At 33.9% G+C, this 72,089-nt stretch overlaps 1 long non-coding RNA gene across 2 annotated transcripts; it reads left to right on the forward strand.

Moving 5' to 3' along the window:
* Positions 1-23,296: 23,296 nt before the first annotated feature.
* On the forward strand, positions 23,297-44,025 carry LOC107974066 (uncharacterized). 2 transcript variants are annotated; one of them, XR_001716609.2, is made up of 4 exons: positions 23,297-23,661; positions 27,571-27,652; positions 39,483-39,560; positions 43,689-44,025. It is a non-coding gene; the product is annotated as an uncharacterized LOC107974066 (long non-coding RNA). The 2 variants fall into 2 exon arrangements; XR_001716610.2 differs by lacking the exon at positions 43,689-44,025 and adding an exon at positions 41,100-41,256.
* The last annotated feature ends 28,064 nt before the right edge of the window (positions 44,026-72,089 follow it).

Below are 72,089 nucleotides of genomic sequence, written 5' to 3' on the forward strand. Positions count from 1 at the left end.
GTATCACTGGTGCCACTTGTTGCTGTAGTCACATTTCCTACCAAAGACTGATCCTTCTGCTCCTCCTCTCTCAGAAGGATTCTTATGTTTATATTGGGAACCTCTGGTCAATATAGGATAATCTTCCCATTGCAGACTCTTTAATTTAATCACTTATGCAAGTCCTTTTTACAACATAAGGTGACATATTCATAGATTTATAAATTCACAGACATCTTTGAGGGGTCCATTATTCAGCCTTACCACCATATATATATTCCAAATTTTTATCATATTTTTAAGGACCTTCATCATCTTCTCTCAAGCTGTCTTTTGATGCTGTCCCGTCAGTCTCTTCCATAATAATTGTATTCAATGACTTTTACATTTCATGACTACACATCGAACTGTCAATATATAATTTACTTCCCATCAGTGTGGGTTTCTTCATGCTTTCTTTTCTCAACATGCCTTTCCTCCTATTTTGTGCCTGGTGAAATAGTAATCATTTTCAAAAAAGTTCAGCCAGAATGTTTGGGATCTTCTATGCTTTCATAATACACTAATATTTGTGTTATATTAGGACAAATTTTGCTGTACAGTTAGTAAACATGTATTTGTCCACTTTTCTAGACTGTTAACAATTTGAAAACTGAAATCTTTCTTACTCTGTGTTGTCATTCTCATGTTAAACACAGAACCTTGCAAAAACCTATTGTTGTTTATGAGATTAATGAATCCACTTGCCACAGCTTGCCTGAAAATTTAGACCTGGAATGACAGCTTTGAGGGCCACAGTGCATTGATTTGTTATTCTTCATATCAATTAGGGGTCTTAGTTGCAAAAGAGCAGAATCCCCTACAGCTGTTTTATGGAGAAAGTGAATATAATAAAGAATGTTAGATAGCTCATAGAATCTCCCAGAAGACAAAGAAATAAGCTTGGGGGTCATGCAGCCAGGAATAATAGCCAAATCATACTGTCAGGCTGCTCCTGTGGGGCCCAGTATGATGCTATTGCTATATACAGACACCTAAAATCACACACCACAAATGTTACCACCAGGACCTTGGCTGCTGTTGCCTCTGAAAAATACTCTCCCTGCCTGCTTTGCAAGGAAGGATATCACAAGGTTGGAGGATCTGAGTTTTTCCATGGAAACACCTGACACACAGAACGAAGGGCACATGTCTGCACCCCAGATGTATAGAAGGCATTCAAAACTGTTAAGCTGTTAAAGAGTTGGGCAATTTCAACTACGCCCTTTCCAGAAATAATGTAGAATTAGATAAGCCCATTGCATATATTTGTTTTAAAGAGAGAACTTGAGAAATCAAAACTATACCTTATAAAATAATGACATTTGTCATTTGGAGGGGCAGCAAATTTCCGAAGAAATGTTTATAATTTTATGAAATACTCATTTTTATGTAATGATCCAGTCAACTAGGTAATGCTGTGAGACACACACTTAGCAGAAGTATTGAACAGTGACTCATTTGCATTGAAATATGATAAAACTTGTCTAGGGTAGTAATGTATAGTTCATTAGATTAGTAATAGAATTGTGGTCCATTTTCCCTTAGGTTACCAATCAAAATCCATCACTATGTTTTAGACATGAAAGCCACTCTTTTTCTGACAGGGTTAATCACTTAGTCCAGTCTGAATTGAAATAGCTTCCTTTTTAAAGAACTGAAATGCAGTGGGAGGATAGGATTAAAAACACTGGGCTTCAAGTCAGGAAACAAACATTCTGGTGGGCCAGTGAGAAGCTAAAAGACATAGGAAAAAAATTAAAATTCTATATCTTTCATGTTGTCATAGGTAGAATTTAATAAGTAGACTACAACTCTTAGGTGTCTGATTGATTTAATATTATGTGAGTAATTGGAAAGATATTTCTCAGCATATATTATATAGACTGAAAAATGAAACAATCCATTGAGAATAAAATGTAAATTTTACGTGAAGTACTATTCTATTTTCTGCACTCAATAAAGCTACTTGTATTTCTAGAAAATGTGATTGTAAAGTACACAGAAAGGTTTGGTTCTTTGTCCCGATTCCTCTGACCTTATGCAAGGAACTGATTTTTCTCCTTCTCAGCATGATCTGTAAAAAGGGTATAACCATGCTGCTTTCCTTATACCACAGGGTTCTGGCAAAAAATCAAATAAATAATGCAGAAAGAAGTTATTTTCTTAACTGAAATGTTACATAGTTATAAGGGTCCTTTCTGGGTGTGTTACCATCATTGCTCTGCTACTTTAAGACTTCAATGCCAAACAAATGCACGACAACTTATTTAAGTTACAAATAGCTAGTGAATATCTTTGGCTGACAGAGGTGTGAGAATAAGGAATGTGGGGAAAATTGTAATTGTTAGTGGAATTAGTGGATTACAGAATTTTTATATTGTGAAAATATAGCAAGACAGGAAATTTTGTAAAATGCCAAGCACATACTGCCTAACATTGCACATACCCACACAAATACACAGGTATGAATGTCTGATATATGTGTGTGTGTGTGTATATATATATATATATATATATAAAACATTTATATAATATATGAATATATCTTATATATAATATATAAATATATTTTATATATATTTATATAGAAATATTTAATATATAATATATAAATATTTATATATAACTACATAAAAATATTTATATATATCAATATATAAATATATTTATATAGTTATATATTATATATGAACATATAAAAATATTTATATATTTATATATTAAATATTTATATATTACATATAAATATATATAAATATTTATATATAAAATATATTTTACATATATTTATATGTAATATATAAATATTTATATATATAAAATATATTTTATAAAGTATATTATATATAAATATTTATATATAAAATATATTTTATATAAATATTTATATATAAAATATATTTTATATATATTTATATGTAACATATAAATATGTATATGTAATATGTAAATATTTTTATATATAAAATATATTATATATTTATACATAATATATAAATATTTATATATATAATATATTTTATATATTTATACGTAATATATAAACATTTATATATATAAACTATATTTTATCTATATTTATATGTAATACACAAATATATTTTATCTATATTTATATGTAATACACAAATATATTTTATCTATATTTATATGTAATACACAAATATATTTTATCTATATTTATATGTAATACACAAATATAATTTATCTATATTTATATGTAATACACAAATATATTTTATCTATATTTATATGTAATACACAAATATATTTTATCTATATTTATATGTAATACACAAATATATTTTATCTATATTTATATGTAATACACAAATATATTTTATCTATATTTATATGTAATACACAAATATATTTTATCTATATTTATATGTAATACACAAATATATTTTATCTATATTTATATGTAATACACAAATATAATTTATCTATATTTATATGTAATACACAAATATATTTTATCTATATTTATATGTAATACACAAATATATTTTATCTATATTTATATGTAATACACAAATATATTTTATCTATATTTATATGTAATACACAAATATATTTTATCTATATTTATATGTAATACACAAATATATTTTATCTATATTTATATGTAATACACAAATATATTTTATCTATATTTATATGTAATACACAAATATATTTTATCTATATTTCTATGTAATACAAAAATATATTTTATCTATATTTATATGTAATACACAAATATATTTTATATATATTTATGTGTAATACGCAAATATTTTTTAAAATATTAATATGTAATACACAAATATATTTGATATATATTAATATGTAATACACAAATATATTTGATATATATTTACATGTAATACACAAATATATTTGATATACATTTATATGTAATACACAAATAAATTTGATATACATTTATATGTAATATACAAATAAATTTGATATATATTTATATGTAATATACAAATATATTTGATATATATTTATATGTAATATACAAATATATTTGATATATATTTATATGTAATATACAAATATATTTGATATATATTTATATGTAATGTACAAATATATTTGATATATATTTATATGTAATGTACAAATATATTTGATATATATTTATATGTAATGTACAAATATATTTGATATATATTTATATGTAATGTACAAATATATTTGATATATATTTATATGTAATGTACAAATATATTTGATATATATTTATATGTAATGTACAAATATATTTGATATATATTTATATGTAATGTACAAATATATTTGATATATATTTATATGTAATGTACAAATATATTTGATATATATTTATATGTAATGTACAAATATATTTGATATATTTATATGTAATATATAAATATATTTGATATATTTATATGTAATATATAAATATATTTGATATATTTATATGTAATATATAAATATATTTGATATATTTATATGTAATATATAAATATATTTGATATATATTCATGTGTAATATATAAATATATTTGATATATATTCATGTGTAATATATAAATATATTTGATATATATTCATGTGTAATATATAAATATATTTGATATATATTCATGTGTAATATATAAATATATTTGATATATATTCATGTGTAATATATAAATATATTTGATATATATTCATGTGTAATATAAGTACATTTTCGATGTATTCATGTGTAATATAAGTACATTTTCGATGTATTCATGTGTAATATAAGTACATTTTCGATGTATTCATGTGTAATATAAGTACATTTTCGATGTATTCATGTGTAATATAAGTACATTTTCGATGTATTCATGTGTAATATAAGTACATTTTCGATGTATTCATGTGTAATATAAGTACATTTTCGATGTATTCATGTGTAATATAAGTACATTTTCGATGTATTCATGTGTAATATAAGTACATTTTCGATGTATTCATGTGTAATATAAGTACGTTTTCGATGTATTCGTGTGTAATATAAGTACGTTTTCGATGTATTCGTGTGTAACGTAAGTATGTTTTCGATGTATTCGTGTGTAATGTAAGTATGTTTTCGATGTATTCGTGTGTAATATAAGTATGTTTTCGATGTATTCGTGTGTAATGTAAGTATGTTTTCGATGTATTCGTGTGTAATATAAGTATGTTTTCGATGTATTCGTGTGTAATATAGGTAAGTATATTTTGTATATATTTATGTGTAATATAAGTATATTTTGTATATATTTATATATAATATAAATATATTTTATATATAAATATGTAATATGTATACAATAAATTATATTTAATATATATTTATATAAATATTTAATATATATAAAATATATAAATTATATTTAATATGTATTATATATTATATATTATATAAATGTTTTATATATAAACACATATATGGACAAACAGTGATAAAAAAGATTTATACTTAAACATACACATATAAATATTGACTTTTTCTTATTAGCAAAAAAGCAGATACAAAACCAATGATCGGCAATACAAGAACGGTTACTCATATATAGCATGTATATGTATATATATGCATATGTATAAATTTTATGTGCGATTAAAAATAATTGAGAACTGTATCAGTTGATTCTGTGTATGAGGAAGGGGAACGGTTCACAAGGAATATTTTAAGTGAAAAAGGAAGATGCAGAAAAGAGTGCAAAATAACCAACAATTAAAAGGCAATGTGTACTTGACTTTTAAAAATCAAAACATCATGTTGTAAGCCTTGAATATATACAATAAAAAAGAAAATGTGTATAGTTGTATATGTGCAGGAGGCACCATGGGCGATCTCTGAAAGATAAAGCAAAATGGTAAGATAATCTGGGGTCACAATCCAATGGATACATGACACAACTAAGGTTAAAAATAAATAGAACACATGGAAACAAGAGGATATAGCCCCATTATTGGAGTAGGGTTTACAATAGAGAGTGAGTCCAATCATTCTACCAAGGATCATGAAGTTCCGTTGTCTCTAGAGCAGGCTGGAGGTAATGAGGTATCTGATTGAGAGATGAGTAGAGCAATTTCCATGGTAGTTTTAGAATAGATGAAAAAGATGAGTTACAGGAAGTAGGTTTCAGTTAGTTTCTTAATCTCTTTTGGCTCTTGTGACCGAATACCCCAGGTTGTGTAATTTATAATGAACAGAAATGTATTTAACTCACCATTCTGAAGGCTGGAAAGTCCAAGATCAAGGGGCTGGCATCTGACAACGGTTTTCTGACTGGATCATTCCACATCAGAAGGGTGGAAGGGCCAGGAAGTGGGTGCAAAAGACAGAGCCCAAAGGTCTGGGCTTCTTTTACAGCATCACATTCCTTGAACTGATGACTACATTAATTCATTCATGAGGACTTTGCCCTAATCACTCAATCACCTCTTAACTAGGCCCTACCTCCCGATATTGTTGCACTGGGAACTAAGTTACCAGCATGTACATTTTGAGGGGCACATTGAAACTACAGCAATTAGAAAGGGTGTTATTTTGGAAGTGATAAGTAGGTCAGGTTCCCCATTCTGTATACTGAGGTTTAGGGCTGAGCTCTATATGCTGGTATCAAAATGTTTGGTTTCAACATTCACTCAGGTTTCTGAGTCCTCCTAGATTTAAAATTCAGTGATAAACTTTTGTAAAACACAGTGTCAAGCCTAAGAGAATATGTTTATTTAAGATTAATTTAGCTTTCTATTGAGTTTGCTCCTACTTCTTGTAAATATTTTAAAATTTATGTTAAATAAAAAGTTGTTTTATTCTGTAAATTTTCCTGGGAAAAGTGGAGAAAAAAGTATTTTAAAAATTAGATAGCCATACTTTATTTGTGGTTCGTGTTTAATTAGTAATAATTTATTACTTTTATTAATAATTGATAATACCCATGGTGCCTCCTGCATATATACAACTATACACATAATATGTTATAAATAATATTTTATTCAGGAAATCTATAATTTTGACCTTAATGAACCTAAATGCTATGACCACTTCATTGAGTAGTTGGTAGCTCTGACTGGAATTATAGAAGCTAATGTTCTAATTCAAACTCTACAATTTACTATTTATTTAGCTAATACATTTAGTTTCCTCAAATTCCAGTTTTCTCATTAAAATTATGACTTCAAAGGGATGTTGTATTTATAAATAAAATAATGTAGACGAACACTTAAAAGAACTTGTCAAAAAATAAATGGCAAAAGTGGTTATTCCTAAATTAATTATATTTTTATAATTATTTTGAACTTAAGAGTCCATAAAAATGGTTTAATTTTAGGTATAGCGGTAAAAAGAATTAGCACTAAGGTAGCATGGCCAAAAAAAAAAAAAAAGTGGGATTTGCAATAAATTTTAGCCAAACAAATCTTGTGTATATTTTAGGACTGAAAAAGTCACTGATGTGACTTTTTTCTTTGAGGTAATGAGAAATACCTTGTTCATTTCTCAGCTTTAACTCAAGAATCAAATGACATAAAATGTGTTAAAGGACTTTTAAAATTGTAAAGCAAGATACCAATCAATGTAAGCTTCTTATGATTTTATATTTCAAATGTCTCTAGACTGATTTATTAGAACTCCACACTTTCTAGATCTTTAGAAAGTTCATTCATTTGATTATCACAGTTTTTAGAAAAGTTTCGGGCTAAGCAACACCAGAGAGACATGACTAAAAATAACAGCAATGCAACAAACCTTGCATGAAAGCCAGCATTTTGAAGACAGCAAGAGCCTATCTGTTAAAATTAAACCCCAGGGTGGTCTTGAGGGGCAAAGATTAAATATGATGACCTGCAAGAACTTCTCATCCTGTCTACTTATCCATTTCATAAAAACATTTTCCTTTTACCAGTAACAAAATTTTAACAGGGATTGATGCTTAACTGTATATTATTTTCAGATAGCTCTATATAAAAATCTGTAATACTGCCCGTACTTGAGGTAAATGTTTGGTATATTTAATCCATTCTTAAATGCCAAATATCTACGTTTAGTCATGGTCAGATAAAGGGAAGAGTCAGCTGCATTGGCAAGATGTTATACATAAGTATATCACTTGTGATAGCATTAGCGCTAAATTCATCCCTTGAAAAAAGTTCTAAAACCATAGATGAGCCTTCTGATCTTGAATGGATGGACTAATTTTATTTTAACAAAATACCAATTAAAATTGGAGTGTCTTCCAAAAGGACATGGGTATAAACTGGGTGTACTTGAAGACCTCCATATTTAATTTATTATGTCATCTCAAAAGTCCCAGGTTATAATGCAAAGTTAAATCATAAAATTCTGGACCAAGGCTCTCTGCCTAGTCTTTTGACTAGGATTTGGATGATCAAAATGCAAGCAAGTGCAATCTGAATTAAAAAATAGATGAAATGTGGAAGAATATGCCTTAACAGAGACTAGGGGAGAAAACATTCTAACAATAAACAATATTATGCCAACTGTGATGATGTAAATACAAAGTTTGAGGTTGCCAAATTGCTATAGAAATGTATGTAAACTTTATCTATTACAGATAGTTTCTTTAATTTCATGCATGTTGCACCTACTTTTATTTTTCTGTTTATTTTTGTTTTCACATTATTTAAAATGAAGCTCTAAGCAATTACTTTAAACTGAAAACACTAGAACAAATACCATGAAGATAAGAGAAAACTACTTGTGATATATCCAAACAAAAAGAAATTAATATGTAGAAGAGATATCTCCATTCCCCTGTCAATTGCAGCGTTATCCAAAATAGTCAAGATATGGAATCCACCTGTGTCTAGTAATGGATAAACGAATAAAGAAAATGTATATACAGTGAAATACCACTCAACCTAAAAAAAAAATGCTGTCACTTGTGACAACATAGGTGAACCTGGGGAATATTATGATCAATGAAGTAAGCTAGGCACAGAAAAACAAATCCTGCCTGATCTCACTTATATGTGGAATTTAAAAATGGGAATTTAAAAATGACAAACTCACAGAAGCAGAGAGGAGAATGGTGGGTACTAGCGGCTGGGAGGTAGGAGTATTGAGGTGCTGGTTTAAGGGCACACACTTCAGTCAGACAGGAAGAGTAAATCATGGAAATTCATTGTAGAGCGTGGTGATCATGCTCTACAATATAGTTAATCATAATGTATGTTATACATAAAATTGCTAATAGAATAGATGTGAAAAGTTCTTACCACAAAAATGATAAGTATGTAATGTAATAGAAATGTTAATTAGCTTGATTTAATCAATCCACAAGGTATACATATATCAAAACTTCATGCTATACTTCATAACTATGTACAAATTTATTTCTCGATTAAACCTTAATAAAGTTGAAAAATGAAGACAGAACCATTACAAATTAACTATAAAGAGTTTACAAATCCAGATAAACCACAGTCTGTGTGAAAAAATCCTATGCATGTCATGATGAAGAATCCATGGAGGCTGCAATTCAACTGGCCTACGATTTTCTTTTTTAAAGCCAGAGTCATGAAAGACAAAAAATAATATATATATAAATAAAAATAAAATTTTTTTCTTGGTGAAGCACTGTAGATTAAAAGAACTCAATAGACTTTGCAACTAAGATGAAAGTATTTTCCTTTAATTAACAGCATCTTTAATAAAAAATAGAGATAGTTGAGTATAGACTGCATATGAGGAGTGGTAGTATATTGTAAGGTGTTAATTATATTGCAGTTATGCGGAAGAACGACCTAGTTATTGGGCAATACAAGGTGAATATCTGCAATTAAACAAATATTTTAGCAAAGGTTTTATATATATATACACACACACGCATATACATTCACACATACACATACATATGCACACATAATTATATACATACATATATGTTACATTATTTTAACTATATTTCCTTTTAGTAGGGAAATATCAAAGTGCTATGTTAACTTAAATTCACCAAAACCTTTTATGGTAGACTTGTGGGTAAATTGTTGAAATCTGAGATCTGTTATAAAAGAAGTACTGGAAGTTTCTACAGGTCCACAAATGCATAATTCTGTATTTTTCTCTTAATTCTGTCAGTAAATACAACTTCTAAATTGAATATATTTGTTTTCTATGCAATGAAGACAATAGATTTGGTGGTTTCTACGAGACCACTTATTTCTAGAATTCTGTGACTTATTTCATGTGTGACATTTAAACAATAGTAAAAGCATCAATAGAAAGCAGTTAATCATGATTTTGCTATTCAGCTTTCTCTGCATATTTTAAGGTTCTGATTACAATGCTACATGTGGACAAACTGCAAGTAAGTCACATTTATCATATGCTTGCATTGACCAAAGGACAATTAAAAGTCATTAAAGTGACAAACAATGGACTTGACATTATTAACCTAAGCATAAACTGGAAAAAATCCATATTCTAGCAATTGAAAAATAATTTAAATAAGAAAAAAACCTCATGCATTTAAAACTATATTGCTCTGAAGCCAATACAATTCACTCACATGGTGAAAATTAAAGAGAATTGGTTATTTATTCTGCAGCTGAATAAATTCTCTTAGATTCCTGGGCAAATAATAAACTGAATTCTAACTTATTTAGGAAAGAAGTAAAGAACAAAGATTTGTTCTGTGGATGTTCACTTATAAAGGTGAAGGAATCGAAGCTTAGGTAGATTTAAAAACTTTAATTATGGACACATCTGATTAGGAAAAACACAGGATTTGGACTCAGATGTATTGGACCTAAGTGTCTGTATCCTTTGTTACTATGCTATATACCACACGGCACGTTATAAAATTTATGTTGTAAGTTTTTAAAGCTGATCCATATGTTTACTCTGTGAACTTGGAAAGGTCTCAGTTTTTTTCCTCTTTAAAATAGGATAATAAATTCTGCATTTTGAGATAGTTTGTGGTATTAAACATTGCACTATCATTATTAAGAGCTGAAAAGAATACAAAGCACGGCATAGTTAAATAATTTTAATACCCAAAATGTTCACAGTGATGATTATATCCAAAATGTTCACAATGATGACTATATCCAAAAGTGTAACACCTTCATGTTATACATGAAAGACTCTTAGTCAAATAAGCTTACGATATATATTTTTTCAAATTCATACAGTGAAACAAAATGTCAGCGCAATCTAGAGAAAAAGCAGTTTGAATACATTAAATGGTATTTCACACCAGTGTAAGGACTGTGTCATTATAATACGAAGAAAAGATTTTTCTTGGAAGATTGTCCTGGTTATTTAACAGTAAACAATAAAAAATATAAAACATATGAAATATAAGATATAAGTAAAATGATTGCAAGTAATATGTAATATAAATTTTACAACTATAAAAACACAATCCAGAGGTACAATAATATATGATATGAATAAATGAAGTATTTCACACGTTTGTTATGTGACATATATGTATATATACAAATTTTTACTTATGTAATATATAAACAATAATGACAACCACCTAATAGAAAACTAATAATAACATTTGGCCAAAATCGAAATGTATCATAAGAGACTTTTCCCTTTCTCCCTCCTCTTCTACTCACTCCTAAATCCTAGAATATCTTATAGCGCCTTACCTCTTGTGAATATTTTACCCCATTATTTGTTTTATTTCTGAAGTGTAATCTGGACCTTTTTAAAAAAAATATTAGCCAACTATCCTCTCACCAGCTTGCCTCCATCAAAGTGTATAATACTTTGATTTTAATTTCTTCAGAATCTTTCTTACTACTATTGCAGTAACTTGCCATTCAAAACCACACTGTATGTCTCATAATTTTGTAGCACATTTATTTGAGGCAGTGATGTCAGCTGGTTGCGAGAGAGTAGAAAATGCAATGCTTGTGTCTAGCCCAGAGAAGCAAGCAGCATTACAACCCATCTTCTTTGTTTGGTATCCTTTTGTTACCTTTACAACTTGAATACCATAATTTACACTGGGGATTATGTGCAAGAGAAAACAAGGGGAGAACTTTTGATGTTTGATTTTGGTTCCTGGGATAACATTCTTATTGCCCATTCTTACTGTATAGTAATACATGATCAACCACACTTATTTTCAAAGACTCATCTGGGTCCATGTGTGGAGATGCTTTTCGTGTTTCATTGTTCTTTCTCTACCTCTAACGTAGCAAAGATTACATTAATAGTATTTCACATGTGAGAAAATAGACAAATTCTGCCATTAATAAAGTAATTTCATAATCACAAAAAAGGATTATGGTAATTTACAGGAAAAAATTCACATGTAGTTTACAGTATAACAGCAAATAAAATACAGTTATCCAGGAGAACAAAAAAGGAATAGACTATTGGGCAAAAAGGGTGTGGGTCTGACATACGGTAATGCCCTCCTTACCCCTGAGAACCCCAGTGGCTGCCTGAAACCGTGAATAACACCAAATCTTATATACAGTATGTTTTTTTCCCATAAATACATACCTACGATAAAGTTTAATTCATAAATTATGCACAGAAAGAGATGGACAATAACTAATAACAAAATAAAGCAATTATAACAGTACACTAGCATCAGTAGGCTTGTGCTTTGGGGCCATTATTAAAATAATGGTTACTTGAACACAAGCACTGTGATACAGTGACAGTTAATCTGATTATCAAAAAGCCTACTAAGTGATGCAGGGAAGGGGAGTTCAGACAGCATAGATATGCTGGACAAAGGGATGATTCATGGTCCCAGGCAGGACATAGCAGAAAGGCACAAGATTTCATCACAATAATTCGAACACAGTGCAATATGAAATTTATGAATTATTTATTTCTAGAATTTTCCATTAGATATTTTATTTTTTATTTCTTTTGTTTTGTTTTGTTTTTCATGGCATTTTCCAAGACAATGTCATTATCTAAAAAACTAACCATGGATTCAGACTTCTTTCGAACAAATGAGTCTCTGAACATTTTTAAAAAGCCACAATTCTATCATTGTCTAAATGATTCCAGTATATTTATTTCTATTTACACACACATTTGATGAATCCTTCTATACTTATGAATACGACTCAACCCAACTGGAACTATTAAAGTTTCCAACAAAAACTATGAATATAGTTTTTAAATCTAAGGTTAGTATTCAAACATACATTTCTAAAAGAATGTTTCAAATGAAATTTTTTCCACTTCTAAAATGGTCTGAAACTATGGTTGACATTTCATAGTTAAGGTATACAGAATTTCATTTTTGCCTTACAGATTAGCAAATCATGGAAGAGTTAAAAATGGAAAGGTACCGCATTTGCTTTCAATTCAGAATTAGTTAAATTTTAAAAAGATAGATTTTTGCTCAGGATTGTGTTTCTTCCAACAACTGTACAACTAAACAAAAAAGCACTTTCTTTAATCTTCATCACATCTTTCTTTACTCCTCAAAATAATATATTATTTTCCGTTAATATAATTTTTTGATTATAGTTTTCAATCATCAGATTGTCATTTAGCTTCTTTTTGTCATTTACTCAAAAATATAAAAGTCTCAGAAACCCAAACTGTCACTCGGAGAATGTAAACCATGATGACGTGTCCATGAGTCTCATTTTTTTAATAGACTTTATTCTTTAGAAGAAGTTGTTTTAGGTTCACAGCAAAATTGAGCAGAAAGTACAGAGATTCTCTACAAACCTCTACCTGCCCCCCAACACACACAGCCTCTCTACTCTCAATATCCCCTAACAGAGTGGTGCATTTGTTATAATCAGTGAGTCCACAATGGCACATTATTGTTATGTAGAGTCCAGAGTTTATATAAGGGTTCATTCTTGGATACATATGTAATGACATATATCCACCATTAGTGTCATACACAATCGTCTCCTTGCCTTAAAATTCTCCTGTGCTTTGCCTATTAATCTCTCTTTATATAAACACACACGATTTTTTTTTTTAAAGACAGAGTCTCTCTCTTGTCCAGCCTGGAGTGTGCTAGGGGCTGATCATAGCTATTCATCTTTCTTTCCCCCCAACTGCAGATATGTACATATGGAAGATATATATATATATATATATATATATATATATATATATATATATATGTATATATATTACACACACTTGGAGAAAGAGTCTCACTCTGTCGCACAGGCTGAAGTGCAGGGGGTGCTGATCATGGCCCACTGCAGTCTCAACCTCCTGGGCTCAACTGATTCTCCCACCTCAGTCTTCTGAGCTGAGCAGTTGGGATCACAGACATGTGCCATCATGCCCGGCTAAATTTAAATTTATTTTTTTAAGAGATTGGAATGTCACCATGTTGCTCAGGTTGGTCTCAAACCCCTAGCCCCAAGCAATCCTCCCACCTCTGCCTACCAAATGGCTGGGACCAGAAGTGTGAGCTGATATTTTTACTGCCTCTAGAGTTTTGCCTTTACAAAGTGTCATAAAGGTGGACTCATACAGTATGTCGCCTGTTCAAATTGGCTTCTTTGACTTAGTAATACGTATTTAAAATTTCTCCATCTCTTTTCATGGCTTGATAGCTCATTTCTTTTAGCATTGAAGAACATTCTGTGTCCAGAGTTGGTTCCTTCCAGTGGGTTCGTAGTCTCGCTGACTTCAAGAATGAAGCCGCAGACCTTTGCAGTGAGTGTTACAGCTCTTAAAGGTGGCACGGACTCAAAGAGTCAGCAGCAGCAAGATTTATTGTGAAGAGCAAAAGAACAAAGCTTCCATAGCATGGAAGGGGACTGGAGCAGGTTGCTACTGCTGGCTGGGGTGGCCAGCTTTTATTCCCTGATTTGTCCCCTCCTATGTCCTGTTTCTGTCTTATCAGAATGCCCTTTTCTCAATCCTCCCTGCAATTGGTTACTTTTAGAATCCTGCTGATTGGTCCATTTTACAGAGCACTGATTTGTCCATTTTACAGAGTGCTGATTGGTGCATTTTACAAACCTCTTGCTAGCTACAGAATACTGAGAGGTGTGTTTTTACAGAGCACTGATTGGTGCATTTTACAAACCTCTTGCTAGCTACAGAACGCTGATTGGTGCATTTTACAATCCCCTTGTAAGACAGAAAAGTTCTCCAAGTCCTCGCTGGACCCAGGAAGTCCAGCCGGCTTCACCTCTCAATTCCATTATCTGAATATACCACAGTTTATTTATCCATTCACCTGCTAAAAGATATCTTAGTTGCTTCCAAGTTTATTTATGAGTAAAGATGCTGTAAACATCCACGTGCAGGTTTTTGTGTGAACTTAAGTTTTCAACTTGTTTGGGAAAAGTTCGTATTAACGTTCAGTTTTGTAAGGAACCACTAAACTGTACTATTTTGAATTCCCACCAGCAATGAATTAGAGTTTCTTTTGCTCCATATCCTTATCAGCATTTGGTGTTTTCTGTGTTCCGGATTGTGGTCATTCTAATAGATGTGCGGTGACATTTCATTGCTCTTTGTAAATTTTCCTTTTCTCAGGTTGGCTAGGCTGTCTTAAAACCCCAACTAATTAGGCTAATAAAACAGTTTTTCTTGAGGCTTGGCTTTGTTTTTCAAATGGTGATTTTTCTTCTCCCCCTGCCGGAATCATCAGGGGATTTTTCTCTGACAGTCACTGTGTGACCTGGTAGGGCATCTGGAGTTAAAACTCACAAGGTGTGGGGATCCACCTATGGCTAGGCCTCCCTAGTTTACTCACAAACTTTTCCACACTGATTCTCTGGAAGTTTTTCAATTACAGTTTCGATTTTCCTACCACGGTACTACATCCCAGGAGGTTTCTGTTTATGGGTTTCTGCTCTGGGAAGTAGTAATTCTTTTATATCTGCCTGTCTTTCCGATGTGAGAGGCATCGGTTTACCCCGTGATCTCACTTCTTTTAATGGATCTAAGAAGAGTTTTTTATTGTTCAGTTTGTTTCACTCTGTACCTCTTTTTAGAACAAACTGGAGACTCCCAAGCTCCTTACATGACTGACAGGAAAAGCCTCCATGATGTCATTTAAAAATTTTTGGAAATCCCAAATATGACTGCAGATGACAATAATTATCTCTATTGATTCAACTGACATTTGTAAAGTAAAACTGAATTATGCACTGAGAATAAATATATTGGTTTAAAATTATAAAAGCAAACTTTTATATTCAGAGGTTAACATTTCTGCGTGTTTTCTGCTTCTAAAATGGAGAAATATTTCATATCGTATTTTTTCAATTACCTTTGTTTAAATGATAAAAATTAATATTCTGAGAATAATTTTATTTGATAAAGATAAGTGTTTAGTCAGAAATCCTTTAATAAATTTCCTTTTACATTTATGTCAAGTCAAGGTCATTCTGAAAAGCTTTACCCATTTCCTTTCCAAAAAGTGCCAAATGTCTCTGATTTTCTATTTTTTTCCAAAGTAATTCAGTAGAAGGAATTTCTTTAGGAACAAGTTTTCTTTTAATCTATTCATCTATCTATTGATTTATGTATTTATCCAAGTCTGTCATGTGAAGTGTGTATTAAAGATTACACACAGGGACATTTTCATCACCAGATATCTGAGTGCTTATTCAGCATGTACTGATACTATGTGTTTAAAATAATCAAGTCACAGGCTCGGGAAGTAGGAGATCTGGCTAAACTTTTCAGGTTCAATGTTTAACAATTTTTGTGACTTTTTCCAACAGCATGTATATACAAATGTAAGTGAAAGACTAGCTAATGTTAATGTTCAGACAATGTTTCTCTATCTTATATTTTAAGAATATGGATAAGGGTTTATTGGCATATCCAAGGTAATTTCTTGGGCATTTGTTACTTTGAAAATATAGATAATATCTCAACTAACTTATTCAGAGTTTTAAGTAAAACCAAATGCTAATTTAATAGTTTTGTTTAATTTTTTTGGATTATGCTAGAACCTCACTTAATTCTCAGAATTATATGTATTAGCTTCCCATAGTTACCATTACGAAATTCCACAAACTGGGTGACTTAAGACAACACAATTTTAGTGTCTCACATGTTTGAAGGTTAGAATTCAGAAATCTAGGTGTCAGTAGGGCTTTAGCCCTCCGAAGTCTGTAAGGTAAGATGCCTTCTTTTCTTCTTCCACCTGGTAGTAGCCCCCAGTGTTCCTTGGCTTGTGGCAACGTAACTCCAGTCTCTCTCTGTCTTCCCATGGTATCCTCCCTATGTCTCTTCACACTATCTTCCCTCTCTGCGTGTTTCTGCATTCAAATTTCTTCTTTTTATGAAAATCTCAGTCATATCGGATTAGGCTCTTGGTAGTGGACTCATTTTAACTTGATTATCTCTGTTACAAACCTTTTCCAAGTAAGGTCACTTTCTGAGGTACTGGAAGTTAGAACTTTTTTGTGGGGGATACAAAATGCAACCTATAACTCTTAGTATCTCTTTTAAACCTTTTGAAAACTCTGCTAACACAAATCAAATAGTATTTTATTCATTTCTATGTTCCACAAATACATTGAAATTGTATAATTAAACCATAAGAGCTGGAAAGCTGGCTGACAAGGTTGTTGTCTACAATATATGTTATGAAAAATCAAAGTAGAAGGATGTTTTCTTTTTCTATAATGCTAAGTTACATAAAATATCAGTTGAACTAAAAATCTCAGCCATTTCTCTAGGTAGTGAAATTTCAATTCATTCCTAAAGCAAATGCATAATGCTGGACAATCAGTGCATACTTAATAATGAGGAACTTCAGAAAAAAATGTAGTTCCAAAATACATTTTTTTCTTTTCATTATCTGTGAAACTTCACCTATTTCACAGTTCAGTTAAAAATCCTATAGCTTAGATTTCAGATTCATGATCATCGACCTGCTTGCAACCTGTGATGCCTATATTCCTTTAGAATCATTAAGTTCAGAAGACCAATATTCTGGGTGAAAAAAAGCTCTTTATTTCTGTTTTATTTTTATGATCTATTTTAATAGACTGGAATGTAATAATGAGAAATAGTAGTAATTAAAAATATAATGGTTGCAATTAAATCAAAAACTTATTGTAGCCATTGTAATGATCTTGGATGTATGGGTAAGACATATGAATGCTACTATACATAGGTTGTAAAAAAAGAATTGCATTTTTAAAATGTAAATAGAGTGTGGGCGGTGTACTTTTCATATATTCATTTTGTTTCTACCATAATTCTATCATTAAACATGAAATTGATTGCTTATCTAATGTTCCTAAAAGCACAAATTCAGATAAAATTCCCCCAAATTTAACTGTTTTAGTTTTTATTCAGTGGCTAATACACCATCAATAATTACTTCAACAGTTTATTATCCTGCCTAATATAATATTGTGCTTTTTTCTAAAAGATTATTGATGTATTCCAAATGATTAGGACAAAATAAAAAAATACTTAAAATGGTTATTTTCTATTAAAACTAGCTATTTATTCAACAGAACATATCATTTGAAACTTCTCACTTATATGATGGTCTTCATAAAAATATGTTTAGTCAATATAATATTCAATTTAACAAAGAAATTGTATGGTAATGAGAGTCATAAATTGAAATAATAGAAAAACTTCAGAAAATGATTTTCCTCTGTCATCTGTGAAATAAAAGTCCATCAACAAATTTTACATATATAGACACTTGATTGTGTGCAAGACACTGTTCTTGATAAAATATATCATTTTGTGTCACAAGACAATGCCAAAAACTTATCTTAATGTTTATATGAAACAACATATGCTGCTTCCAACAGTGACACATATTTTAAATATATCTTTCACATATATAATAAATGTGATTTGCTCTACAACTTACAATGAGCAAAAAAGTAAAATGTTTTAAGTATGCCATTTCAAATCAAATAATTTTTCTAATTTCTCCTGACTAACATGAGTGTGAAGTCCATTTGAGGTTTAAATCAATTTTCTATTCTTTCCTTACCTTCACTTTTATCTTAAAACAGATATGTTAACAGAGTTTAGGAAAGAGTTTGGCACCCCTTTTCACACCCACCTGTCCACTTTGAAACTCCTTTTTAATACTTAACATAAGACTGAGACATCAATAACAAAAGTTTATTAACTCTCTTAAAAAGATAAAATTTAAAAGGGTAATATCAGATTATTCCACTGTCTGTCTTAAATTATTTTAAAAACTCTCCACTCCCATTTAAGATAAAACTTAAACTCTTTATCCTGGCCTTCAAAAGCTTATCTGACCTAGCCCCTACCTACCTCTTGCACTTCATCTCAAATCACTCCTCTAACCAACCAGATTACAGCTGAACTGTTCTTTCTGTTCCTGGAATATGCTAAGTGTGTACCTTTGCAATACCTACTGGAGTAGTCTTCTTATTTGTATTTGTCTAATTGATGTACATATTTTCAATATCTTGCACAGACCCTCTTTATCAGAATGTTGCACCCATACATGTTTACTGTGGGGTTTTGTCTGTTAACCCTGGAGAGTTACCCTCAGCAATGGAAATCATCTTACCCAGTTATACTTTCCATGGGATAATAGCCCATACCTGATGACTGATTGATACAAGGGTGTAAAAGTCTATCCCCCTTGTCTCAAAGAGGTAACACTCTGTGGTACCATTCATGCTCCAGAGCTTTGTGTGTGATCAGTCTGAGGATGCACACTTTTCCTAGCTTCCTATCTTGGCTTATTGTGATTTCCTCCCTCCTTTCATCTTTCACCTAAATCGCATCTTCAAACAAAACTTCTTGTACAAAAATTATCATCTGAAGCACTGCTTAAAGAATAGGAAGGACTTAAGACAGTTGGTACAAGATTCAATGCAAAGAAATGGACTTTAAGGGTGAAAGTTTACAGTCACATAACTTGTTGCCTGGATGGCAATGATCCCCTTGACAAGTGTTAGGTGGAATATGGATTATCCTTGGTGAGTTCTAACAGGGTGACTGCTGAAGCTGTCCCTTTTTGGAAAGCAGGACAAAGTACAAATAGAAGAGACACATTAGTTTGTGCAATGTTTCTGATATTTGAGAGGTCTGAAGGCAATAACCACAAGGACTATGGAATTGAGTAGATACTGCCACAGCCATGGATGTGTTGTTATCTATTATACACAAATACTTAAGTCAGAGGGTCTCACTGGAAACCTTTAAAGCAACTTTTAATTTTCTGCAGGTTGAAGCTGATGGTGCAGCCACTCTACAGAAACAGAATATACCTCTATCCAAAATTTGGCTTGCCTGTTAAAACTGATGATGTCACACATTTACCCAAAGAGTATAAGAAGGTTTATTACTCACACAATAGGGCTTTCTGAAGCGAGAGTTTCTCCAGCAAGTCTAAAATATCTTGAGAGAGTAAAAACAAACAAACAAAAAGACTGGCTTGGGATTTTTATGGTAATTAGGGGTGAGGCCAGGCTTAGAGTGACAGCATGTAATTTAAACTTCCCATCTGTACAATCTGAGGGAGCACCCAAGCTTTCTTACCAGCAATCTCAGATGTGGGGCATAAAAGGGTTAGGCATAAAAGATGTCAGTATTCAAACTTCCAAACCTAGATTCAGACTCTCTATTAAAACATATAAAGCTAAAAAAATAATATTCCTTAATGTAAAATTGAAAGAAATTTGGAAAAGTTTGAATTTCTTAGACTAGTCAAGTCTTCCATGCCAAAATCAGGGTCATCAGAGGGAAGAAGTGAAATGAGATTAGAATAGATATGTCTGGGGACAGTCACTTGAGAAACTTAAAAGTAAAGATTTTCCTGAATCCTCTGGGTTTGCAGAAGTGATTCACTCTACTTCGTTTGAAAAGAAAGACTTCTTCAACTCCTTTGCCTAAAGACTATGGGGAAGTTTCAAATGAAGCAGGTGCTTTACAAAGTTTGCTTTCCTAAGGATATGCTCCCATCTCTTCCCATGGCATAAAAGCAGTAACTAGCATTAAATTTCAGCATTATCTGACTGGGAAAGTGCTGAACCTGATAAGGGGGTAGAGTAATTTTGTACTAAATAAGCTGCAGGACACAGCTAACATATACTGCCAACGTGTTCCTGAGTAAGACTGAAAGAGAATCCTTAGGGTGCCCAATAAAAGGCAGAATGAAAGGGAAAGCTAGATAAAGGAGATTTTGTTGATAAACGTAATACCTCATGCCTTAGGATGTGACATCTCAGTGAGCATCCCTGAAACAAATTTTAATATACTGTTGAGATGACTCTTGGATCTTTGAAAAAAGTAATGATTCATATTAAATGCAGTATAGGATGCCAGATCTACTATAGTAAGATTTGGAGGAAAATATCAAAAAGCTTAGAGAAATGAGTCTTCCTAAATGAACCTATTATATAGCTCTGGGGAATTAAAAATGTTCGACTGATTTTTTGGACAGTGTAGATGAGAATTTCCCAACCTTGGCATTATTGATTTTGGGGGATTGAAATTTCTTTACTGTGGAAGTGATGGGATGTCTTGTGCCTTGTGGAATATTGGACAGTATCCCTTCCACACTAGACCTCAAAAGCCCTCTCTAGTTGTAACAACCAACATGTATCCAGACATTGTCAATTGTACCCTGTGGTGCAGTGGAGACCATTGCCACAAGTTGGGCATCACTGTCCTAGAGACACTTTATTTACCAAGTTAGTAATAAATATGCAAGTGAAAAATGTTCCAGTATTGCTGAGATGTTCAGTATTGACTGTTCAAGGTAAGCTGAGAACGACAGGAGATTCTGTTATAAAGCTGGGCTCCCTATAGCATTTGGGATAATAAGATTCTGAAATACCAGATGACAAATAGTAGAGGCAAGAGAGACAATATCATAATGGGCAGCAAGGTTGAAGTGAAGAATGTTAATAAAACATGGAGATGCAAGGGCCAAGATGAATAAACCACAGAAAAGTATATTTCTTAACATCTATGATAAAAATACATCAAGATTGAATGAGCAAAAGGTTGAAGTCAGTTACCTCAGTGAGCTTTCATGGCCCATTCCCCACTTTTCATAGCTTAGACATTTTTTAGCCCAAGAACTGGTTATGAGGGGAGCAGGGCCCCATGAAGAAGGACCCTTTAATAGCACAGCAAGTGTACACAGCAGTGATTTTTCACCTTCCTTTACTAAACACATTTATATGGCAATTTACTTGGGTAATTTTACACAGAGGTAAAGGAAGATCTCATATTTCAATGGCTAGTTAGAAAAAAAAATGCTATGGACACAGATACTAGATACCTAAATTCTCATTCTCTCTGTTATGGTAGACAATAAGCACATACGGTCCAGTCATAAAGGGAGTCTTGGCCCGGATCTGACTCACAGAAGATCCACTACATCCAAAGCCCTATTTCACAAATATATAATTTGAATGAACATCTCTAGTAGTTGACAGAACCCACACCTTGGTTTCTGTGGAGTAAGAATAATTGCATTAGGAAATGCCAAGAAGAAGACTCTGAAACTAATCTCTTCCATAAAATATAGCAAATCCTGAACAAAATTATATCACAGGGTGATTAGTGCTACTCACAAAAACTTAAAAGATGCAGGGATTGTGATCCCCATGATATCACCATTTAGTTCACAACATGATTCCCTAAAATATAGTTGATCCGCCTTATGATATCACCATTTAGTTCACAACACGGTCCCCTACAATATAGTTGGTCCAGCTTATGATATCACCATTTAGTTCACAACACAATCACCTAAAATATAGTTGGTCTGGCTTATGAGTCAGGACCACTGTAAACCTTAATTGCAGCTGTTGTACCAGATTTGGTATATTTACAAGGGTAGATTAGCACAGTTTCTGTTATATAATATTAGCTATTGTTAAAGCAAGTGCCTTCTTTTACATACCCACTGAGAAGGAGAATAAGAAACAGTCACATTCACAATGAATATATGACAACAAATATTTTGGGTCTTTCTCTTGAAAAAGTTTATTTCTCTAGCTTGCTGACACAATATACCAGTAGGCTCTAGTACCATCTAAACAATCCACAGGCGATAAAGTTGGTCCACTCTTCATTTTGATTGACTTGATGAACAAAAAATGGCTAGCAGTCTGAATATCTTGCTCTAGAGGGTAAAGATATATCCCTACAGTTATTCATGTGCCTATCATATTTCTCAAATTTTTAGGAATCCAAGGCAGGCCAACATATTGAAATAATAGCTACAAAACTCCTAACCTTCTTTGGGGGTCATACACAGCATACTATACTTGGGAATGGCATTCTGACACATTTATTACATAATAATGCTATTATATGTAATGCTATTCTGACACATTTGTTAGGTAACATTAATGGCTTTGAGTGGGACTTAGAACAAGAAAAGGCTCTGAAACAGATCCAAGATGTTGTTTGAGCCATGCAACTAGAAGATCTCATAGAACTAAAGTTATCTAATTTACAGAAAAGGTTTTACGTGATGTCTATTGTACAGATTCATATGAAAACCATAGTTCAAACTCCAAGGTTTAAGAAGTAAGAAAGATCATGTCATTTGCAACAAACATGCATGCATATTTGAAAAGCAACTGTAAGTATGCTATTGGACATTGGTAAAGATTGAATATCTGACCATGGCATATCAAGAAACCGTGGAATGAGTACTGCTTATCAAGATCTGGGTGTGAGAAGACTTAAAAAGTCAGATAGTCAGTGAGAACCAGCTAGAATCCATGGTAAGATGGAAGTAGTGCATCTAGGATCAATCTCAAGTTTAATGGGTAAAAATAAGATACATAAATGCCACCCACCACTGTTGCAATAGTACCTTCTTTTATACTCACATCTGTGTTCCCAAGCTGGATCTTTTTTTTAATGGCTGGAGAGGAAGAATAGTACAGAACTTACTTCATGAATAGGTCACCTCGTATGTTTGTATAAGCCAAAAATGCACTTTTGTACAACAACTTTTTTTTTTTTCGAGACAGAGTTTAGGTCTGTCACCCAGGCTGGAGCACAATGGCGCAATCTTGGCTCACTGAAACCTCTGCCCCCTGGGTACAAGTGATTCTCTTGCCTCAGCCTCCTAAGTAGCTGGGATTATGGCCACCCACCACCAGCCCAACTAATTTTTGTATTTTTAGTACAGATGGGTTTCGCCAGGTTGGCCAGGCTGGTCTCTAGTGGTAGCTATGAGACATAATGGTGAGAAGGAATCTATTCAGTAGGTATAGGGTTGGCAGGTACATCTTATTGTCCATTTTATGACAAAAGAGAATTGATACGGTTTGGCTGTGTTCCCACCCAAATCTCATCTTGAATTGTAGCTCTCATAATTCTCATATGTCACAAGAGTGACCTGGTGGGAGGTAATTGAATCAGGGGTGTGTCTTTCCCATGCTGTTATCGTGATAATGCATAAGTCTCATGAGATCTGATGGTTTTATAAAGGGCAGTTCCCCTGCATTTGTACTCTTGCCTGCCACCATGTAAAATGTCCCTTTGCTCTTCCTTTGTTTTCCACCATGATTGTGAGGCCTCTCAAGCCATGTGAAACTGTGGGTCCATTAAACCTCTTTTTCTTTATAAATTACCCAGTCTCAGGTACATCTTTATTGGCAGCATGAGAATAGACTAATACAGTTAATTGGTACCAGGTAGTGGGGTGCTGCTGTAAAGCAAAAATGTGGAAGCAACTTTGGAACTGGGTAAGAGGTAGATGTTGGAACAGTCTGGAGGGCTCAGAGGAAGACAGGGAGATCTGGGGAAGTTTGGAACTTCCTAGAGACTTGTTGACTGGCTTTCACCAAATGCTGCTCATTCTCAGATGGAGATGAGGAACTTGTTGGGAACTGGAATAAAGGTGACTCTTGCTATGTTTTAGTAAAGAGACTGGTGGCATTTTGCCCCAGCCCTAGAGATCTATGGAACTTTGAACTTGATAAAAACGATTTAGGACATCTGGCAGAAGAAATTTCTAAGCAGTAAAGTGTTCAAGAGGTAACCTGGGTGCTGTTAAAAGCATTCAACTTTATGTATTCACAAAGATATGGTTTGGAATTGGACTTTATGTTCAAACAGGAAGCAGAGCATAAAATTCAGAAAATTTTAAGCCTGCTGATATTACAGAAAAGAAAAATACATTTTCTGAGGAAATTTAAGCCCAATGTAGAAATTTGCATAAGTAACAAGGAGTCAAATGTTAGTCACTAAGAAAATGGGAAAAACATCTCCAGGGCATGTCAGAGGTCTTCAAAACAGCCCTTCCCCTCACAGTTTGGAGGCCTAGGAGGGAAAAATGGTTTCATGGACCAGGTCCAGGACACCCTGCTCTGTGCAGCCTTGGGAGATGGTGCCCTGCATCCCAGCTGCTTCAGCTCCAGCCCTGGCCAAAAGGGGCCAAGGTACAGCTCATGCCATTACTGCAGAAAGTGCAAGCCCCATGCCTTGGCAGCTTCCACATGGTATTGGACCTGTGGGTGAAAAGACAAGAATTGAGGTATGGGAAACTCCTCCTAGATTTCAGAGGATGTATGGAAATGTCTGGGTTTCCAGGCAGAAGTTTGCTGCAGGGGCAGAAGCCTCATGGAGGACCTCTGTTAAGGCAGTGTGGAAGAGAAATGTGGGGTTGGAGCTCCCACACAGAGGCGCCACTGGGGCACTGCCTAGTGGATCTATGAGAAGAGGGCTACCATCCTTCAGATTCCAGAATGGTAGATCCACCAACAGCTTGCACCATGAACCTGGAAAAGCTACAGACACTGAACGCCAGCCCATGAAAGCAGCAGGGAGGAAGAATGTACTCTGCAATGCCACGGGGGCAGAGCTGCCCAAGACCATGAGAACCACTTCTTGTATCAGTGTGACCTGAATGCGAGACATGGAGTCAAAGGAGATCATTTCAGAACTTTCAGATTTGGCTGCTCTGCTGGATTTTACACTTGCATGAGGCCTGTAGTCCCTCTGTTTTGGCCAATTTCTCCCACTTGGAATGGCTGTATTTACCCAATGCCTGTACCCCCATCGTATCTAGGAAGTAATTAATTTGTTTTTGATTTTACAGGCTCATAGGCAGAAGGGACTTGCCTTGTCTTAAATGAGATTTTGGACTCTGGACTTTGAGTTAATGCTGAAATGAGTTAAGACTTTGGGCGACTGTTGGGAAGGCATGATTGTTTTTGAAATGTGAGGACATGAGATTTGGGAAAGGCCGGGGCAGAATGATATGATTTGGCTGTGTCCCCTCCCAAATCCCCTCTTTAACTGTAGGTCCCACAATTCCCACGTGTCATAGGAGGGACCCTTCTGTGGGAGGTAATTGAATCATGGGGCTGGGTCTTTCCCATGCCGTTTTCATGACAGTGAGTAAGTCTCATGAAATCTTATGGTTTTGTAAAGGGGCATTCCCCTACACAAGCTCTCTTGCCTGCCACGATGAGAAACATGACTTTGATCCACATTCTCCTTCAGCCATGATTGTGACGCCTCCCCAGCCATGTGGAACTGTGAGTCAATTAAACCTCTTTCCTTTATAAATTACCCAGTCTCGAGAATGTCTTTATTAGCAGCATGAGAACAGACTAATAAAATAATTAAACCAAAATTATCATTTTAGTTATTTATTTCATTTTACAAACAGGTTATCACTCTGTCATCCACGCTGGAGTGCAGTGGCATGATCATAACTGACTTCAGCCTTGAACTTCTGGGATCAAGTGATCATCACACTTAAGTCTCATATAGTGCTGGGATTACAGGCATGTGCCACCACATCCAGCTCCAAATTTATTATATATAATATTCATGGACAGTACCAAATAGGTTATCTGTTTGGCCATTGGCTTGTAAGAAACAATATTGAAATATGGGTACAAGGAACTTTGGGGAAGATGAATATGGGTGAAGCAATATGAATGGGCACAAGTGTGCAGATCTTTAATTTCTACACTAGTAGCTACTGAGGAATATTCACTGAGAAAGAGATTGTGCTCTTCTCTTAAATTAGTAGACCACGTGGACTCGGAATCCAAGGGATGGAAATCAGGATGACTCTACTATCCTACTGAGCCTCTTAGGAATTTTGTGTTTCTTAAACTTGCAACTTTAGATTCTGTAGTTCCAAAGTCCTAGTTCTCACAGAAGAGATGTTTCCTCCTGGGTACACAGTAAGAGATTCACTAAACTTACATAACCACAGTGGCCTTATGAACTGTTTGGCTCCTTGTGCTAGAAGATTATCAGGAAAGAAATAGAGTAGTCATAATAGAGTAATAATTGAACATGATCATTATACATGGGAAGGTTGTTGGCAAATATCAGAGCAGGAATGAATATGTTTTGCACTTTGATGATCAACTGGGAAATATCTTGATAGTTTCTATTCAGTTTTAACTGTAACTGAGCAGGTGCAGAAATCTTAGCTTGACCAGTAAATTGAACCTAGAAGCTCAGAATCTCCTCAAAGATGAGAATCTGTGTCACCAGGCAAACAACCTATACCTATAAAATGCTACCTGAGAAGGAGTAACTTTAGAATGGATGGTGAAGAGGGAAGATGATGGGTATCTTTTATGGCCTTCAAGACAAAAAAGCAACATCATATTTTATAGTGAATAAAATTAACTATTCTCTTATACATTCCCTAGAAATTGTGACTAATAAGAATCCCAGAGAAGTTCTGCCCTAATGGAGTCAACTTGATTTGAGATGCAAATGGATTTGAGCAATGTGAGTTGTGGACTATAACAGATGCCGTTGGTGTACCACCCAGATCCATTTTTTGATTTAGGGCAATATGCATCCCCTCAACTAGTGTGTTTTCTGCCACTTTCTGATAGCTTCACTCTCTTGAGAATTATTTTGCCTAGAACAACGTTGCCCAGAGATGCCTGTGAGATTTTGCACTTATGCCCCAATCCCAGGACAGTCTGAATCAATGACACACTGAAAAGGAAATTTAAAAGACTGGTTCCCTTTCCTCAAGGAAGGGACAACTCGGTTGACATTTATGCTTCAGAAATTCCCTCTGTATGATTTATGAAAACATTCAGTTTTACATATTTGTCTTAGATATTCATAAGCTTATTAGAATACTTACATCTGGCAAAGGTTTCAATTAAATAGATGTTAAATTGTAATGCAGTTTTTCTCAATTTATAATACAATATAACCTCCTTTAGATTAAGCATTAGATAGCTTACTGAATTAGCATTTTTTTGTAGTGAAAAGTTGATTTATATGCTTTCCAAAATGGATATAATTAAGTTGATTTTTTTTACTTGCCTTAAAATTTTTACTTAAATCTCTCTCTTCAGCAACTTATAGTTAGTAGTGTTATAGTAGTGTTAGAGTTATAGTAGTGTTAGAGTTATAGTAGTGTTAGAGTTATTGAAGCTATTAGAATAAGATCTGTAGATTGGCAGCTCTCTACAGAAGTCATACTTGTAACAAATTCCTTAACTCCTGTATTCTAACTAGGGGAAATTGAGTGAAATTGTATTGTCAAATTGAGAATCCTACCAGATTATTACAAACAATCCTTGCATATTTGTAAATAATAAATGAATATAAAGATGTTGATTTATAATCATTGAATTAGGTTTCTCATTGACAAGTACTTAGAAAACAATACTTTAGGAATCATACATTAAATTTATAAACCTTTATCTAATATGATAATCCATCCTAACTATGTTACAAAAAAAGGAATTTGAAAGTGCTTTTAAATGTAAAGGTCTACAGAAATAATATTGGTATAAAATGCAATATTTTCAATAACCCTACAATTATTATGCAACCTGTAGTTATTTATATAAGATCACAATTGAACTGGAATTACAGAAAAAGAAAGGAATTACAGAATTACAGAAAGAAAGAAAGAAGGAAAGAAAGAAAGAGAAAGAAAGAAAGGAAAGAAAGAAACAAAGAAACAAAGAAAGAAAGAAGGAGGAAGAAAAGAACACAGTCAGTTCTGTAGAACCAAATAAAAATCATTATCTGGCCACTCTGCTAACATCCCTCCCTAGCACTTGTCTAGCTTAGCCACATTTTCTGATAGGTTTGTTTACACTTGCTAGAGATCAGCCACCACCCCTGGTGCTCAATTCAGCCTTTAGATACAGGCTGGCAGCTCCCCTTGACTATCACAAAAACAGAATTTGGCCTGCAGTGATTCACACAGATGGGGGGCAGAAAAACAAACTTCAAAGAACTAAAGTGACCATGAAGCTAAGGCTCAGGAGAGGAAATGGTGAAGGGGATTAAGTGGAATGACAAAGGGATTTTGTACAGCAGCATTGTGGGATCTCTTACTTACACTTGTTAAACAGTAAGAACATCACAACCCCCTGGAGTTCATAAATAGCATCCTTAACTATGAAGTCTGATATCTCAGTCATTCCTTGGGCAATATAGTATTGGCTTAAAAGTTGTCAGTCAGTAGAAGATACTCTTTAAATGTTGTCAATGATTGACACTGAGGTTTTTTTTCTTTCATTGCAAGAGAAAAATACCATCCTTGTCCCCAGTTTTGACTACAATCTCATTCAATGTAAGGTGTTATAAAAAAGGAAAGAGAAAAATGAGGAGTCCAGGATGCTGTCATTCTTTCCTGTCATTTATATGTACTTAGGAAAGGGATTCAATGTGTTCCTAGGGGGCTCAAACTATTATTATTCAGAGATAATTATCCAGAGATAATAACTCTTATGAAAACCCAACAGACAAGGTATAATGCTTCTCTCTTTCTTCTTTTGTCTTTTCTCCTTCCTTCCTTCCTTCCTTCTTTCCTCCCTGCCTTCCTCCCTGCCTTACTTCTTCCTTCCTTTCTTCCTTCTCTTTCTTCTGGATTTTTATGTGAGATCCCTACATTTTTAAATTTTGACAATGCATTTAAGTAAATGATAATCAAAGAGAAACAGCCACTATTTGACCAATTGGCAACTACTTAGAAACAGCCACTATTTGATCAATTGGCAACCACTTAGAAATCTGTATTTTAGTGCCTGTCTCTCTAGACTGTAGTTGTTAATATGGTATTTAGCCATTTTATTGAGATGTAATTCACAAATATGAAATTGTTTTCAGTAAATTCATAGATATGTATAAACATCACCACAAAACATTTCAAAATATTTTTTATGACCTCAAAAACAAACCCTGGACCCTTTACCTATCACTCTCTTGTTTCCTTCATTCCCAAGCAATCACTAGTCTGCTTTTCATCTCTATAAATTTGCCTGTTGTGGACATTTGATTTAAGTGGAATAACACAAGGTCTTTTGTGCCTGGCTTCTTTCACTTATAGCATGATGTTTTTCAGTGAAAAAGTGGGAAGATGAAGTGTTTGGAGGGCTTTTAAATGGAGTAAAATGGAAACAAAGACAAGTTATCTCAACACCAAAAAGAGTAGGGGATAGAAGGATATGTCAAGGTTTGAAAACCATCCTTCAGAAATGCAGGAAAGTTAAAGCTGGAAGTAAGTACTGAACGCTTTCTGCAATCACACCTAGAAGACACCTCGAGGATCACACCTTGTGAAAACTCAAGAGCTTTAGCTTTTCATAACAAATCTTGACCAGGGATGACAGTCACCTGGTACGCACACGTTTGGCTGTATCAGTTGTTTACAGAGACGAGGTCTGATTTGGTTATCTGCATCTGTGACCTATCTGTTGTTAAAAAGTATAAATATTCTGAATTGGGATAACAATTTTTCAGGATGCTACCCTTGAGGAAGTCATAAGTTCTAGTCACCAGTGTTGTTCAGAATAGGAAAAAAAAAATGTAGAATAATGTAAAGATCCTCAGTGCTTGGCTCTAACACACTCAGAGCTATCTGCTTGTAATAAGGAGAATTATCCAAAAACATCCTCTGCAAAGAAGCAGAGCATTTTCAGGTCTCAGCACATCATTTCTAAAGAGGCTAGAAGGTCTAATTTCAATGGCTAGATGCTAATTGGAATTTTAAAAAACTAGCGTTGAAGAAGACTTTCTTAAAAAGTCTTTCAACAGTTTACAAGGAAAACAAAATTTTGAAATGTGGAATTTTTAGGTAAACCACAAGAGCAGAGGAGAGTCTTTAAAATATGGAGTATGAGTTAGATACATAGCTAAGAAGGATTGCTAGATGACTGGGGGCTTGAACAACACAATATATTGAAAAAACATCAGCAACTTTCTTTTTATAAAAAATGCTTTAATATACAACTCTACTTTAGCAACATCATTTAGAAAAGCAGTTCTTTTGAATTTGGAGTGTCATTTTTATTTTTAAAACAGAATACATTTTCCATGTTTTTTTTTTTTTCAAATTCAAAGCAGGCATTTTATGGGATTTTTTTTCCAAGTAATTTTTTTTCTTGTTATGTGCTACAGTAGAAACTATATTTTGTAGGTTCTAATTTAACAGTACTTCTTAAACACACCACCCTTTATTATGCAAACCATTCTCTGTGACCACATCTTGGCTGTGCTCACACATTCAAAAACTTAAGCTTTGAAAGATTAGGTAACTTTTCTAAGATTCACAAATATCAAATGGTTAAGCTCTTATTTAAATCTAGGTCTCTAATATTAAAGTCCATGTGATTTTCACTATCACTCATTGTAATATAGAAAAATGGTTTTAAAAACATAAATAATTTTACGGTGTTACAAAGATATCACATTCTTTACAGAAAACTCAAGATAATGTTTTCTATGAATAAAACATATTAATGTTTCAAAACTCATTAGCTAGGGTTTTGAAATCAGATCAGGAATCGTATCCAAGCTCTTCACCATCAAAAAGAACCCATGAGGAGTTATTGAGTCTCTCTGAACCTCCATTTATTTCATGCAATTTTATATACAGAACATATTTGCAAACGCTATATCAATACAGCCCAATAATGTTTAATTTTTTTAAAAAAAAGTTTCCAATAACATTTTGAACAACATTAGGCATAGAATGATTCACCTTCATCTTGTAAGTTGGCCCTATCTCCAGTCTCCTTCAAAGTGAGTTTATTTTTCTATGTTCCAGCAACCACCTCTTCACAGAAAGTCATAACTGTCATATTATTTCTGTGTGATAAAGACACATCCCACCATTCTATTCTTTGGGGATTGGTAGACATACTGTGTGTGTGTGGCTCTGTGTTGGTTTAGTTTGATTTACTTTCCTGCTAATCAGGACCACTTCGATATATATTAATATAGCTCTTTTGTTTGTTATGACTACAATCCATGTAGAAAAGCAATGATTCCTGGAGCAACGGTTCTATTTGACTTTTGCTCAAAACAAACTCCAAAATTCGGGCCTCTCCCCTTCATAGGAAAGCTGGCATCGCAGTTAACCTCCTGAGGCGAGAGATAGAAGAGTGATTTAGCAAAGCCTTTGATTCATGTCCCTCATCCGTAAAGTTTTAAAATGTTTCAGATACATTAAGTCTTCATTACAAGTAAAATCCCTGTGAGGCTGGTCATTATTTTAAATGAGATCTCCAGATTTTCTAGTTTTACAGTGTAGGCCAGTGAACAATCTACTGTGTTTTTAAGCTCTTAGGTCTGATTATCTTTAATTTCTTTTTTACGTTTTATGTTCAATTTTTGACAAGAACTCAGGAAACTGTAGTACCTCCTTTATGTGACATTATCTGGCAATGAGTTTTCTAGTGAAGCAAACTTTCTGGATAATTGATGATTAACTCTTTATATCTTAATGGTTTCATACTTTTTAATGTTTTTATACAGATTTGTTTTATGGTACCCAGGATTTGTTTTAATTAAGTTTGATAAGGCACACAGGCACGAATGTGATTGTGATTAATAAAGGCATTTGCATTATTCTCACGGTCTCCTAAAAATAGAAGGCCCAGCACACTATGCCTGGGAAGTATCTGCATGAGATGAGCAGGCAGAGAGGAGAGCTGAGGGCAGGGCCTTGACTGGAGTTTTTGTTGGGAGGAATGGACAATGGAAAGCACGCAAGCCAAGTAGGTTTAAAATGAGATATTTTGATTAATTTGGTGGGCTGTGGGGTGCAGGAGGAGTCCCTAGTTGTCAGTGACATTGATCTGGGGTGCTTAGGCCTGGAGGAAAGTGTTCTATAGTGTAAACATAACAGAAGGAGGAGGAGACATAGATTTGGCATTGGCTGGTTTGCATACCAAAGGCATGCTCTCAAGCAAGTTCTTTACTATCTCTGAGAATGAACTAATCCTGGGTGAGACAATCTCTCTCAGGTCAGCAAGGGCCAGATGCCACAGCATCAGGAATTCAGAAAATAGGAAAAACTACTGGACATATACCCAAAGGATTATAAATCATGCTGCTATAAAGACACATGCACACGTATGTTTACTGTGGCACTATTCACAATAGCAAAGACTTGGAACCAATCCAAATGTCCAACAATGATGACTGGATTAAGAAAATGTGGCACATAAACACCATGGAATACTATGCAGCCATAAAAAAAGATGAGTTCATGTCCTTTGTAGGGACATGGATGAAGCTAGAAACCATCATTCTCAGCAAAGTACCCCAAGGACAAAAAAACAAACACCACATGTTCTCACTCATAGGTGGGAATTGAACAATGAGAACACTTGGACACAGGAAGGGGAACACACACCAGGGCCTGTTGTGGGGTGGGGGGAGGGGAGAGGGATAGCATTAGGAGATATACTTAATGTAAATGAGGAGTTAATGGGTGCAGCACACCAACGTGGCACATGTATACATATGTAACAAACCTGCACGTTGTGCACATGTACCCTAAAATTTAAACTATAATAAATATATGTATATATATATAAAATAGTTAATTGTTAATTCTAAATGCATTACTTTATCACTTTTGAAATCACACCCTAAGCAAGTTTTTGTTGACAAAATTATTTTTATTAAAAATAAAGCATCATTTTTCATTGCAATATGGTTATGGTGAAATAATCTCAAATTATAAAAATTTTTAAAATTGTTCTTCTTTCTATCTGGTGAGATTACTAAAACTTGTCAGTTGCAGTTTTAGAATTGAAACAAGAAAAAATATATATAACTGCTATATGACTGACCTGCTGAATATATCTGAATTAAAAAAAAACAGTAGATAGGTTGTTTTAAAATATCTCATGACCGGTTTTTAATATGTTGTTTTATACCTCTCTTTTGTGAGATTTCCAACTACAACTTCTTGTTTCTGATATTAGGCCTCCACTGCTTCACCTCTATCCATTTTTTCCCTCTGATTTACAACGATAAGGAACTTGAGATAAACACCCTTTTCAACGTGTGCATAAATGAAAACAGTAACTGGCATGATCTTTACAATATGCAACATTTTGCATGGGCAATTTTGACTCTTTTGATCACTTTTGTCACAGTGCCTAAGTCTCTGTGTTGTTTATTTGACTATGCCAAGATGGTGGGTTCTGCACCTGTGATTTGCCACTCCAATTTCCAAATTTTTAAAGAGTCATGAATCGCTTAACAATGGGAATAGGTTCCAAAAATTGAGTTATTAGCCAATTTCGTGATGCAAAAGTCATAGGATATACTTACACATACTTACATGAAATAGCCTACTACACACCTAGGCTATAAACCCTAATAAACCATACATGGTATGGTTTATTGCTCCCGAGATGCAAATTTATACAGGATCTTACTATATAAATATTGTAGGCAATTGTAACACAATGGTAAATTTTTGCATATCTAGACATATCTAAACATAAAAAAGGTACAGTAAATATACAGTATTACAATCTTATGAGACCACTGTAGCATAAGCAGTTGATTGTTGACTGAAATGTTTTCATTTCAGAAGACTCCTGTGTCACATAAAACTTATATTAAATAAATGTGTATGCTTTTGTGTTGCCAATCTGTCTTTTGTTATAGAGAACTCAGCCATGAACTTAAGATGGGAAAAAAAGATACTCTTTTTTTCTACAATACCGATATTACCAGACAGAATTTTTTGTCTGTTTATTTATCTTTTTAGTGTTTCTTTCTTGCTCAATGTTCACTTCTTAGTTGTAGATCTAATACAGCTCTTTCACTGTAACTGTCATCTTTCCAATCAACAAATATACCAAATATCTTGTTTCCCTATCTTATTTTTTTATCCTAGGTTTAAAAACAGACAAATACCAATACACAAGAAATACACACACACACACACACACACACACACACACACTTCAGGTTTAATGTAGGATTTTCTAGTTCTATTATATGGAGTTTGAGGAAACTACAGTACGAGAATTCTACTTTAGATCCCAGCCTTCTGACCCCATAATTAAACAACTGAGATAAGTAAATAAGAAAAATATGACAACATTGAGCAAAACAGTATTTTATACTTTCCAGATCTGTTCTTGGAATTCTAAAGCAGAGTTCTCCTGGTGAGCTGGAATGGACTACGTTCATATTTAGGGCCATATTTAACTTTCAGTTAATTATACATAAGTCCGCTGGGCTAATTAATCATCCCCAATTCTCTAAACTAAATTTGATGTTTAATACAGATCTGTTGTGGGAAAACTAGAAGACCAAAAAAAGCACAAAAGTCAAGAAAGAAGTCTCTTTTCACATGAAAGTGGTATGTTGCCCTTGACAGATTTGGCTGCATATGGAGAAAGACAGTGAGAGTTATCAAGATTGACCCAGAGGGTGTGGGTCAGCTGCCCTTTTCTGAAGAACAGGTTAAATAGAGATACAACATTAGAGGGTTCTATCCATATGCATGATATTTATGCTACACCGTAAGCATATAGAATCATAATCATGGCTAAATATTTGCCCTGGAATGTGAACATGAAGGTTATTGTAGGTTTCTTTTAAGAAGGAATCATGTGAGATAGGGCAGCAACCATGACTGAATCTCTCTACTAGATTCTATTATTTATACTGTCTTTTTTAAAACATGTTTATCAGGAATTAAAGGAAAAGCTCCCTCTAAATTAATTGCCTAAAATGGAGTTTTGCCTTTAATTTGCCTTTGATGTTGAGCTGAATTTTTCTTTTTCATACTCTTGTTTCTACTTTCATTTCTTCGATTGACAGGTTTGGTTTTTTATCTTTATTTGTAAGAGCTCTTAAAATATTCATGTAACAAATAGAATTCGAAGCTTGCCCTCCAAGCTTTTACCATGTATATGCATAATAGTAGTGCTTCACATACAGTGTGAAAATTATCAGAATCAGAAGGGAGTCACTAGTGTTTTCAAAAAGATAAAGACAAATAGAGCCAGAAAAGGCCCTGAGAAGAAGGTTCTCATGCTTGTATGCCTGAGACCAAAACTACCACAAAGTATTGCAAAAATCACAACCTTGTACAGAAGCTATTGCAACCTTACACAAAAATACTTCTGCAAAAAAATCTTCCCAGAAACTCTTCTCAGATTATTGTCACCCTTATTATTGGTCTTTATAATCAAGGATAATTACCTGACAACAATTGTGTAATCCTCTTCATTTTTTCCTTTAAAAACCTTTGTCTTCCTTGGCCTCCCTGAATACACACATAGTTTACTATGGCACTTGTATTCCCACTGAAATACCTTACTCCTGAAAAAATATCTTTTTTCTTTTAGAGAGCCTCTCTCTGTTATTTAGTTTGACAACAAGAATAAGATAAGTTGTGCTCATGCAGCTGATATTCTTGCAGAAAAAGACAATATACCACAGGCATAATAAATAACTAACTTAAAACTTGTGCTGGAAGATGATAAATACTGTACAAAGTAAAATAAAATAGAACATAATTAGGGGAATATGGATTTCCAGACTGAACATTTTAAATAGATTTGTGAGGGTCAGCTTCATTAAGAAGGTGATATCTGCGCAAAGGTAAGGCAGGAAGCCAATTGCAAATCTGAGAGAAGAGTGCTCCAGGCACAAAGATCAGCTAAAGCAAATGCCCTAAGGATGGAATGTGCTTGTCAGTTTCAACAACAGCTGGAAGGCCAATATGCAGGGGCAAGCGAGGAAAAGAAAAGGCAAGAACCAGTTGGAGGCAAGGTGGGGGTAATGGAGTGTCATAGCCTGGACACAAATCACGTTGTACCTAGGAGACCATTGTGGAGAAATTTGAATTTAATATTATTAAAACGCAGAATTTTGAGCAAAGAAATAGTAACATAATCTGATATGTTAAAATACTCTGATATATGTATATATATACAAATATATATATCCAATTATTTTATGCCTTTAATACTTATTCATGCTTATAAAGCAGAAGAATAGCATAAAAGAAATGTTGGAATAAAAACTTTTAAAATTAAATTTTAGTTTCTCCTTTCTGAAGTTAAAAAAGGACACTGAAACCTTGAAATAGAAATTACAGTTGATTTAAAAAACCCACAAGAACATGCCAAAAATTTATCTTATCTTTAGATGTAATGTCAGGTAGTAATGAAATTTTCTTACCAATAGCCTACTGTTAGTCAAGTTTTTTGTTTTTTTTTTTTTCATTTTGAAGACTATTTTGAATTTCTCTGGTCTGATGAGAGAAACTGCTTTGATGCTGCACCCCTTTGGAATTTTGATTCTTCACATGACATTCATCACAGTCATAACAATACAGGTAGAGATTCAAGAATATTGGGTTAAAAATTCAAGGCTTATGTAGGCTTCTGTTTCAAACACAAATTCATGTAACTCCAGAAAAAATCATGGCAATTCATACAATAAACACCACTGTCATGAATATTCATTGGTGATGATGACAGCTTCAGAAAACAGGATTTTCCAGAGCTTCAAAGAGCCACCGCTAATTTACAAAATAATTGGAAAGCTGTGCAAGCAGGAAAAAGTTCCTATCGTATGCCAGCACTCAATCCTTCAGTAGAAAGAGATCACTCCAGCTGCTGTTATATGAAAAGCCTGTACTATAGGCAAAGACACAACTTACGAGAATATGGCAGTAACCTAGGCATAGAGATGACCATGGGACAAAGGGCTAATAAAAATGTGCTGAGAGACTGTCCGAGTTTGCATATATTTGGAAGTTATGGGCAACTAAAATAACAGATTACATGAGACTCCAGGAGAAAGAAGGGTATCAACGAAGTCTTCAAGGATTTGTACTTGGCAAATGGAAAGAGGAAATTGCCATCATCTGTAATGGGGAAGGTCTTGTTAGACCAAGTTTCATGAAGAATTTCAGGGTTAAGTTTTTGGAATTTTATTTTTTCTGGTATGTATGTTGAAAAATATTTTTTCTCTTTAATATTTTGTTTTAAATTATGCTTATATTACCTTTTGACATATATAAATTGTATAATTCTTTAGATTATTTATGTATTCAGAATATTTATTATGTATTTCCTATGTATCAGGCACTATTGTTCATATAAATAATATCCTTGTTTTCATGGCACTTACAGTCTATTAGTTGGGAAAATATTAAATACATTAATTGTTATCAGACATTATACATGTATATGTATACACACATTTTATTTATATGCTGTCACATAGTGATAAATATAAAATCATTTTAATGTAAGTTTTCATTTTATGGAAGACTTCTATTTAATTGAGGCACTTAGGAAGTTCATTTCTGAAGGTAATAAATTTGACCTGGCTTTTGTACAAAATAAGAAGTTGTCATAAGGCTATCTAGAGTAATAGGATGGGTGGAGCAAAGTGCAATAGTTCCAAGGCAGAAGAGTTTTTAAAACGGTAAAAAGTGTGGCAAGACAATGGGAGGCGAGTAGGGGAGGCAGTCAGGGACAAGTTCCTGTTAGAATTTATAAGCCTGGAAGAAAATGTGAGTATTTTTCTAGGCATGATAGGAAGCCACCGGAGAACTTCGATTGGAGGAAGGTCATAAACAGATTCATGTGTCACATAGTAATTTGGAAAAGATAGACAGAAGTATATGTGCAGGAGGGTTGATAATACTGGAAAATGGAAGACTCTCAGAGGGGATTGCAATGGTCACATTTAGGTATGTTGTTGGCTTGGGCTAGGGTGATATTGCTAGAAAAAAGTTAGATTTCAGGGGTATTTTGAAGACTGAGTGACTGCAAGGTATCTCCAAGATTTTAACCCCATTCACTGGAAGAACGGAGGTGCCATGACTGAGAAGAAGAATATTAGAATAAGGATTATACACTTTGGAGAGGAAAAATACTTAGAAAGTCATGAAAATTTGACTGTAGGATTCAAGGACTAAGTGCTAAGAAGCAAAATGTGGCTAGGTGAGAGGAACAGGAGATGATCGAAAAAGATTCAGGATGCCCAACAACATTTGGGAGAAAACAGAGTCTAGATTGGAGGAAGGAAGGAGCTCTCAGAGCACTTATTATTCCCTATTAGTTTTTACTTTTACTTCTTGCATTAATACCTTGAATCTTATCATCATAGATTCCTTCCTGGACTAACTCTTAGAAGAGCTAAAGAGCCTGGATGGACTGGAAGTGAAAGTGTTCCTGACAGCATTTATCTCAGAACAAGGGGAAATAATAGGATACTGGTTATCCTAAGTAGCAATAGCCGGGACTAAAAGGCGTGCCAATATTCATCAAAGAATTATTTATGTAAATATTTTTTACAGGCTGTGCTAATGGTCTATCAAGATATCCTGAGTTTCCAGTAGAGATGTTTCAGCCATAACACGGGCCTGGTAGACAAAGTATGGGAACTTCTATTTCTTGAAAAATAATATCTGCATTTTTCTTAGTTTTATTTATTGGTGTTATATAATTTTTCATGATAAAACTTTTTTTTCTTCAGGGGAAAAAAAGGAAGGAAAAAAGAAAGAAAAAATCAATTAATAGAAAAAAAAAAGACAGGAAAGAAGACAGACCTCTATTTTGCATGGAGATCATTAAAAAGCCCGTATTAAAAGTTACTTTGTGGAGGTAGTAATGTCTCCAGTATTACAGAAGGGACAGTTCAGTATATAATGGAGTGGATGGTAGTAATAAAGTTTTTATGGAAAAGATGGATCTTGAAACCTGTTTAATATCTAGGTAAACGGTGAAAAGGGAGAGCACTTTTAAGATAGGGGAAACGAATTCAAACAGATGGAGACAAGAATAATTATCAAATGTGTTCATTCTCAAAATTTTTGAATGATCCTCTGATGGTGACTATTATTTGTTGCTGTGCTTCCTCTTTCTTTAAAACAAGAGAATTTAGTAAAATTTTCTATTGGCCACCAATCTTTTCCTCCTCTGATAAATGTGTGAACTTACTCCACTACTGCTGAAAATCACTTTGAAAAATTAAAAACAATTATGTTTTCATCAACATTGAATTACAGATATAAAATATCGTATGGGAATTATAATTTGATAAATGGGAACATTCTGGGTCCCATATTGAGTCCAGATGGTTACAGTGTCTTTAATACACGTATCCATTTGGTATTACCGCATTTGTGTACCACAGTCTCCTCATTCATGTTTAATGATGGATAGATTCCAAATAATACAAGATGTTCTCCAACATGTTAAACTTATGGCAAGTGATCAGACAGTGAGCTCTCTCTTCCCAGTATACCTTGTAGTCTCAGCATAACTGTTTGAAGATAATCTGAATTTCAGTCAGATTGCATGATATTTTCCACTCTTGGAAAAAAAAGATAGAATAAAATAAACAATTGCTTCCCTCCAAAAGAGGGAAATGTTCTTAACCTAAACTTAAAGTTTGCAGTGCACCTAAAATTCCAGAATGCTTTCTTCAAACTGTTGTTAAATAGTAAACTTTGGACAACTATTAGTGAGGTCTAGATTTTGGAGGATTGACTATTTGCAAAGTTGTTTACAGTTAAATTAGGAAAGTAGGCAAAGGTTGCTTTCAATATAATTCAGATGTATTTATTTTTCAATCTCTTACCTTTACTATAAATGCATTCCTCACCTACCAGGTTTTTGTATATTCATTTTTCTTCTTTTAAAGCATGTGACAATGTTTGTAATTTGTTTCCTTAAGTGCATCTCAGAATTTTCAACCTATTCTAAAATTTCATGGTTTCCCATTCATTATTCAGAAAATATAAAATCAAATTATTTGGTATAACAGGAAGGTTTACTCACAGTCTTCACATTTTTTATCCTCTCTAGTTTTGCAACATTGTCCTTTTTTTAACTTTTCTTTTTACTTGTTAATTAATGAACTTGATATTCCATCCAAATTAAATTATTTTTCTTTCTTCATACTTCAACAGGCCTGAAGACAAATACCACTATGAATGGTTACATCTAGGACTTCTGAGATTAGCCCCAGATTCAACTCATTTTTTTTTTGCATTTGCTCAGCAATATGACATGTTTACACTGATTAGCTAAAAAGTTATGTGAAGAATGGGCAACAATATCTCTAAGGCAAGATATGCTCAGATCCAATATAGTTCATATAGACCTTGTCAGAGTAAATGACCATGTGCCTTTCAGAACACTAAAGAATAAAGTCCTTCCACATTAGAATGACAAATATGTTTTTATAATCAAACTGTTTTATTCCCAACTTTATTACTTCCAACTGAGTACAATAGAGGCTGTTCTACCATTCTCCAATTTTCCCTGAGTAACATAAAACCGATCAGTGTGCACAATTAAAAGACTACATTTCTCAACCTTCTTTTGGCATCATGTGACTAAATTTTTGTCAAAGAGAGAAAGGCAGAAGCATTGCCTATGCGCTCCAGAAGACTTTGTGAAAGATAGTGGGGGATTTCTGATTTCTTCTTTTCCTGATATTCCAATAGGCATGTGTTAGACCTTTTGACATTGTCCTGTAGTTCTTGGATGTTCTGTGCTTTGTTTTTTTATTTTATTTTATTTTTTTTATTTTTATTCTCTTTTCTGTTTGCCTCTCATTTTGGGAAGTTTGTATTGATTTCTCTCAAAGCTCATTAATTATTTGTTTATCCATGTCTTACCTACTGATGAACCTGTCAAAGACATTCTTCATTTCTGTTGCAGTATTTTTTATTTCTGGAATTTCCTTTTGAACTCTTCTGAATGTTCCCTTCTTCCTACTTCTATTATCTATCTCTACTTAAACATTGTGTATATTTAAATGGTAATTTTAAATTTCCTGTTTGATAATTCTCAAATCAGTGTAATAACTCTGCCTGGTTCTAATGCTTGCTTGGTCTCTTTAGGTTATGCTTTACTTGCATTTTAGCATGCTTTATAATTTTTGGTGAAATCCATATATATTGCATCAGGTAATTGGAACTGAAGTAAATAGGCTTTTACTATGAGCTTTTATGAGCTTTTAAATTAGGCTAGGAGATTAACTGTTTTGAACATTTGTTAAAGTTGTAAGTTCCAGAGGCTTCACATTCCTTTATTTTCTTCATTTATTTTCTCACCTATTGTGTTTGTGCTTCCCTAAGAATTCCTTTTAAAATAAAAGTCTATACTTTGCAACTTTCTATTGTAATCCAGTGTTATTATATTAAAGCCCTGTTGATAAGGTGGTAAGCTGTGAGGAAAACAAAATATTCTATAGTTGTATGGTTAAATATCATTCTTTCAGCTGGCCTGTGTCACAAGGCTGTACGCTTCACTGGTGTTTCTTAGCTTTAATCCTTCCCCCACTAAATTGAAACAAGAAGGCTAAAGGGGGTTGAAGTTGAAAAAATACTCTTTTTCCACATGGGATAAGGCTCTGGTAAAGTTTCTTCCACTGGAGATAGGTGTTGTTGTTTATTGTTGTTTTGTTTTTATGGAGAACTCTCTAGGTGTATTTTATAATGATCATACCTCCCCAACCTTGCCAGGTCCTTCAGAGGATCTTTCATGGCTCTCTACTAATAAGAATCTGGTGAGTTTCTGGTAGTAGAACCCACAAAAGTGTGAAGGACGTTTTTAGAATGCAGCCCTAGGAATTTCTCAAACTCAAGCTAGTCTACATTTCATTTTGGGCAGTTTATTAAAATTCCTATTTAAGTTTGCCTACCAGTTTATGGTTCCTCAGCATCTGCTCCAGGTAAGCAGATCTCAGCTATGACTATCTGGATTTCCCTTTCTCTCCAGATTTTAGGCTTGCTGTTTACCCTGTGACCTCAGTTATCTGACGGGTCCAAGAAAAGTTAATTGACTTTCAATTTCTTTAGCTTTCTGTTATTGTAAAGACAGGAGTGATTACTTATAAGCATTTTACATGTTGATCCTGAACCTTTAAGTTGAGCCTATGCTTTACAAAATATAACGTATTTTATTTTGTATTTGAAGCCACTATATGTGTGCACCAACATCAAAAGATGATTATGATTTCAAATGCTTCAGAATTTAGGAATTTTGAGGAGAGTGACATTGTTTCAATTTTCTCTTCCAAGGGCATTTTCAAGTGTTTGTCCTAAAACATGAAAATCGCCTTTGGAGCCTGTTAAAAATAAATTATTGAGCCCTTTCTCCATAACAATGAGGCGTAATTTCTTTGAATGGAGGCCAGAAATACGTATATTAACAAGCCCACCAACTAATACCTACATATAGGCAAGCTAAGAAATAATGCATATGTTATCTACCATATTGTCTTTCACATGTGTACTGAATAGACATTTATCAAATAACATTTATGTTTAATGTAACAGAGTAATTTTAATTTGTGACTACAGAGAAAATACTTTGTTTAGTTACTATTTTATGTCAGCAGTACTTTTTGCTTTCAGAATTGGTGAGTAAATAAGTAATAATATTGTGATAGAAATGATGGTTTGTGTTTATTTTTGTAGTGGATATCAATTATTTGTGACTTCACTTTCCATTCAAATATGATCACCCTCTTCTCTATATGGTTGCAGTAACTAGGAGACCATGTCCCTTGGCATCAGTATTGATCTTCAATAATTTGTCCTTGATATTGAGAGAAGAGGATCAAACTATTTGAACAGGATTGCTGTACTTCAATTCAACATGTAAAGTGAAAATGCAGACCCAGTTGACTATATTTCACTCATTTGGGTGGAAGAAGCAGAAGAAGTTTATTAACAAAGAAGGAGAATAACAAAAGAAATATAAGATGAAAAGAAAAGCAAAAAGAAAGAAAACTAAAGAAAAAGCAAAAGAAAGAATACTAAATCTGAAATACATTTTAGTCCCCAAATCAAGTTGGTGCATAAAGTTCAAATGTTTTCCTGATTTTGAATTTGCTTTTAATATCCTTGTGCTTTAATGATGCATTGTCTTTTTCTGCAGAAACTATCTCCTACTACATCTATATTGTTCATCACTAGAAGAAGAAAAACAGACTATGATAGCATAAGATAGAGAACAAAAAGAAAGTTACAGCAGTGCCTGTGTGTGCGTGTGTGTGTGTGTGTGTGTGTGTGTGTGTGTAAATCAAAGTAAATAGTAAAGTATGCATTTGTATGAAGTTCAGGGGTATGTTTCTTCAGTCTCATTAAAAAACAAACCAAATGAAACTATATAACTGCCACTTTCCCCTACTAACACAAACACCCACACACACACATACACATGCAAACACATAGAAAGATTTTTCCCTTCCATTTGTATTTTATCCGTAGAATTGTATTTATTGGATTTTTGACAATCAGTTGCCATAGGTCTATATTATTAGTAGTAATTCTCATTATGTATCTCTTTGTGGTAGCAGTTGTTGTAGTAAGTTTGCTTACATGATGTAGAACTCAGAATAGTAGATTTTCAAATACTCTACCTTGCTATTGAAAATTGATATTTACATTTTTGTTATTATAAGGATGATTTTTGATAAAACCACAGCAGGCTTTTTCCTAAAGCTATCTGTCTATGTAAGAGAATAACATTAAAATTTCTACTGTCCTAGTTTAATCATTTTACGTTGTGACTATTTGAAAAACATTCCTGAAGAAGCTTATAGGCTGTTGATGTAGTTTGAATATTTGCACCCTCCAAAATCTCATGTAGAATTGCAATCTCCAGTCCTGGAAGTGGGGCCTGGTTAGGAGGTGTTTGGGTCATGAGGCCGATCCCCCATGGCCCTTCACCTTCTGCCATTATTGTAAGCTTCCTGATATTTCCCTAGAAGCTGAGCAGCTGTCCGCATCATGCTTCCTGTAAAGCCTGCAGAATCATCAGCCAATTAAACGTCTTTTCTTTATAAATGGCCCAGCTCCAGGTGTTCTTTATAGCAATGAAAGAACAGTCTGATACAACTGTCTTAACCTGGCTCCAAAGGGATTTAGGCTTGAATGCACTAAGGCGGTGATTTTCAAATTTCAGACTGGATCAGAATCATGTGGAGATTTTATTAAAACACAGACTGTCTGGTCTCACCCCATGAATATAACATCTGATTTTGTAGATCTAAGGTGGGGACCAAACATTTAAATTTCTGACAATTTTTTAGATAATGCTGAGGCCATTTGCGAACAATTGCAAATAATATAATCAGTTGACTTCTTTTAATGTAGAATTGTACTTTTGAGAATAATCCTATAAATAATTTCAATAGGGCTTATTCTCTCATGAACTCCAGTCGAGAAAGACCAGAAAATGCCACAGTATTTAATTTACATACCTCTTCCCTCTTCCTATAAGCTATGCAAAAACAATATAGGAACCTATCATAATAAGGAAATTTTAGCATCTATAAAATTCCTTTGAAAAGCCTCATGCACTGCAAATACCTATGTAAAATGTCATATTACTCAGATAGACCTCTTGGAAATGACTAGTGTAGCCCAGTGAGTCTGAAGGAAAATGTCTGGTAAATATATTGTTGAATACATTATTGAAAAGATGTGTAGACTGATGGGAATACTGATTTTCAAAATGTGTGACCATGCCTCTCTTCTCTAACCTGTTTCATGTCTATACAAAATCACTTATGGAATGTTAGCCTTGATAACTAAACCTGAAATGCCTTCAGCTTTGGGGCTCTTTACTTCTTAAGGCAGTAAAGATGGAACAGGGGCAGTGAGTGAGTGTAGTTTTGAAAGCAGCAAAATATTTCTCTATATGTGTTTAATAAAGAATGAGTACATCTCAAGTCTCTCCAACATCTTAAGATTTAAGAGATAGAACTTGCACACTGTATATTATTCTTTCTCTTTTTCTAGGGTCTCTTTTCCCTTGTTGTTTTAGTGTATTTTTGCTTACTTGAGAAAATTAAATATGAATATGGAATTTTTCTTCCTTCCATTTTTCTTTTTCCTTCTGATTAGCTTGATTATTTATTTTTTGCCTTTGTCAATTATTTTCATGACGGGTTACCTTTATTTATTTTAGATTTCCATTTCCTTCTTTGAGTTTACTTTTCTCTATTTCTGCCTTTATTTCATGTTCAGAACTCTTTGTCAGCTTTTTGGGTTTTTTTCTACCTTTTATTTTCCCTTTGCTGATTCTCTGGTGTTCTTATTTTGCTGCCAGAGTCAAAATGAATGTATAACCAGCATCTCATGTGAATTTACTCTGTTCTGCATGGCATTTTTCTTTTATGTTTTTGTTTGTTAAAAATTGTCACGGTTTATAAACGCTTCTAGGCTTTTCAAAAGGTTTTGTATTACTAAACGTGAAAAAAAGATCTAGCAGTTTCAAAGAGACAAATTCCCTTTTAGAAGTCACAGAGGATGCTAAAGTAAAGTAATAGAATGGCGATTGGACATAATTTCCAACATTATGAAGTAATACAGCAGCTCTTACAATGTCACAGAAGTTAATGAGGCAATTTCCTGTAGAGAGACAGGACAGCACAGAGCAAACCTCCTGGCACCTTCTACACAGAGAACAACAACTACTTTGCTCACTGGAGATTACAGTTTCAAAATAACTCAGAAAATAGTCTACTTGTGAAAAATGGAATTACTGACCTGCATTTATCTAGGGCCTCAGACACCTAGTAGTAAGATAGGCATATGTTTAGCTGGACATATTCTTTTCTAAGTCCCTTCTGGCCCCAGACTTGAAAGATCCCAAACAGTCATTGACTGTCTTAAGATCTTGTTAGCTTGTCTCCTAGTTTTCTTAGCAGCAAGCCCCAGAAATCACCACTAGTTCATTAACAAGAGTTTACTAAAAACTATAGTGGTTTATACAGGAAATTGGTGAACTAGGGTTAAAAAATAAAACAAAACGAACCAAAAAAAATTGTATCGAAATCCAAAGGAAGCTACTGCTAGAGTGATAGCCAAACCTTTACCAAAGGAAGGGACTGTTGTCACACAGAACAATGTGTTTTGCTGCAACACAAATTCTTCACTATCCTACTTGTACTTAAGATTGGAAGTTCCAGGCAGGATATGTTAATTGACAGAGCTTAGATTATATACTCATGACACTGATGTTAGAATGGTGGCGGAAGAATTCAGCTTCTCATCTGAGAGTTGTATATATCAGATTCTCATGGAGGAAAATTCTCAAAATAGAAGGAAACCAGGATTTCCTTCTAAATAGATGGAAACCAGGATTTCCTTCTAAATAGATGGAAACCAAGATTATGACAAATATCTCTTATATATGTGTTTTTGTATGCATTCCTGAACATTAAAGTATTATTTTATGTTTTCGAATATCATAGACTGGAAAAAAAGTGTGTTTTTTGGAAAATATTCTTCTTTTATTCAGCATTCTGTTTGTGAGACATATATTGGCATTTGTAGCCAAATACGTTTATTTCCAAAGTGATACTCTATTCCATTTTATTAAAATATTACTGTGTATACATACTTACTCCACTTTATGAATATATTACTATATATTTATTCTCTGTAGGATTTTTTCAGTTTTTATTATTACAGATCATTTTATGCATATTCTATTATATTCATCCTGATTTCTTCCAGGTTATTTACTTACTGGTGGAATTTATGGGTTGTAGAGAACTGTATAGATATTTATAAGTAAGGAACAACTATTTTTCAAAACGTTTGTACCAATTTTTACTTCCACCACCGGTGTGTAAGAATTCTCATTACACCTGGATTGGTAAATTATTATCATAATGTTGCTCAACAAACCATCCCAAACTCAGTGGATTAGCACAGCAGTTGTTTATTCCCATCAATCTGTGGATTGTCTCTGCTTCACACTGCAGGTATGTAGGTCTGAGTCTACTAGGTGTGTCCCTCATTCCACTTAGAAGAGGAGAGTAGCAGAGTGTTCTCATGCTGTTGTAAGGACATACCTAAGACTCGGTAATTTATAAAGATTTAATTGACTCACAGTTCTGCATTGCTGGGAAGGCCTCAGGGAACTTACAGTCATGGCGGAAAGGGAAGCAAACACGCCCTTCTTCACGTGGTGGCAGGAAAGAGATGAATTAGAACCAAGCAAAGAGAGAAGCCGCTTTTAAAAGCATCAGATCTCGTGAGAACTCACTCACTATCCTGAGAACAGCAGCATGGGGAGTAACCGCCCCATGATTCAATTACCTTCCACCAGGTCCCTCCCAGGACACATGGGGATTATGGGAATTCAAGATGACATTTGGCTGGGGACACAGCCAAACCATATCACAGAGGCACGTTCTTCCTATGGTAATGGTAGAGATAGCAGAGAGCAAGACAAATGGCACACATACTTTGGAAGCTTCTGCTAACATTGTATCTTCTAACATCCTACTGGCTAAGGCAAACCACATGGATAATCCGAAAGTCAGAAGTAAGCAAAGGTACTTTACTTTTAGTGGGAGATATTACCTGGCTATGTAACAAAAGATATGGAAATAGGGAAGGGCAAGTAATCAGGGCCAGTATTTTGTCATAGCTCTCTATTCTCATCAACATTTGCTGTTTTCACATTTCTTACATGATGTGTAATGGTGTTTTATTGTGCCTGCAATATGTACCATATTTACCTGATTGCCAATGAGGTTGGGCATATTTTTATGTCTTCATTCACCATTTGCACTTTCCCCTTTTGTGAAGTGCCCAGGTAAGTTTTCAGCCATTTTTTATTTCTAAAGGATTACTTGTCTATTTCTCTTGCTTGGAAGTCATTTTGTATATTTTGATGTGTCTTGTTTCCCATGTATATTTTTACCAAGTAGCATATCTTTTTATATTCTTTATAATACTTATTAAAGGAGTTCCAATCTTTAAAGTAATCTTTAAAGTAGCCATATATTTGTTAATATATGGCTAATAGTTTTTGGTCTTACTTAAGAAGCTCTTTTTCACAGTGAGGTTATGGGCTGGGCACGATGGTTTACACCTATAATCCCAACACTTCAGGAGGTCAAGGCAGGAGGATCACTTGAGCCCAAGAGTTTGAGACCAGCCTGTGCAACAGAGCAAGACCCTGTAGAGGGTCTTGTAGAGACAAAAAATTTAAAAAGCTAGCCAGGCGTGCTGGCACATGCCTATAGTCCCAGCTACTCAGGAGGTTGAAATGGGAGGATTGCTTGAGCCCAAGAGATCGAGACTATGGTGAGCCTTGATCATGCCACTGCACTCCAGCCTGGGCAACAGAGCCTCAAAAAAAATTATAAAAATAAAAAAAGAAAGAAAAGACAAAAAAAATTAGTCACAAGGTAAGGTTATGGAAATATTCTCCTATGAAATATTAACTTCTAAAAATGTTATAGCTCTGTCTCAGAAATTTCAGCACTCAGTGTATGAAGCATCTTGGTTCTGGAAGATCAATTCTTTCCACTTTATCTTTTTAAAGTGTGTTTTGGTTATTCTTGTCCCCTTGTACTCCAAATAAGCGTAAAATCAGCATACTAATTTTCATGAAATAATAGTTTAATTTTGTATTGCATTGAAATTACACATGCATTAGGACAGAATTTTTAGAATTTTTTCCAGTAATGAGTTTAACATTTCTTTAATTCATACAAAAATTATTTTGGTTTTTAATTTCTCTAAAATGTTTTAAAATTTTCTTAATAAAAGTCTTATATTTTTAGTATAAGCTTATTCATCACTACTTGACATTTTTGCAGTGTTTATAATAGCATCATCAAAATTTTATTTTCTAAACTTTTAATTGGTAGAAGGTAGTATTCATTGGTAAGTTTCTTTGTTTTTTTCAGCAATGTATTCAGGAATTTAATAAATTTATCTGTTAATTGCTTTGGAACTTCTATGTACAAAGCCATGTCATTGGTGAACATTGTTGTATTTCTTTTTTTTAATTTTATAACTTTTTTCTTAATTACTTGCCTTATCACATAGCCTAGGTTCTAAAGTAACATGTTGAAATGAAACGATAATAGCAGACATTTTGGTTTTAAATTGAATATAAAAGGGAAGCTTTCTTTGCATATTTTATAATTAAGCTATGTTTGCTATAAATTTTAAAGATATTTTCTATCATTTTGAAAGGTCACTCAGATTTCTGTCTTTTTAAAAAACATGAAAAGCTGTTTAATTTAATAAATTATTTTATTGCATTTATTCAAAGAACCCATTCTTTTTTTTATTCATTGGTGTTTCATGTGGTTAAACTTTCATTAATTTTGTAATGATTAACTTTGCATACCTCAGATAATATAAAGTTAATTATGACGTATTAACCTTATATACATTGCTGGATTTTGTTTATTAGTACACTATTTTGGCTTTTTTGCATCATTATTTATGATTAAAATAGGAATAAAATTTTTCTTTCTCAGTTGTCTTTTTCAAGTTTTGATATCAACTTATACTCTCTTAAAATGAGTTGAAAAATATCCCTTCAGATTTTCTTTTTAAAATTTTTTTCTTCAAAGTTTGGGTAAACTTGGTTGTGAAGATCTCTCAGCCAGATGTAATTTCAGGAAAAGATGTGTATGTTCTAATTTAATTTTGGATAAATGTATAAATTTTAGGTTTTCTGTTTATTGAGTCAGCTTTTGTAATTTGTGTATTTCATTTAAATATTCAAAGTTTTTATCTTTTTACAATTTTTTATTTTTTAAACACTTAATGTTTGAGATTTCTGAGTTTTTTTCTTTTTCATTTTTTTACTACATTCTGTGCATCTCTTTTTCTGTTGTTTGTGTTGCATTCTTTATTCTTTTTCTTCTGCTATCTTTTTGGTAATAGTCTTCTTCACCTTCTTGAATGAATGTTTAGTACATTGCTTTTATAGTTTTCTAATAAAAGCTTAAGGACTCTATTTTCCTTCACTTCTATCTTATTTCTAGTCCTTAACATTCAAATGTGTGCCAAATCAATTAATCTTCATGTATTATCATCATTTATTATCATTTGCTAAGTATTATTGTGATTTTTGTCCTCAAACTAATGTATTAGAAGTGTTAATATTCGTTTTCAGAAATGTAGATTTTCTCATTAGCTTTTTGTTATTGATTTCTGCTGTGCTATGGTTACAGAACATGCTCTGTCTTTGATTTTTTTTGAGACTTACTATACATTCCAGTATATGTAGGGTTACAGTATTATTTATTATTTTAAACTATCACACTTTTGAGTTTAAAAAAACACCTGCTCACCAGATGACTGCTAAGGACAATAGGCACAAACAAGGACTTTCCTGAGCAAACCATGCTGTATAGTTACCCAAACTATGTGATACATCTTTTTAACTTCCACAGGTACTTGAAAATTATGTCTATTCTATAGTTGTTGAGTAACGTGTTTTATATATGAAATATAAATTGTATAATAAAAGAGAGTAACTATGTAAAAAAATACACATCTATACCGTTTAGATTTTCCTATGTATAATTTGTCAATTATAGATAATAAAGTAATTTGAAGAAACAAAAAAGAAAATAGATCCACTATCATATATAAAATAACCCATAAACACATGTACTCACAAACACACCTTTCATCCTTAAATTTCATGGCTAGAATTTTCAGTAAAATTTTTAGAAAATAATTTTGTTTGCCTTCTGACTAAAGTTAATAACATTTTTTATTATAAGCATAACAAAACAACATCTCCTAAAACCATAAATTTAATGAGTAGATAGTTTCACTTTACCTCTCTAGCTAATAGAGATCATATTGCTAATTTATTTCAACGTTTTCCATCCTCCAATCCCCAGGAAGCTGAGCTCTGTGGACCAATTCAGTCAAACCCTTTTGTCCTCTGGCATTTGGTTGGCTTCAGCTAATAGGAGACAATTATGGGAGAGCATAGGTGGGAAGACAACAAGATTCGGCTATTTATTGTCCTAACTTGCTTTGCTGGACCTCAAAAAGTTACCTATTAACTCTCTTATACAGCTGTAAGTCTTTATCTATCTTCCCCTCAACTTTCCTTCATGCCTAGGAGTAGAAATGGCTTCCACTCTCACTGAGTCCTCAACGCGTTCTATTATCTTACCCACACTGACAACTACAGTATGTTGTTATAGTTTTTTTAAATGAAAGCTAAATCAATTAACAATTATTCATAAATACTTATTTATGTAACACTTAATACAGAGTGAGATCCAATGTACAGTGAAGCCAGATGGGTACCAACTAATTACATGCCTAGTCAGACTTTAGTGAACATTGTCCTCTACACTATTTAAACTAATGCAGCCTTTATAATTAGATCTACAATTTGGTTTCTAAAGAAGACACAGAGGGGAACTTTCCAACATTTGTATTTATTCCATGTAAATAACTTGTATATAGGTCAGAGAACATATAAAATCTAGTAAAAGCTATTATTAGGAGCAATAATATATTATTTCAATGTAATAATGTCCAATATTTATGAGTTAGAGTAACAGACTTCAATAGACTCTTTTAAGACTAGTCATCAAATTTTACCTGCAAAGAATATTTAAAGTGTTAAATTCCCAATAAGGCCTGGTGTGGTGGCTCACACCTGTAATCCTAGCAGATTGGGAGGCCGAGAAGGGCAGATGGCTTGAGTCCAGAAGTTCAAGACCAGCTCGGGCAATGTGGCAAAACCCTGTCTCTACCAAAAAAAATACAAAAATTAACTGGGCATGGTGGCATGCCTGTGATCCCAGCTATTCAGGAGGCGGAGGAGGAAGGACTGCTTGTGCCTTGGAGTTGGAGACTGCAGTGAGCTGAGATTGCACCACTGCACTCCCGCCTGGGCGAGAGAGTGAGACCCTGTCTCAAATAAAATAAAATAAAATAAAAATCCCAATAAATACCGTCAATTGCTTTCAATGTATCATTTTATCATGTTTGTTTTTCTGTTTGCTTCAAAAAAATAGTATTTGCCATGACTTTTAAATAATAATACTAATGCCTTAAAATAAAATTATTGTAGAAATTTCATATTATTTTCCTATATACTGTAAATCCTTAATACTATAAATACTATGAATACTCCAGTACGGCTTGTCATAGATAAACAACATTATTAGAAAAATTGTGAGTTACAGACCAAGTTTCTTTCTTACTCAAAGGGAATGCTATAGTCATTCCAAGTGAGAATGAGTTAACTACAGAAAAATGAGAAAAAAAAAGGAAAGCAAAAAAATGAACCCACATTCTGGAGCTGTCACCCTTAGCATCCTTGACTGAAATAAAGTTACATTTAGAGAACCTTGGAATTTGAGCATTTGAGTCTTTACGTAGAGGATTTCAAGTGTGTTATCACCTTTGTTTGTACCAGGAACCATGAGTTTGGAGTAATTCTGAAATTATGAAGGAAACAATTTGGTACTAGTTATAGAGTGGACAGTTCAACTTTTTTCACAATGTCACTTTTATAAACACTCATTTTTCTCTTGTGGTAGAGACTCTTTTGGAAATCTTACTAAAAGAATTGACTGCTTATATCTTGGCAAGTAGAAATACTAGGAATACAATCATTAATAAGTCACTTCTTACTGAGAAGGCAATTTAAAACAGAAATGTACAGGCAAGCTGCTATCAGTAGGGCAGAGGTTTCCAAGGTACATAAGGATAGAAGAAGAGAAGAACAGTAGGTTTTTCACGCTAATTTGATCCATAACCTTGGCACAAAAGTGATGATCGAAATATCATAAGGAGTGAATGAAAGTCTCCAACCAAGCTAGTGAAAATGCTTCATAATACATCAGTTATAAAACCTCCTTTCACTATGTATATACTGAGTGTCTCGTACCTAATAACACTTAACCTACTGGTATTGTAGAGTAGTAGAAAAAGCAAGGATTTTGAAGTTAGATGAGTTGAAGTTAGCTGAATACATTGGGTGAACCATTTAACCTTTCTTGCCTATGGTGTTTTCATCTGTAAAATAAAAATATTGGATGAGATTATCTAAAAAGTCTCATTGAGCTTCATAAAATCTATGGTGCTACATACGTTTAATAACCAAACTCCAGGTAGGGTAGATATGATATAATGAAGGAAAGAATTGGATTTATTTAAAGTAAAAAGACCTGATTTGGAGTTTTAAGCCTACTTAGATGTCTTCCCTACTGGCTTTGTGATCTTGGATTTGTAACTTAAGTGTCATGATAGTGCAATTTCTCTTCTCAAAATAAGCATAATAATTATTTGGTGATAGTGTTTAGTAAAGAAAAAGTATAATAAAATGTAGAAATACGCTTTCTAAACACTACACAAATATAACAAGTTGACAATTATGTATTAGTCATGGATGCTGAGTCTCAAATAAAACTGTAGGTGCCTGAATTTAGACCTTTTTTGAAGATACATATTTCTGGCTGTTAAGAGCAGGCATATCATTTCATTCTCTTTCCCTGCTGAAGATGTTTTCTTGTGTTAAGATGGTGGTGTAACAAGATGGCAAAGCCTCTGTTATCCTGAATCCCTGATTCAATAGTGAAGAAAAGTCCTCACTAACCAGAATTTGACAGGTAGATTTAGTGAAGAATAAATTCTGATAATTATGCCATGGAGATTAAGGAGTTAGCTTTGTAACATAACTAATTTTGCCTGAGTAACAGAAGCATTATTCCTGGAAAAAAAAATCTTTATTGAGTATTACAGAGAGAAATTATTATTCTAAATGAACCTGACCATATATGGATATTAAGCATGCTTGGACTTCGAGGAACACAAAGACTGAGTAGTTACAATAACATGAAATTGTGATGGAGGTGGTTATAATGATACATTTTAAGGTAGAGGGGCATATTTAGCATTGATGATCATCATAAACTTAGCCAGGCCCATGTCAATAACCAAGGAAGTTCAACCTAGGAAAACCATCTATTCAATGCCAGTTATGGTTTCAAGGTGTCCCTTCATTTCAAGAAGCTGATTATTCCAGAAAAATATAGTCTATCCTCTTAGGAAAATAAAATGGCAAGAGCAGAGAAAGTATTATGGGTCTACTCATATTGACAGAGATTTAAGGCAGTTCTCTACATGAAGTGGAAGACCAGAATAATATATGAGTACATTTATATATTTATACACATTTATAAAGGAATCATATAATCACATGTGCATATGTTATGTGTACATGCTTACGTTAGTCTCTGTAACTAGAATATTCCATGAAGGCAGAAATTTTCTCTGTTTTGCCTGGCCCAAAGTAGAAACTCAATAAATATTTGCTGTATTTACTCATAAGGTGAGTGAATGGTTAAATAAAAGCAGCAGACATGTGAATGACTGAGTGACAAATATAAACGTTGGACACAGTGTCTTTGGGGAAGAAAGTGCAGCTTGGTGGCATGTGGATACTAAATACTCATGTTAGACACATTGAAAACTAGGGTTAGGGCAGCAAAACATAGGCGCTGGCCTTTTAATATCTCTTCCACTTTTGTCAGAATTGTCTCAGGAACCAGTAGGGTGAGTGAATTTTCTCCACACTCTCGAATTTCATAAACTTCTAATCCTTGACTGTGATATTCTCTTTCTCAGCTGTCTGCATTTGTTCTCTCTCCTAAACAGATGCTTCCATGCCCCACTCAGTTTTAATTTCTTCCTCCACATTTCCATATACATTTGTCTGGCTCATTTCTATTTAACTTTTAGCCCTCGGAAAATTTTACTTTCTCCCAAAACTGAGCAATTGAGTGTGTGTGTGTGTGTGTTTGTGTGTGTATTTCATAGCAATCTTATTTCCTATTACAGTAGTTCCCCCTTATATGTGGGGGAACAGTTCAAGACTCTCAGTGGATGCCTGAAACCATGGATAGTACCAAACCCTATATATACTGTGCTTTTTGTGTACATTTATGCCTATGATATAGTTTAATTTATAAATTAGGCACAATAAGAGATTAATAGCAGTAACTAATAACAAGTCATAACAATTATAATAATAAACTATAACAAAAATTATTGAATATAATCTCTCTCTTTCTCTCTGTCAAAATATTTTATTGTACTGTATTCACTTGTAATCAGACCCTGACTGACCACGGGTAACTGAAACTGCAGAAGGCAAAACCATAGACAAGTGGTGGCTGCTGTATTTAAAAGCAGCTTTTCTTTAACCTTGACTAATCTGGAAGCTCCATGAAACCAGTAATCACGATGAGCTTTCCGGGAACGCAATAATCATTCAATAATGATATAAAGAGTACGTAAGTTAGTCAATACAACTAAAATTCGCTAATACTTGAAACTAAAAAATTCAGGTACTGATAACTTTATTTTATTTAATAGAGTTATTTTATATACATTGCCTAAGAGTGTTTATGGTATAGAACATAGGGGTTCTGTAATACCACAGAAGTGAGAAAACATGCCTCTACTTTTGCCATACAAATAAATATATACAGAAAAGACTAATGTGTATTAAATAGTTTCTTTAGAACTTAGATAAAGTCTGAGATTTTTAGAATCACACACATAGCCTTGGTGAAATTATGTAGATTAAAATGTTTTTCAATTATTCATACAACTCTGTAGTTTGTGAGCCTAAGCAGCAGGAAGCAAAGAGAAACAGTGAGGTGAGGAGATGAAAAAGAGTATCAAATCAACCCGATCTTGTAAGAATAATGGTAGCCTATCTTGTGAAGGCTGCATGCATAGGTTAAACATTCCCAGACTATGAAATAAAAGATGACAGAATTGCATCCTAACTTTAGGCAACAATTGTGCAACAATTCTTAGTAAATATGCATATGTTTATAATATAAGGTAGTTACTAGAGGGTCTAATGAGTCATCATCGATCTGATTAATATGAACAACTACACGAGGGAGAAAGTAAAATCTGAAGTGGAAATTATCCAAATGCAATTTTGCAATGGACTTGTACTTCTATCTTTCTGCAGAATTCAGATAACAATGACTTTTAAAAATTCTGCTAACGAAATATTGTAGACAACAGAAAAGGGCAGACTAGATGAATATACTATATCTGTGTCAGAGTAGGCGTATTACACATGGACAGACACAATCCATCTTAAATCATTGTCTGTAAGACAATCTACTGTTTTTATCTATCCAGTCCCAGCCAAATAATCTTAAATGTCATTAAGGAGTTAGTAGACATATGATACTACTGCACTACTTGGGTTTGAATCCTGACTTAGACAAGTTAAATAGTTGATGGCTCAATTTTGTCATTGGTAAAGCTGGGGAAAACACTAGTAATTATTTCCCAAATTTCTTATAAAGGTTAAATAAGGTAGTATGTGTACATATTAGATAACTCTGTATATGTGTGTGTGTGTGTGTGTGTACAAATTATCAGGTATTACTATAATTGTTAACACAGCTCTATCATGGAAATCCATAAGAGTTATTGAAGGAGGTGTTTTTGATCCATTGCTATTGAACAAGCTTAGTTGAACTGACTTTTAGGAGCTTGGCTCCCTTCTTTATTATGCTCTGTAAACTGTTATCCTGAAGATAATAATAGCTAACTCTCATTGTGTAATCACCATATGTCAGAAACATTGTGTATTAAACCTTTTAATTATGATAAATGAATGAATATATACATAATACATGCAACAGTTACTCACACTATACCCATTTTTATTTTATGGGAACTGAAGCATAGAAAGCTCAATGATTTACTATAATCAAATATAAGATCAGAGGAAGATTTGAAGTTGTACATTCACAAGTCCATGTCCAAGCCTGCCTCTCACATCTCTTTTCCTGCCTCTTAGTGATGGAGATGTTCCTTTTTCTCCCTTAATCTTTCCCTCTCATTGTCCTCCTCCTCCCCCCCTCCTCCCCCTCCTCCTCCTCCTCCCCCTCCTCCTCCTCCCCCTCCTCCTCCTCCCCCTCCCCCTTCCCCTCCCCGTCCTCCTTCTCCTCCTCCTCCTCATTCTCCTCTTCCTCCTCCTCCTTTTCCCTGTTCTCCTAGTTAGCCTTTGCATGATTACTAATGGAAGAGTAACAGAATGTGATTCAGTTTGTACTGAATCCTCCTCCTCCTCCTCCTCTTCTTCCTCCTCCTTCCCCTCCTCCTCTTTCTCCTCCTCCTCCTCCCCTCCTCCTCTTTCTCCTCCTCCTCCCCCTCCTCCTCCTCCTTTTCCCTGTTCTCCTAGTTAGTCTTTGCATGATTACTAATGGAAGAGTAACAGAATGTGATTCAGTTTGTACCTCCATCGTTTCTGCCTGCTGGGTGAAGAGACTGCAAAGGGTCCAGGGAGGAAGGAGGAGTGCTAGTGGATGAAAATCCTGGAAAGACATAATGGTTCCTTAGATTGGGGTGTTCATGATCAATGTATTGAGAAATTAGACTCTGGGTATATATCTAAGGTGAGGTCGAAGCAGCTTATTTTGACATTAACAGGTACCCCCAATGATAATAGCAGCAGCAGTTGTGCAGATTAACTATGTGGGCACAACAGCCAGGTAACTGAGTACATATCATAGGGTTAGCAGTTTCTCAGTAATAGCTAAATTTGAACATGCATTTGAATAGATGTATATCTATGACTATCAATGAACTAGTCTTTTCCTTGTGCAGACATCATTTTTGAGGATGATATTTGACTGTTACAAAGGTAGCATTTTAAAAAATGGGACAAGGGCAGGATCATAGATTGGGAATGAGCGTGAGTACTATGTGGCTGTAAGTGGAAATAAAGGAAAAGATGAAGGTCTACAGACTTGGAACCTAAAAATATTTAGAGCACCAAAATATTCACAGGAGTTCTAGAGTTAGCAGTGGCAAAAGATCCAAATGGGCAGATTAGTGGTAGAACAGATAAACGCATTGATAATGGGTCATTCTTTACAAACCAGATAAGATCAAGGTTTTGTAGACCAGAGGCTCATACAGTTCTGTCTATCTTCCTTGAGAAAATAAATAAAAAACAATAAATATAAAGTGTGGGTTATTTTCTTGCAAGAGACCAATGTAAAGTAGTGGCCCAGAAGTTTAAGCTTGGTTAGCTCCACGGTAAATCTACTACCAATTACAGAATATATATGTGAAATATATATTTTTAATTCACTCTTAATGTCTTACAAAAACATCACCTATAAAAATAATGAAAATTGAAATTCTTAAAATTAGAAAAAATTGTACATTGTAAAGTATATATCTCAAATTGTTTCCAAGATCCCTCCTTATGCCTTTTGTGATCCAAATACTTTAAAAAATTATTTTCTGAAAAAACTGTTATGCAGTTTGAGTTACTTATGATTGCTATTATTTTTTATGTGAATTTTTTTACAGATCATACAAATGCTTATTAAAACAGAGGACATGTTCTGCTCTGGACATCTGTTTAGAAAATGAAATACGGATCTGAAATGTTCAAAAATTGAAAAGGAAGTTAACAGTTTAGTCCTTTAAGAAATGATGAGGAGACCAACATCATCTGATAAAGGAGATTGCGACAGACTACAAATGGGCTGTTTGTACTTGGCTATCCCCAAATTGCTGTCTTTTATCTTGTCTATGTGAAATCCTGAGATGAGGAAAGCAGTATTTATTTTCAATTAGAACCCCATTTTTTTTTTCTGTAAACTCTTACTGCAACCAGTGTCTGATCTGTACATTTTGTGGCCAAATTGAGGGAACTGAAAATAAATCTTTTTCAAAATCAATTTTTATTTTTCCCCAAGGATTCCACTTTTCACTGTTTATAGCCCCATTATTTCTCTAAATTCATGTTTTTCATACATCCAAGTCCTTTTCCCTTCTTTTGGACTTTAGCAAGGAATTTATTGAAAGTTTTGATAATTATCAGGGAACAGGTTTAGCATTTCTTTAGTTAAGAACCTGTTCTAAATTATCCTTGAGGGAAGAATAAAGGGAAACTGAAACTCTTCCTTGGCCCCTTTACCCCACCCTCCAAGGACAGTATGTCTACGCATTGGAGTAGGCTTCTTTGTTGGAATGCCACCCAAATCCCTTGAGATTCTTTGTATTGGTTTGATGAGACTTCTGCCCCTTAAGTTCTTAAGTACTTTTACTCTGCATTAGACTGAAGAAAAGTAAACAGAATAGATGAAATGTCCTAAATTAGTTTTGAACCATTTGGATTGGATAAATCCAATTCTTTACCTTGGGTAAAGAACTATCACAGTCAACAGAAATCTCTGGGCCTTCCAGTGATCCCTGGGGCTAAATTCCTAGATAGTAATTATGTGTTCCTTTGGCAGAAACTGACTTGTGAAAATGTGAAAAGGGCCAATTACCACATTAAAATCGACTCTTAATTATACCAGACTGTTATATCAACAGCACAAAAGCTACCCAACTTCACTTTCCTTTCAAATAGAGGTAAGTATTGAGAAACATAAGCACAAAAATGCAACTATTAATTTGAGCAATAGAGGAAGATATTTGCTAGAAATCACCACATGTTAGCTGGCACCAAGCTAACAACAAAGGAGGGTAGGGAATTTACTCTCTCTGTGAATCCTGGAAAAGGAAAAGGAAATGGTATTTGGTAAACATGTGTTGGCATCTCCATTATGCTGACTAAGGAGGTATTTCAGTTAGCTTTTGCCATATATTAAACTAATCCCTAATGTAGTGGCTTAAAACAGTCACGATGTTCATTACTGCTCAATTCTGTAGGTCATCTTGATTTTCCATGTGGTGTGTGTAAAAGTTAAAGAAAGAGAAAAGAAACATAAAATGTGGATTAACAGTTAAAAACAGGTATATTTTGGGGAATAAACCTAAGAGGGGTTTCTGGCCAATTTTTGTTCAGGAGTGCTCTCTCTTACAGACTAAGACTATTGGTTTCAGGGTGAGAGAGCCCATCATAAGCTTAGAATGTTTCTGTGGTGGGGAGAAGTTTATGGTGGGTTTGGAATGTCTCTCATTGGATGGGACGTTATCTTGGGGCTGACATTATCTCTTTGGCCAGAGGGAAGGTTATCTTGGGGCTGGCATGTCTCTGGTCAAGGAGGGGTTTGGAATGTTTCTGGTCGAAGATGTCATTTATGGTTTATGGTGATGCTGACCTTAACCATTGGGTTGATGACTTTTGGATTTAGGAGTTTTGGGATCAAGATGAACTTTAGAATAATGGTGCTTGTCCAAGATGGCGATGCTCCTGCTCTGTCACTTTGGGCAAGGTTTATTTATTTTTTATTTATTTATTCATTTTTGACAGAGTCTTGCTCTGTCGCCCAAGCTGGAGTGCAGTGGCTCATTACAACCTCCGCCTCCTGGGTTCAAGCAATTCTCCTGTCTCAGTCTCACAAGTAGCTGGGATTACAGGCATGCATCACCACACCCAACTAATTTTTGTATTTTTAGTAGAGATGGGGTTTTATTATGTTGGCCAGGTTGGTCTTGAACTCCCAACCTCAGGTGATCTGCCCATCTTGGCCTCCCAAAATGCTGGGATTACAGGCGTGAGCCACTGTGCCTGGCCAGTGGGCCAGTTTTGATGGTCTTGCTCTCTCACTTTTATCTATGGTCAGCTGGCAGCTTGTCTGGATGCTGCGTGATACCACATGACCCCACTCTTGCGACTGGCTACTGGCAAGCTGGTGGATCCTCAGGTGGGATGGCTCATCTCAGCTATCTGTGGTCTCTCAGTTTCCAGTAAGCTATGTCAGCTTTGTTTACATGGCAATCTCAGATTTTCAAGCACACGAAGAGTGAGCCCTGAGGTATTTTCAAATCTCTGCTTGTGTCACATTTTGTGACATGCCGTGAGTCAAAGGAAGTAATATCGTCAAGTACAGATATACGGAGTGGAGAAATAAACTTCATCTCTTGGTTGAAACAGCTTTAAACTTACTTTGCCAAAAGGTGTGCATATAAGGCATGCAACACTTGTGGCCACTTTTGCAAACTGTATGCTTGTTGCTGCTGATGCTCAAATTATGTTGAGTTGAAAGCTACTGGTGATCATTCTCCTGCCTTTCTACCTTTCTCTTGCAGTTCTCAAAGTATGTTCTTTTTTTTTTTTTTTTTTTTTTTGGAGACGGAGTCTCACTCTGTCGCCCAGGCTGGAGTGCAGTGGCGCAATCTCGGCTCACTGCAAGCTCCGCCTCCTAGGTTCACGCCATTCTCCTACCTCAGCCTCCCGAGTAGGTGGGACTACAGGCGCCCGCCACCGCGCCCGGCTAATTTTTTGTATTTTTTAATAGAGACGGGGTTTCACCGTGATCTCGATCTACTGACCTCGTGATCCGCCCGCCTCTGCCTCCCAAAGTGCTGGGATTACAGGCGTGAGCCACCGCGCCCGGCCTTCAAAGTATGTTCTTGATCACAACAAATTCCATTTAGAAACAAAATTGTTTCCTCACATACTGCTGAATTTTTCTGTGCAAACTTTTTGAGCTATTGATCAGTGGGAACAAACCCCTATCTGTCTTAATATTTCTATGTTATATTGCTTGTCTAAAGGCATCTTTAAAGACAATAAAAGCAATATTTTATTTTCAACAAAGTGAAAGCATCTAATGGTATTTGAGAGTCAGTGACTACATGCCAGAATCTTGTTTCTCCCTTCTTAACGCTATGATTTATGGATTGTGCATATGCTTAAACTTCTCTAAAGAATTTCCAGGAACCTACTGCATGATGTCTACATTAATTTTGGTAATAAATCATACATTTCAAACAGTTGTCTAAAGCATACTGGGAAGTTGGATGACATGCAGAGTTTCTACAAAATTTTTAAATGCTGGGGGCTCTTCCAAAGCAGTAGGACTAAATGATGACCTTTTGCAATATCCTCTCTGGAGATCAGGTAAAAAGTAATGATTGAATTCTTTCTAGTTGTCAGGTAAGTTTATGTCCATTTTGTTATAATCTTGATCATTACACTGATTCAAATTGTCACACTGTTGGCTATGATATCAGAGAAAGAGAGAGGAAAGGGAGTAAGAAATAATAGAGAGAGAGAGAGAGAGATGGCCTGCCATACAGTCTAATATTTATCAATGCAATGGTTTTCTAAAATATATTTCATGCAGCATTAGCATTAAAGATGTTTGGAGGATTTATTTTTAAAATAAAAATCTTGGGGTAGCAGAAGAAAATAGTTTGGGAGATAATACCTATGATTTTTCTCCTTTTGGGATATCCACAGTATACATCAGAATAATTAAATGCCTTGAAAAAATCTTTACAAACCTACCTATACTTGTTTACTGCCTGTTTTTGAAAGAGTATAATAGAGCACTTATCAAAAAAAACTTGATAAGATCAGTTGGCTCTCTGAAGAATAGGAGCCAGAGTAGGAGGGAAACAGAAAGGGATATTCCTACCTACCTGCAGGAAGCAGTGATGACCATATCAGATGCTCATTCTTATGGTACGCTAAAATCCAACCTTGCCCAAGCTTTGGGCAATCAAGAAAGCAGAAATATAGTGCACAATCACTACTCAGAGGGAGCCATTAATTATGTTGAGCTAAAGGAGGAGAATATGAGAGAAAGAAACAATTAGAAATTTCAGTCAATTCTTTAGTTTCACCATCAGATACACTGGATTTACCTTCTTTACTCAGTGTTTGTTTTAAAGTATACACAATTGTTTTGAAACCTGCAGACAGTTCAAGGATAATTTATATATATATATATGTGTGTGTAATTCTTTAATAGTTACTTACTCATACAGCATCATTAGCAACTGGTTAGGAAAGGATGCATATAGAAAAATAATATTAGCTTAATTAAGATACAAAAGCCATGTAATATATTATTTGTAAAAAAGATGTGAGATTTTAGTATATATGACTCTTATGGTTTTTGCACCAAAGTTACCTGAATTAGTTTTGTATGGTGTAACAATGATTTAAACTGGCCACTAAATATTAAGCCCTAGACATCCTTGACCCTTCTTCATAGTCTTCATCCATCCCACCCTTTAATTTCGTTCTGACCACTACAAATACTCGTCTGCAACTTCAGTAACCTAATCAAATCACTACTCCCATTTTATGCCCCTAGACACTTTCACATTCAAGACTGACCTTCCCTCTATGATACACATACATGAACTATTTATGAGACACCAAGAGAATAAAAACAAATAGTAATAACACCTACTTTTTTCTCTCTTTAGTCATTATAAAATGACTTCTACTTTAGTTGTCTCTTTTAATACTTTAGAATACAATGCAGGCCAACTTAATGGTGTACCAAAAACAAACAAACAAACAAAATTAGAAGCCCATTAACCATGCTTCCTGATTCCTTTTTGCTAGTTGAAAGCTATAATGAGCCTGTGTTCCAGAGCAAACAATGCACACAATGTTAGTGACATTCTTGGATTGTGGTTTAGCATTATTGTAAATGTGGAAAAATTCCTGCCCACGAAAACTTTTAGGTTTTGTTCGGGTTTCAGACACTTATGAAATAGAATGAGCAGAACAACCGCATATTCTTTTCCTCTCTTCTGTAATTAGCTTTTTGTAGTACACTCCTTGACTTCTGCTTATGAATTTCGTTCATACATATAAAATCATAGTAGGCTGCCTGCGATCCATTTTCCTTCAAAACCATTAAGGCATAGATGGTAATTTATCTTTCATTTGTTTATTCATTATTAAGCGTCACTAAAAAAAACTATCACAATTATCTCATATATTTGAAAAATGGGCATACTTGGTAGTACCTAGGAATTAAGTATTTATGGCAGATGATGCTGACCAGAGTTAACCTAATCTCAGGCATTCTATGTTTTTATCCAATGCAGAGAAACTGTGGTAATGTATTTTAATACTCCTCTGCATTCAAAGTTTTCAAGAATTCTGGACTTATAACCTATATGTAAGCTAATACGAGCACTTTTCTCAATCCAGAAAGTGTTATAAGAATGTAGATATTCAAAGCAAATTTCTTGATTCAGCAGAAGGGCAGGAAAAAACAATAGATCTATCACCCCTTCTTCATGTAAATTTAAATGGTCAGATGTTCAGATGTTTTTCTATTATATTGCATCCCTATTTAAAGTACTTGTTTATGTCAAAACTTTGCTTAAAAGAAAACTGAATGAAATCTTCACAAATAGATGAGTCTGTAATTAATCATAGTCTGATGGACTCAATATGAGTATCTGGTCTAAAAGGGCCTCATTTAACCCTGGTTTAAGGGACTTTGCTAAGTATATAACAATAGATCTGGAGACCATTCTAGCCACCACTCTCCAGGCTGATTCCTGATTCAACAGAACCCCATTTGGAGAGATCAGAGGAAACCCACAGAAATGTTGCTATGTACGATATTAGAGATTACTGAAATCAGAGAACAGTTCCTAATTGTGAGACACCACTAATTCCAAAAGTGTTGAAATAATATAACACTTCCTCAATTTGGATTTAAAACTATATCTCTCCTACATTATGTTAAAATAATCTCTAAATACTCATTTTCATTGTGTTTAATAATAATCATCCAAAGTTCGTACTCAAAATGAAATATATTTTGAATTATATAAAATACTTTAGGACTAGAGAACATGTTTTTATTTGGTCTTTCAAGATTGTTCATAATCATTTAAAGTATACTGGATAAAGTAGATTTATCTCCATGCTAAAGTATTTTACTGCTAACTTCAGCTTGAAGAGTCTTTAGAAATGGAATCTATTACAGAAACTCAGGCAAGGATATAAGAATATCTCTGCTAAGATTATATCTGTAAATAATATTGTTCACGCATATTTTCTCCTTTATTCATACTTTAAAGTTCAACTAGCAGTCTTCAGAAAAAAAATTAAACACCAGGAGTATAAACTGTTAAGAATTACATACTAAAAATTGTAGCTTTGAGGGGGGATTTTGACTACTTGGTCTGCCTATCTATGCAATTCATTCTTAAAAATAATATGGAAAATTAAGAAGCTTCAATGAGAGAAATGGAAACTTGGTGAATTTTATTGAGACGTTCGTGCTAAGGATAGTCAGAAAGAATAATTTTTCTCAAGGCATAGCATCTTGAGCTGTGATCTTGTCAAGTCTTCGTAGCTGAGTAGGGTCAATTCCTCTCAGTGTTTGAATGTGAGATTTCAGGAGATGACATAAGGTATGAAAGAAATACTGTTTCTGCTTTGTAAATATGGTATTACTTTATTCTTCTTTCAGGTTTCATCCAGGGCCCATAGAGAGCAAAATAAACTATTGGCTGTATTAACTTTCTTAAAAAAAAAAAACAGTAACTTTTTATTAGAAATGCCTGGACATGTTTTTGTAATTAGTTTGTGTTTTCTTAAAGTGTCATAAATTGCCATGCATTTATTGTCTCTGGCACACTAAACACATTCCTACCACAGTTTCTTATTCTACATGCAAAATAGATTTAGAATAAAGAACTTTATAATTTTTCAAAAAGGGAAGAGGAGTAAGGCTAAAACTGACGTTTTAGAGTACATAAGGAAAAGTAGTCCTGAATCGAAAGATAGAGATGATATGGAAATTATTTAACAACCTGGTTGTGATAGACGCTTATCATTTGGAGTGTGCGCCAACTCTAAACAACAGAGCAGCACCCACAAGTGCATATGTGGTGCACATGAGCACTAGCTTCAAGCCAGGGGCTTACAGTGACTACTATGCTTTGCTGAAGCAGGAATGGTATATTCTGTTCTCTTCTTCTTCTATATTTTACTTCAAAACAAATGAGATTAATATTCTTGTTATCTTGGTGATCTTGTTATAGACATATGATCAACTACCTTTTATGATAACAGAAAAATAAAGGACAGAAAAGTCATGTCACCACCCCAAATCTCTAGCTATACTAGAAAATATATTTATCCTCTCACAGGGCTAGTTAATAACAAAAGGATAAATTATTTAAATAGATATATTAACTATTCTATGAAAAATGCTGTTTTGGAATCACAAATAAAGTATTGACTTACGTAGTTGGATAACATACAAATCAGTGTTCATATTACTCTAGAGGATATATATATATATATATATATATATTTATTTATAGTCATTTTGGCACAAGGGTGTATCTCGTGTTGTGGAAATATATAGCCAACATTTTGAAACTGTTTTCCAAAGAACGGTCTGTCTACCAGGCTTACCACTCTAATTTTCATGATTCTTCATTTATAAGCATTCCTAAGGCATCCTTGTGGTCACATGCTATTGGCTGGCTCATCCTACCCTTCATCATTCCCTGTTCTTAAGCAGTTTCTTCTAACCTCATTAGTGCTTTCCAATGTTCCACATGACTGTCAGAAGGAGCTTTCAAAGATGCACGGCTAAGCTCACTGCTCATCTCAAAAACCAACACTGTCTGTTCTCTTTACATCTCTCAAACTTCACTTACTTCCATATTCAAATTTCCTTTTCTCAAGCCACGTGTACTGCCATTTCATTTTAAAAATATTTTATGCTTTGAGAAACTTCAGGGTTTTTTTTTTTTACATTTTCTATTTCTGCTGTTGGAAGTTTTTTTTTTTCCTGTCCCTGTATCTAGTCCTGTCCCCATATCTAGGCTGTGAGCTTTTTATCTGTGTTTCCATAACACACTGTGCTTCTGAACTTGACCTTATCCTGGCTCTATTCTCACACATAAAGAGATTCATTTGTTTGTATTTCTAGTGGAAATAAAATTTCTTTGTGGTTAGTGCCTGTTCCTGAATTCCCAACACTTGAAAAAAGGCTTAGCCTGTAATATATGCTCAAAAAGTATTTATTGAATAAATATATTAATAAATAAATGATGGCAAAATAAATAATGCTGAAAGGAAGCAAGACAGGAAGTACTATCTTGCAAGGATTTCCGAGACTATAAACAAGTATTCTCCAAAGCCCATTACAAAATTAAGATAAACCTGTTTGCTACTCTTAGGTCTTCATCTCAAGTTGTTTTGTAAGTTTATTTTGACTCCTAGTTTGAAAATACCCTAGCACAAGCAACTCTTTTCAGGCATAAACTTATAAATATATAGAGGAGACAGAAATTTGAACGGTGTTATTTTAGAAACTGTAACAACTTTCTCTGAAAAAAAATTCCTTTAGACAGATGTAACCATATCTGAATTCTCATAATTAGATTTATGATTTGGAACTTTAATATTTAAAACCTGAGGACACATTAGAAGAGTTTTTTTTTCTTCTTATCTTCAGTATCTTTCCATTTATGCCAATGAAGTATTTTTTTGTGGAATAGGATAGAATTAGGTTCCAAATCCTGACCTATTTCTTCATTATCTTGTTATACTGAACTACAATCTGAAATTTTCAAATGTTATCCACTGCTAAGTGGAAAGATAATAACAATTCTATGATATGAGAAGGAGTAAAAGACAGTAGATAAACAAATAGCTTCTAGAACAAAACTGCCTATGTTCAAATCTCAAGTACACAGGTTTATATATTGTGAGACTTTAGATGTATTACTCAGCTTAAGTCTAATACCATCTGTCTATACAAGAAACCTAATACTACTACTACTAATATAAATATGTATCTTACAGATTTGTTCTGAGGGTTCATAGAGATAAACCAGAGCAAAGAATGTCTAGCTCATAGTGAGCGCTCAATAAGAGTTAGCTTTAGTTAGCTAATGCTTTTATTACTCAGTCTTATTGTAAAGACTGGTAAATAATTGTTTTCCTTCATGTCTGTTAAAAACCTAACACAATGCCTCTCTCTCATTGAGTAGAAGAAGCTAAGTAATTTCTTATTCTTAGATATTTTTTTCACACATATTTATTAAGCTCCTTTTTACAGAAAAGCATTTCACCTTAACTTTGCAAACATTAGGAACCTGCTTTCTGATAGTTCAAAAGGGATATCAAAATCCAGGTTTAAGGGGAGAAAGGTCTCCATGGATTATTTATAAATTCAGTGTTCTAGATTGTTAGTCAAAGCCACGTCATTTGAAATCTGTTTCATTTTTTGCTGTCAAATAATTAATCAAAAGACAGAAATATAAAAAGAAGAAAAGAAAGATGAAAGGCAGATAGAAGAAAGAAAGAAAAAAGAGAGAAAAGAAGGAAAGAAAGAAGGAAAATAAAAAAGGCATGAAGTTTGGAATACAGGGAATAGTAAAAGGCTATGATCTTTCTTACGGTTCATGCATTTGGTTGTGAGCATGAGGTGAAGGATATAAACCTGTGGAGAGATTCTCTGAAAGGTGATGATTCTCAAAGCTTTAAAAATGCTTGCCAGGTTGGCAATAGCTTTCAGCATGGCCTCAGATTTGAAGCTTGTCCCAAAACAAGTGATATCAAGCTTATGCATACTCTAACATTTTTGAGTTTGTCATTAGATTTCAGAAAACATATGCAAAATATTCTTCAAAAATTAATTATACAGCAGAATAATACTGATGTTGAAATATTAATAAAGGTCCTGAGAGACTGTTCAGTTATTTTTGTTCCAAATATAGTAAATTTCTCCTCATGTATTATACATTGTTTAAATTTGTGTAACATAAATAATACATAACTTAGTCATTTATTTATAAGAGATACACTTTTTGTTCACCTTTTCTAGTTTCACAGCATATTGTTATTCATATTTCTCAGGTAAGCCAATCACCTATGTCAGCTGAGTATTGGTCAATGTGCATAACATGTGAAACAATTAAAACAACTCATATTAAATTTGATAAATGCTAAGAAGCATTAAAATGGTTAATTGAAAAGGAAAAGTAAATATGCATAGACTGATCTTCTTGTTATCCAATCCGGCATATTTTATTTTACAAATATACTTTATGACTTTGAATTCAGTGCAAAGGTAATATAGATAAAAGGTGAATGTTGATAAAATAACAAAACACAACTTTTAAGATCTTTACAAAGTAAATAATATCTTTCATTTGTAAAATAATTTTGAGAAACCAGCTCTCAAAAGCAGGATGCAATGTCTTAACAAACACACTTTTTGGAAGGATGTGTCCCATTCAATAAGGATTCAAAAATTCATCAGATTACCCCACGTTAGCAAAACTGTACCTACTTGGTATTCTTTGATTTATGAACGAATCTGAAAGAAGCTTAGGGATAACCGTTTCAGTGAAATTCTTCCTTCCTTTTCACTTTTTGGAAGTTAAAATTAAAGCAAAATGTGTCTGGGGTGTTCTATTCGGTCTGGTTGCAATCAAATTAGTTCTTTGATTTGAGCATGATTTCATTTTCACATGAGATGCTATGGAATAGAATCAGAAATAAATTGGCACTGTGTATATAATTCTATTCCCAGCTTTTAGCAAGATATCCACAGGGATTAGCATTTCAAGAGAAATACTATTAATATATAAAACGGAAAAGCTGTAAGTTAGTATTGGTTATTACTCTTAAAAGTAATTTCATAAATAGGCAAAATTTTGTGTCTGTGAGCACAAAATTTTCCTTTCTTAACTCTTTGGATAGACATCAAATCAATAAAATGAGAATTAGCTTTTTTGTGTAATTTTTTTTTCTAGATTTCCCTTTATTTTATTTTTCATGGTATGACTTTCCCCAGCTCAGAAGCCAGTTCAGTTCTAGTAATCACCACATAAAGCCAATGGGGAATAGTAGGACAATACTATCAATAGAAGAGCAATCATTTGCACTTTTTGAAAAATTCTAATATAAAACTAGGTAATTGACATACATTTTCATTCAATGAATTAATTCTGTGGATTGATTTTTATTTAACCCATTAAATAAACACCATGAGAAAGTTACTCTTATTATTTGCATCTTAACAATAGAAGAAACTAAGGCATAAAGTGGTTACATGACCCACCAAACTGAAAACAACTACAAATGCTGAAACCAATGCCAATTAATAAAAGTAGACACACAGTAAAAGAATATCTTAACCATTATGTTATATTAATTCTTCACTTTACTTTTACTATAATTTCTAGGGGCAAGGACCAAATTTTATTTATCTTTAACATTCCCAGTATGGAGTGCCATAGAAAGTCCATAGAAAAGATAATACTCTATTGGTAAAAGTCTTCGAGAAATATATATATATTATATATATATTATATATATATAATATATATATATACACACACACACACACACATATACATGTATATATATGTATATTTTGGAGACAGCGTCTCCGTCTGTCACCCAGGCTGGAGTGAAATTGCATGATCGTGGCTCACTGCAGCCTCAGACTCCTGGGCTCAAGTAATCCTCCTGCCTAAGCTTCCTGTGTAGTTGAGAGACCACAGGCACATGTCACAATGTTCATCTAATTTTTGGGTGTTTTGTTTTGTTTTTTTGTAGAGACAAGATTTCACTGTGTTGCCCAGGCTGTTGAACTCCTAGGCTCGAGGGATCCTCCTGCCTCAGCTTCCCAAAGTGCCTGACCAGAGACACATAATATTTACTCAACATTTATGCATTATCAACTATGGGCTTTGCAATGACCTTGTTTGAGTAATTCTCAGTGGCCAGATGTGAAGTAGGTTTTGGTCTTCCAGTAGTAATCTATTTCATCATGTTAATTATTTAGATTCATTATTAGGCTCCTGCCAGTCATTTTTGGGATTTCCTCCTGGAGCCTAAAGATTTCCTATTGGCTGTTTGTCATTGTCAACCAGTGCACTGTCTCATTCTTTGGTGTGATTATGAAAGTCCTAATTCCTTGTTGAGGAAAATCTCTAAAAGGATCTCATAATGGATCAGAAGAAAGAAACTGAAATATCTTGAAGCCCAATGAGGGTCAAAAAGTTCAAGGGGATACTTGCACAGGTGTGTGCAATGTATATCTATCTATCTGTCTATCTATCTATCTATCTATCTATCTATCTAGGAGAGATCTATGACAGTGTATTCTGTGGCTTCATTGTTTTTGTGGAGTCAGAATAATTCAGTAGATGTCAAGTATTTACACATCCTAAAACTAGGCGCTCAAATATCTATAAAAAATCATGTAATGGATGAAACTGGAAACCATCATTCTCAGCTAACTATCTCAAGGACGAAAAACCAAACACTGAATGTTCTCACTCATAGGTGGGAATTGAACAATGAGAACACATGGACACAGGAAGGGGAACATCACACTCCGGGGACTGTTGTGGGGTGGGGGGAGGGGGGAGGGATAGAAT

This window comes from Pan troglodytes, chromosome 3, assembly GCF_028858775.2.
Source record: "Pan troglodytes isolate AG18354 chromosome 3, NHGRI_mPanTro3-v2.0_pri, whole genome shotgun sequence".
In the NCBI taxonomy this organism is placed as follows: Eukaryota; Metazoa; Chordata; class Mammalia; order Primates; family Hominidae; genus Pan; species Pan troglodytes.